The sequence below is a fragment of the Polyergus mexicanus genome, unplaced genomic scaffold (genome assembly GCF_030449975.1).
Source record: "Polyergus mexicanus isolate NDT 795.1 unplaced genomic scaffold, iyPolMexi1.0 SCAF_5, whole genome shotgun sequence".
Classification (NCBI taxonomy): domain Eukaryota; kingdom Metazoa; phylum Arthropoda; class Insecta; order Hymenoptera; family Formicidae; genus Polyergus; species Polyergus mexicanus.
Window position 1 is genome coordinate 4,589,090 of NW_027223325.1, and position 63,082 is coordinate 4,652,171.

At 34.3% G+C, this 63,082-nt stretch overlaps 4 protein-coding genes across 6 annotated transcripts in view; 1 reads left to right on the top strand and 3 right to left on the bottom strand.

Moving 5' to 3' along the window:
* LOC138933389 (pro-resilin) overlaps positions 1-8,014 on the bottom strand; it is a 9,097-nt gene extending 1,083 nt beyond the window's left edge. The window contains exons 1-4 of the mRNA XM_070296053.1: positions 7,886-8,014; positions 7,159-7,278; positions 612-1,004; positions 1-434 (exon numbers count right to left, since the gene is read on the bottom strand). The exon at positions 1-434 is cut by the window's left edge and continues 1,083 nt beyond it. Of these exons, the coding sequence (XP_070152154.1) occupies positions 165-434; positions 612-1,004; positions 7,159-7,173 (678 nt within the window). The 5' untranslated portion in view covers positions 7,174-7,278; positions 7,886-8,014 and the 3' untranslated portion in view covers positions 1-164. The remainder of the gene's footprint in view (positions 435-611; positions 1,005-7,158; positions 7,279-7,885) is intronic.
* Positions 8,015-27,605: 19,591 nt separating this feature from the next.
* LOC138933145 (protein maelstrom 2-like) lies at positions 27,606-31,069 on the top strand. Of its 2 annotated transcripts, none has more exons than XM_070295672.1 (10): positions 27,606-27,982; positions 28,321-28,525; positions 28,635-29,015; positions 29,173-29,342; positions 29,461-29,694; positions 29,840-30,037; positions 30,116-30,155; positions 30,323-30,394; positions 30,497-30,559; positions 30,681-31,067. In XM_070295672.1, the coding sequence occupies exons 1-10, from the start codon at positions 27,845-27,847 to the stop codon at positions 30,695-30,697; spliced, it is 1,518 nt and encodes a 505-aa protein (XP_070151773.1). In that variant the 5' UTR covers positions 27,606-27,844; the 3' UTR covers positions 30,698-31,067. The 2 variants fall into 2 exon arrangements, with proteins under 2 accessions (XP_070151773.1, XP_070151774.1); XM_070295673.1 differs by having other exon boundaries at positions 27,887-27,978; positions 30,681-31,069.
* Positions 31,070-33,024: 1,955 nt separating this feature from the next.
* On the bottom strand, positions 33,025-36,781 carry LOC138933167 (pro-resilin). 2 transcript variants are annotated; one of them, XM_070295714.1, is made up of 4 exons: positions 36,745-36,781; positions 34,536-34,955; positions 33,985-34,222; positions 33,025-33,715 (listed from the first exon to the last, which is right to left on the bottom strand). In XM_070295714.1, exons 1-4 carry the CDS (start codon positions 36,754-36,756, stop codon positions 33,597-33,599), a joined length of 789 nt encoding a protein of 262 aa, XP_070151815.1. In that variant the 5' UTR covers positions 36,757-36,781; the 3' UTR covers positions 33,025-33,596. The 2 variants fall into 2 exon arrangements, with proteins under 2 accessions (XP_070151815.1, XP_070151814.1); XM_070295713.1 differs by having other exon boundaries at positions 33,027-33,718.
* Positions 36,782-47,134: 10,353 nt separating this feature from the next.
* Positions 47,135-53,007, bottom strand: LOC138933432 (pro-resilin). The gene is made up of 4 exons (XM_070296133.1): positions 52,972-53,007; positions 49,962-50,138; positions 47,426-47,735; positions 47,135-47,323 (listed from the first exon to the last, which is right to left on the bottom strand). The coding sequence occupies exons 1-4, from the start codon at positions 52,990-52,992 to the stop codon at positions 47,148-47,150; spliced, it is 684 nt and encodes a 227-aa protein (XP_070152234.1). The 5' UTR covers positions 52,993-53,007; the 3' UTR covers positions 47,135-47,147.
* Positions 53,008-63,082: the final 10,075 nt, after the last annotated feature.

Consider the following 63,082-nt stretch of genomic DNA (forward strand, 5'->3'; position numbering starts at 1 on the left):
ACCATACATCCTTTTTTTGTTACCTTTAATGATTCTTTTTTAAAATGTCGTTACATGAAGTGTAACGATTTGTTGTGCTGTGTGTGTGTGTAGTTTCTTTTTATTATTATTATTTTTTATTTTTATTTGACGGAAATTGAACAACCCTAGACTCGACGTTAAAGCTAGTATCCTCGAAAATCTCCGCCAGGTCGAGGTATGTCATAACGGGGATTTCCATCGTAAGACACCTGTGCGCTGAAGCCGTGTTGCCAATCAGCGGTGTATCGCACGACTTGCGTTCTGCCGTCCGGAAGTTGCACTCTATATTCGCCACGAACGATATCACCGTCGCTAATAGCGTTGTGGGAATAATCGTTGCCGAAAGCGTCTTCCTTCACGGCGTAATTGAAATCGAAGGGCATGCCGGGTTCATGATGATGATGATGATCGTGCTATAGCGAGAGATATATCAGTTAAAGAATTAAATATGCACTCTGAGAGTAATCACAATATTTAAAATAATACCAATTCTTTCTTGAAGTCTTTCATACGACTGATTATATTTGTCAAACATTTAATCATTTTTCTTGAAAAGGTGTTTGGAAGGTATTTATTTCATGTGTACTTACAGCAGGCTCGATAGTATTCCCGTTAATACCGGTTCCTTGGCCATTATAGGTCGGATAGCCAGGTGTAGGAGTCGGTCTGGGTACGCTGTAGGTCGGCGTCGGCCTGGGTACGCCGTACGTCGACGTCGGCCTGGGCACGCCGTAGGTCGGCGTCGGCCTAGGCTCGAGGTAGGTCGGCGTCGGTCTGGGAACACTAGGCGTCGGTCTCGGCCCGGGGAAGGTCGGCGTCGGTCTCGGCCCAGGGAAGCTCGGCGTGGGTTTCGGAAATTGCACCGGGGGCTTGCTGTACGTGTAACCGCCCTTCGTCGGCTCTGGCGGCAGATATGTGTTGCGCCGCGTGCCCGGTGGGAGATCACCAATAACATTGGCCACCGTCACGCAGAGCACGGCCAGCTACACAGGAGAAGTCGGATTTGAATGAGAAACACGCTCTCCGAGCGAATGAAAACAGCACAGTCTTGAGTGTGATTTTAGAAATAAAATAATCCGTCCGATTTTAAATCGATATCAGTAATAAAGGAATTCGCGTCGATAAAATTAATGATTAAGCCGAAGGAACTTTCAATCGCGCGATATACATATCGATGAGAAGTTTTTCGTGATAAGACAAAAAGAGAGAAGAACGCCGGGATTGTTTTAAATCAAGCGTTACGACATTATCAGCTTCCCAGCAAACACAGATACATAACTGTAACATTGCCATAAGGAAACGGAATGTAACAAGTAATATAACGTATTTGTTACATGTAACATTCACGTTAGTTGTAATTTCCCACTCATATAAAATTGCAGTTATATAACAGGAATATAACATGTTACTAAAATGTTATATGATTGTTACAGTCATGTAATAGTTCATGCAAGTAGCAAATTGACGTCACAATGACAGTAAATTTTGGTCACAAAATGACCAATTAAAATCCTAAGTTAGGTCTCATGAGACTCGAAAATTACGTCAATGTGTCACATCCACGGGACATCATCTTTTGACGTTTGTTTGGCAGCAAAACTAAGACCAATTATAATAATAATATAACACATAATAATGTGATATATATTATAGGTAAATTTAAATAATTTAATTTATAAAATTAAAGATTTTATTTATATAAAAGTTAATTTATATTTTATATTTTAAGCAAATAATAACAAACGATTTTCACTTATTCGGATAGAAATTGTTTGAATAAATTAAAATCGGATATTATCTGTTCAATTTTCCAAATATCAGTTCAATATCTGAATTTCCTGATACGGGAATCGTATCAGAGATTGTATTGATAAAAATAATTACAATGTTATTAGCCGTATTTTGCAGGCTTTATATACGCTCATGACAAAAATTTAAATACGGGTATAGGTAACGAATAGCGGTAAGCAAATGAACTATAATCCCAATATTAGTTACAACAGGACTTTATTTGAACGATCATAGGATGTCTTCAAAATTACGTCTTTGGCTAATCTAAGAAATGAGGTCTTTTAAACGTCAATTATTAGTTGCCGACATTATAGACCAAAAATAAATGTCATTATGTCGTCTTTTAACGTCACTCTGTTACTTGGGCTGTTATATATAATATATTACTGCCGTGTTACATAGCAATTATATTCTAGTATTATATTGTATAAATAAAAGACACTTATATAATCTCAATATAAATTAGGTATAACAAATGTTACATTAAATGTTACTCCCATGTTACATAGCAGTTATATTCTGGTGTTATATTGCATAAATAAGAGACAGTTATATAATCCCAATATAAATTAGGCATAACAATTGTTACATTACATGTTATATAGCAATTATATTCTGTGTTTGCTGGGTTCATACTATGAGATTTCCAATCGTAAATAAATGGATATATTTTTTATCGCGGCTATTAAAGAGCGAGACACCTCTCTTACGCTATAATATGTGATCTTTTATTAATTTGAAGGACTTGGAGCGGCATTACATACTTAGTTGTACCATACGCGTGAGAGAAAGTCGTGTGAATTCTCCGAGATTTCAAAGATTATGAATTTATAATTTCGCAGAATAAATCATCATTCTCGTCGATCTATCTTTTTCTTAACACATTTATTACTCATATTATTATCATCAATTATCGTGCGTGCTACATTACTGCATTTATAAAAGATGTTGCCAAACATTGATAAAAAGAGCTTATTCTCGACATTCTTAAATCACAAATTTCATATTTCCCGAATAAATGGAAACGAAATCGAAATAATGCGTTACGCTTTCAAACGTGATAATATACACACATTCGAGTTATAAACATAGCTATTACTTATTTCGAGATGCAAGTTTATCGCGTCATTTGCAATATGAATGCGCAAGACGAAGACATGTTTTTATAATCGGAACATATGTCAGCAGTCGACATTTCGAGAAATCGTTCAGGTCCAGCCGTGTAACGAGAACGTATATGTAATAAGACGTCGCGATGTCGCAAACCTGATGACAGTTTAGTGCCATCAGCGTAGACGTGTATTGACATTCGGTGCATATAGATTCTATATCTTTGCAATTTTAATATGCATTGCACGTATATATTATCGCAGAATATTATAGAAATAGGTCAAAATAGTAGGTTTACACGACGGATTAATAGCCGGATACATAAATTTCCGTCGAGCCTCGATTCCATCGCAACATGCTCTATGTCTAATAGTAGAATCTTTTGTTTGAATTATACCCGGCATATCATCTCTGCGCAAACGGATGCTCCTCAACTTTCAAAGATCCGGTGTTGAATATCGCTATACAATTCTATGGGTGACATTTATGTCGCGAGTAAGCGCTTATCAGTTACAAATACGAGCCGTATCGCGAGTCGTATTATGAGCGTATAATTTTAATATAAATCAAACGCGTCTTCTGTTACCGCCGAGAGCTTGATATTTAGTACGTTAAGACATCGAGAAAATATTTTTTCCCTAGTGCAACATATCTGACGTCCGTAAGATCGTGCGTATTGTGACTTTTGATGAGATTGATGAAACTAATTATAGTCTGTGATGAAATGAAACATGTGTCGAATGAGTAAAATAATTCTCATCTATCGTCCCCAATACCTTCTTGTCAATATTATTACATGTTAGTTCACATAATAAATTGTTGAAAATTGAGATTATAAATTAAATGTAATTTTTTTTTTCTGCGATAATTTTTTTATACGTGCTAAAATCAATAACTATTATTAATGTAAAGATAAACGACATCTGAAATTTAATTCATATAATATTACTATCTAAAAGATTTATTAGAAAATCTTTTACGATTGTTTACGCGATGATTATAATACCGTAATTGTTTACTGGGCCAAGATAAATTATACAGTACGAACAGAGAAAAAGACAATAAAGCATAAGATAATATATTATATAATAATAATATATTTTTGTAAAATAATTATTAATTGATTTGCATATTTGTATTGCAATTGTTTAACGATATCAACCGATTACAGATTCGATTACAAATTTGTATTGTAAATTACATTTTATTACGAATTACAATATTCATTAAAAAGACATGCGCAATAAGCCAAGAGAGAAGCAGTAAAAAGAAGTTGAATGTTAATGTCAAGCGTTATAATATATCAATTTTTTTATTGTCTCTCTCGTGTATAAAATATATATGTATTTCAATTAATAATTTAGCGATTAAACTTATTGCTATAATTTTTTGATAAAACGGTAAGAAAACGTATAAATGCATGTATGAAGGGATGTTTGTCTGTGTGTGTTGAAAAAATTAAGAAACATATGTTCGCGCACCGTAATTTCGCATACGATAAGCGCCGCGGGATTCCTATCTTTTTTATCCGATGTAATAACAAACTGCGGTTGATACGCGCGATTTGTCGCCGCAATTAGCTCTCCCTCTCTCTCGATCACGCGGCGACGTGAAAGAAGAGCAGACCGAATCAATAAACGCGATGTATTACGCCAACGATGTTCTCTTTCTTTCTCTTTCTCTCTCCTTGGAAGAGAAGCAGCAGGCGAGCTGTGCTCTATTGCGACAGTAAAGACCTTTGTATTATGCTCTTAACCCTGTACTTCGAGAATGCAACGATCGCGCGATCGGCGCGAGAAAGGATGTGTATGTGTGTATTTATGCATTAAATATAAAATATAAATACGAGAGTGGAAAGGGAGTCTGTAATAAAATTGCGCCCGCGGCAATGCGAGGCTTCGCGACTTCGTTTCAGTAATCGATCGAAATGTGAAAAACTTACATACGGATTGATAAATGCGATTGCAAGCTCCTCTCGCTTTATTAATGGCGATGCGTCTACGATGCGACTACAGTGTCATCGCGCGTCCTTTAAATCATTCGCTGAATCCGCGATGCAACGCGTCGCGTGGGCGTGCACTGACGTTTATATTATACCTCGCGAGATGATATCATCGGCCATTGTTGTAATCGCTTTTCTTCATATTTAATAAGGCGAAATAATAAGAGACGCTTTAACGATGACAATCGGATTGCTTGATCTTCGATCAGCTTTTCAGATCCCGACTTTAATCCTTTCAGAAGCCAGTCTACATTTATCGATAAGAGAACAATCCCTCTTTCACAATTCACATCTGTCTCGAGACGATATGTGGGAAAAATTTGCGATATTCTTCGAGAAATACTTAGACAGGAATAGATATCCCCTTGAACGAAATTTGTTCGTCGAATCGTCAACGTGACTCTTCTTAGATGATGATCTCGCGCGACAGCTAGTTAGCTATCGGCATATCAAAACGTATTTTACAATCGATCATCGATTTGCCGCGGATAAGAGATTAATCAAGCGGGATGAATTAAGCAGGTGACAGCTGTAAGTGATTTATAACAAAGACGTTTTATCAACAGTCCGGGGGCTCTCCTTGGAGGATTGAGTCGTAATGGTTTTACAAACGACATAAAGGTCGCGCTGGGCAAAGGGGAAGAGTAATCTTGGCTAATCGACTACGCGAGGGATACGGCAAAAAGGATTCCTTCATAAACCTTGCGTATATCTATGGATATTTTTATCGATATTCGATCAAAGTTAATCGACAAACGATGGCCGCGGTAATTTATCATCAGAGAATTAAGAATCTAAATGTCTCGTGTGTATATCAATGAACTTGTATTATCATACTTAACCCATACAGCACTAAAGCTTGCAACAACATTGCTGCCATATTGCAATATTGCATATCGTAGTTTAATGTTGCAGAAATATTACAAAGACATTATTTTACAATATAACTTTAGTAATGTTACAGCAACATTCCAAAGAAAGTATTCGATAATCGCTAGATCATTCGTTTACCGCTATGCGGTAATTTTTAGTCACGATGATTATATAAAGTTTACAAAGAGCGACTAATAAGATTAAAGATATAATAACTATTTTTATTAGCTTAAATTGTATGATATAACCCCAACATAAGGGACTCAGACATTGGACTAAGAATTCTTTTAATAGTTTCCATTCTTATATAAAATCAAAAATTTGATAATAATTTTTTAACATGCAAAATACTTCAGATTTTAATAAATAAATTTTGAGATTATATGAAGACAAGAGAGATGCGAAAAAACTTGTATGCGTAAATCCACTACAATCTTTTTGCATATCTGAATATTTCGGATACAAAGAGATTGTGAATTTAGAAAATTGCAAATTGAGTTTTTTCTTATTTCTCTTAGATATTCTTTGTCACTGAAGGAGATCGAATGTGTATCGAAAAATTTACAATTTATAATTTCGTTATTATTATAATACAGAAAATCTATATACACACTAAATCCTGATTCTTATATGCCTAATTTCTTATCATTTTTTTCATATGTTAAAGATATTATGTCGATAAATATACATAAAGCATTATTGCATATATATTTTATATTGCTATGTTGCTGCAATATTATATTGCAATATTTCTGTAGGCGGACATTTTACTGTTGCTGCAATATCATAACAACGTTGCAACAACATTTCGTAATGTTTCTGCAATGTTGTTGCAATCTTGCGGTGCTGTATGGGAAGTAACGCTGCTTGCCTCTATTTCAAATATGCCGTTATTTTTATTAATCATTGAATTACCATCCACTTTTAATAGGCGATAAATTATCATAAACTGTCGTTTGTAATAATAATGGATGAAAGATGACTATAAACAATAAAGCAAAGGCTATACAAAAGCCTTTTAATAATTCATATTTCGATTCGTCGATTGATTCTCTTTCATCATGAGATTACTTGCAAAATTCTACTTATGCGATTTTTCAAACTAACGATATTTCTATTACTTAATTGCTAATACTGACGCGGAACACGTAGGCGGAAACGATGCCCTGATGCAATGCTTCACGCCTACTAAATAAATATCCGCACGCGGATTCGTCACGATATGAGAGAAGCTCGCAATTTCGCTTCTAACGAATGAATAATAGGCATAAGAAAAAGTACTTTGAATTTTATTATACGAAGGAAATTATTAGTTAGTTTGAATTATTATTATTATAATTATTCTTTTATCTCACACGTACCTGCAGATAATACATCTTACGGCCACACTAAGTGATGTAGGTCAACGTGCTGGAATCTCGCTAACTCGCGTACCCGTTAGCGGTGAAACAACAACCCTTCTAGGGGAGAATCAATGCGCACTGTGAAAAAGTTTTCGAAGTTAACACTCTATTGAGGAGAGGGATTTTTGCTACGCAAGGAGATGTATAAATCACGAGAGACGTTTTACGATCGTGAGTGAAAATAAATGCGCGATGGAAAAGGGCATATGCCGCGAGAACGTGGTGATTATTTTCACATTTACAATATATTATCCCGTCTTTTAAAGAATATACGTTTATATATATATATATATATATATATCCCGGTGAACTCTAAGCTGTTCACAAATATTATTTATATCGACATTGTTTTTAAGAGTATTAATTAGTATCCAATTTTTCTTTGCGACAACGAGCACATAGATATCATCCGACGAAATTCGATGACGTTCAAATGGTATCGGTGCTTTTCGAAAGCACATCAAACAGATGACTATGCGAATAATGAAAAGAATGTACACTGATCGAAAAATAAAAAAAAAAAATATCTCGATAATAGAAGAAGGATGCAATGTCGATCTCGTGATGATGCACCACCGAAAATGCCAAAATGAAATATCACCGGGGGCAGTTTCTCGCGGGATATTCACAGACGAAACGAGAGCGGCAGGATTATGTCAGCGCACGTGCGTACGTATATACGAACATGTATGACGATTGTCGTCGTTATTGTTGTTGTTGTTACACTCTCCGTCGCACGGCTGTGAATAAAGTCGGTATGTAACTGCCCGGCATGCCGGCACGTTGGGTTTATATAGCATGGATCTCTAATAAGATGATTCTTGAACGGTGTTGGGACCCCGGTGTAGGGGGCGAGTAGAGGGGCCCCGTCACACGGAGGGGCCGACTCCCTTGCTGTGTCTTACCTTGCCTTGCCTTACCTTGCCTCATCATTGCGCCTTACCTTGCCTTACAGCCTATCGCCGGAGGGTAAAGCGCACGCCTGCGAGAGATTCTCTCGTGTTAGGTCGCGGACGACGCGATACGAGGGTGTGTATCTCTGAAAGAAAAAAAGAAAAGTTTTTCTCACACACGCGACAAATTGTTATTTGACAATATATTGAAATATCATTCTAATACGATTAATTAGAATACAGATTTTTATACACGTCGTAGTTTTTTATTCGTAATGATTATTTCTTAACTAACGCACTATCTTGAATCATATTTCTTATTAAAATACAGACATGCGATAGAGTCAGATAAGAAATTATGTCTCACTACTCGTCACAATAATAATTATTTATATTATATTTGATATTAAATTAAATTTTTTTTTTATTTTTATTATATTTAATAAATATCTTTTTGATTAAAATCGCAAAATCGATGCAATATCGGTGAATTAAAATTTTGATATGCTGAATGTAGAAAAATATACCCCATCGCGTCAATCTTACGATCGTTTTATTTTTGTTGTCGCAAACATATTATTACGAATAAAAATCATTTTTCTTTATCGTCGAAATATGAGATTGTCATTGATAATATAATGATTACGAATTCCGGATTTCGCGATTGGAATTTTCTAACGAACGGCTTAGGATTCGTTTGATGCCTGTCGGTTATTTAGCATTTGAAGTTGCTAAACCAAGATCGAGAGATTCAACGTCGTAGTTGATCTGTACTAGTGAATGGCGATCTTCGTCCAGTTATCTGTGAACGAGGATGAAAGAGACGGCACTCAATGCAACACTCGATGCTGCACAACGGCGTTTGATCTACGGTTTTCTAATACGATCGTCCGCATAATCGATGGTGTAATGTGAGACTTCGAATTCGCCGAGTCCATCTTTCATGCCTCTCCCATGACGCGTTTAACCCCTATATAATTCTTCCACAAACCAGGAGAGAAAGATTCTCGCACGATATTCAATCGCCGTAAAATTGCTTCCTCGTACTTTGATAAATTTCGATATCGTTCTCGCCTATTCGTTGGAGCACAATAATTTGATTATGTAAACGTGACGAAGAAAAGTTAATTAACTTATTAACGCTAATTGCAGTTGAAGATTATAACGAATTTTGCACAATTACAATAACTGATTGTACAATATCTTACTTGTTTAATAACATTGTCGTGATATTTTCTACATTTACATTCATGTATGTGATATTACCCATACAGCACCGCAAAATTGCAATAACATTGCAGCAACATTTTTCTGCAAGATTGCAACATTGCAGAAACATTGCGAAATGTTGCTGCAACATTGTTATGATATTGCAGCAACAGTAAAATGTCCGCCTACAGAAATATTGCAATATAATATTGCAGCAACATAGCAATATACAATAATATATATGCAATAATGCTTTATGTATATTTATCGACATAATATCCTTAACATATGAAAAAAATAATAAGAAATTAGGCCTATAAGAGTCAGGATCTAGCGTGTATATAGTTTTTCTGTATTATAATAACGAAATTATAAAATGTAAATTTTTCAGTACACATTCGATTTCCTTCAGTGACAGAGAATATCTAAGAGAAATAAGAAAAAACTCAATTTGCAATTGTGTAAATTCACAATTTCTTTGTATCCGAAATATTCAGATATCCGGATGCAAAAAGATTGTGGTGAATTTACGCATACAACGAGTTTTTTCACATCTCTCTTGTCTTTATATAATCTCAAAATTTATTTATTAAAATCTGAAGTATCTTTTTTACATATTAGAAAATTATTATCAAATTTTTGATTTTATATAAGAATGGAAACTATTAAAAGAATTCTTAGTCCAATGTCTGAGCCCCTGTATTAGGGTCATATCATACGACTTAAATTAACAAAAATAGTTATTATATCTTTTTATATCTTATTAATCGCTCTTTGTAAACTTTGTATAATCATCATGATTAAAAATTAAATGCGGAATAGATAGCGCAACATGCACCGCATAGTGGTAAACGAATGAACTAGCGATTATTGAATACTTTTTTTGTAATATTTTCGGAATGTTGCTGTAACATTGCTAAAGTTATATCGTAAAATAATGTCTTTGCAATATTTCTGCAACATTAAACTGCAATATGCAATCTTACAATGTTGCAGCAATGTTGTTGCAAGCTTCAGTGCTGTATGGGTAAATATACCTGTAATTTTAAAACGTGCGATAGAGATTCACACGTATGTGTCTATATATACACACAATTGATGTAACTCTGAAATAACTCTATGGAATGTCGAACTCTGGCGAGAAAGTGAGTCTATTAGCTTCAGGATGATATCGAATGTATCATAAGGAAGACGTTCTCTCTTCCTTGATTTCCTTTAATTGATTATGGCCAGTAATAACTCGTCGATGAAAAATGGAAAATGCGCGTATGAATCATGAGAAATATTGTGCGATTCGATCTGCAGTTGCTTCGCGCGCGGATAAATCATGACCTGAGTACGCTTATTATTTATTTCTTCATTTCCGTTTCTTGTCAATCTTACATGGCGCGGAATATTTTTATTCCTTAATTCACGTAAGAATATCTTCATAATTTTTTATCGCTTCTGCATTCCTTGCGCGAAATTTCCTTAAACACATATTCAGATTCTATTAATTATTTGCTATTGAATTAATCACTGAATAAAGCAAGATTTACGTAGCAAACATACACATATAATATATTTATTTAAAGAAATTCATCCTCTCTCATTTTTAAATCTATATTTTAATTGCCAAAGAAAAAAATAAAAAGAACTTTAAAAATATTCTTGGAAACCTCAGAAATCTTCTATTTAATAATCAATTATTAGATTCGATAAACGGCATATAAAATGTCGATGTTAGTTGTTAGTATTATATGTAATAAGACGTTTTTGGGACATTTTTAATAAGCCATTGGATAATTTATCGTTTCGCAATTCCTTTTCCGTCTTTATAACGGAAATGCTCCAATCATTAAAATCAAAACGGAAAATTGATAAGATACCTTTTCCATTTGAATTACACATGTCTCAAAAAATCAACTATTTCTTTAATTTTGTGAATGTGGGTGGAAATAATCATTGCTTTATGTTTCCTGAAAACTTATCTTTTCGCACCACGTAAAATTGATTTGAATTACATTTTTTCGCACGCGAGATGGAAAATGTTATTCAATTTTTTTGCTTGTGTTATGCTATTCTTCCAATGGATTACGCACCAATACATATTTTCACATAAAATTTACTGCGCGATAAAGAAGACATGTATATTGAGAATACGCATCATGCCATAGAAAACGTTTCAACTTGTGCAATATAATTATCCTGCATTTTGCATCGCGCCTTTTTCCTCGCGCTGAGAATCGACTTTAAAGTGACTCGTATCAACTGACATGGGCGTTGTAGCATCGTGAAATATTAGACACTAAGAGTGCTTCGTAGATGCAAATCCGTTCTCTGCGTGGGATTTTTCTTGATGAGGTGCTAGGGGGAAACAGAAGTGATTGCTTATATAAAGATGATATAATTATATAATGATAAAATGTCTGTGGGAAAATTCTCTAGAAGTCTTTTTTACGTATTATTTTATATTCGAAAATATTTCAATATAATTGTATCATGCTCTCTGGTATTTAAAAAAAAAAAATTAGTATATGATAATTTTTGGGAGGGGAGTTGGAAGATGGAAGATTAAATATGAATTTAAATATGTAATAAAAATATTATATTATAAAAAAATTTATTCAAAAAATTAAAGAAGAGATTCAATAATAATTAATAAAAATAAATTTTAAAATTAATCGATATATCTTTCTCATCACAAGGATTACTAAGAGAATGTCAACTTATTATCTTATGTATTACATGACTTCCCTCGATGATGATTTATTCGCTTAAAAATTTTCATAAACACATACACTTCTCTTCCATATTTATATTTGTAGAAAATTAAGATTTCTACTTGCAATCTCGTTTGACACCTATCTAACATTATAAATTAATACCATATGTTCAAGCATGTTATTATCTGTTATTAACGAGTAAATGTATGCTATCTCAATTTGATAATAATGAGTGCTCCTTTGCGAGATCGATATCGCACTTTCCTCTTCCTCCAGCGAAATGGAAAATGCAAATGCGTGAAGATAAGAGAAAATAATAATTCTCTTTAAGGCTTAAGAACTTCTTTGAGAAAACGACCGTGACGCGAATTGCAGAAAATCGTACGCAAAATCTTTTATCCAGGCAATCGTCGCTAGACGCAAGTGGAGGACGCAAGCGCGCTTCATCGAGATCTATTTTTATATGGGATTTGCATCTTTGAGTTCGCAAAGCGAGCGGTCGGAGAAAGGCACACATGATTGTTCGACGAACGATCCTCATTGTGCCCAGCCTCGCTCATTCCTAGATCGCTCAACACGCATCCAGCAAGAGCAGGTCAGGGCAGGATTACTCTGATCCTTCCCCTTTGTGGTTGAGCGCGGCGCGATTAATTAAAACGAGCATCCGTGCACCTGTTGTCGATGGGACAGGAGAGAGAAATCGCGGTTTAGGTGTCCACGATAAAGAGAGTATATAGCCTAAACGGTGGTTACGCGCGCATAACATATTACGCGCGTTTTTTAATAGCGAATTTTTATTGCTCATTAAATAGTGACAAGAGGGAGACGCATCGAGAATTCCTCGATTTGCATTATACGTAATATTGCGCAATAAATTCCTGCGGGTTACTCAATTCGTATTATGTATCTAATTGTTGGAATAACTGAGTAAAATATATCGTTTATATTATTGTCCAGAATAAGATATATCGAATCACCTGATACTCTAAATCCTTATTTAATAATAATATGGATTCGATAAACAAAAGAAGACAACGTGCAGTTCTAGAAACGCTTAAATTCGCAATTGAGATACATCGTTGCGCTTGGAAGAAAGAGATGCTGCTCGAATAGGATCGATCGTATCCTCGTTGCGAAATGCGCATCGCATCGCTGGAATGCAGTTGCACGAATTATCCGATAATTATGCGAGTCGCCCACTTATCTCTGCGGAGATTTACGTGTGACTCGCGAGGATCGAGGAACGTTTGCGACGCGTTTATCCGTTCATCGTTTCATCTCTTCCTCATCGCGTCCTCGCCGTTCTTTTTTTTTTTTTCAAGAGGCTACTTTCGGTGCCTTCTCCAGGCAAAGAAGAATAATCCGCGGAACAAAGAGCGGCGCGTTCCCGAAAAAGGTCAATGAAACGACAGAAGTCGCAGGCCTTGCGCGGACAGTTTTGATCGCCGGAGAATAAAACGAGAGTTCCGTGATACATCGAGGACGTCTCTTGCTCGACAAATAGCCTTCTCTTAGCGCTGAAACGCGCTTTAAAGATCAAGGTTCGTCGAATTAGATCCCCCGGCCGAAGTGCGTGACATTAACGCCTAGCTTCTGGATCGAACGGTGCTCTCCTTGAACAGAGGGATGGCATTCCTTCCTTCACGATATACTCGTCACATCTAGTACTTGCGTTCTCCCCTCTCTCTTTCGTATTGTATTGTTCGAAGACATTCATGTGCCATTTCGTTCTCCCCGATCTTAAGATCCGAGCTCCAAGATCGCGCTTGCCGGTCGTGAGTTACACGAGCCGCAACTTCGTAGCAATTTTCATACATACGTATACAGATACATTTCTAGCGAACTTTGTCAGAGGTACACGTTTTGATTAATTACAATTACTAATGTCATTGAAGAAAGACCGATTTAAAAAATATTACTCAATAGCTATTTATTCTCATAAAAGAATAAATATCTGCACTTTTCTAAGCGGAGAAGCATTGTGAGGTGATTTCCCATACAGCACAGAACATTGCAGCAATATTGCAGCAACATTGCAACATTGCCGCAATATTGCTACAATGTTGCAATATTGTTGCAATGTTGCTGCAATGTTCTGTGCTGTATGGGTTGTTTATCTATTTTTATTCTCTTTCTCTCTCTCTACTTATTAATTTTTTATATTTATGAAAAACTAAACTATATTTACAACTATCTCCCATTTTCCGTATCTCTAGATATTTTTGTGTCTAGAAAGACCGTTTATGAGTTTTTGGATCTTCTCAGTTGAATTACAATCTTGATCCGTCGCTTACTTCTTTGAAATTCTCGCGACCTCGAAGTCTCGGTCACGGAGTCCCGGCGAGACTCTCGGTTACGGTAACTCTCTCGCTCGGGTTGATCCAAATCCTAGGAAAAAAAAAAAAATGCATTTCAGAACGTATTGCGCTATAAGTGAGAAACTGCCGTACCACCTAGACGGCACATTCGACGCCGAGCGCGCTTATTATCGCGTGACGTAAGAAGTGAGCGTAGTTGGAGGCCACCATCCTTTTTTCACTGTAGCGATGCCCAACGTGAATCACGGGAGGATGCTGGATCATATATCTCACACATAGATGAAACAAAAGAGATTAGAGAGGAGGGGAATTTCATATATTTCGTATAATTAATAATTAAAGATTTTATTTCTCAATATTTTCTCTGTTTATCGTCTAGCTTTTTTAATGTCCACTTTAGAGACGACTTATAATTTGCTTACGGAATTTTAGTTATAATTTTGTGCAAATGGCGATCGATTTTTACTCGTAGATCAGCTCGGCGACAAAACGGGAGGACTTGCCCGCTTCGCGAGGGCTTCCTTCTTTGATGTCGAGAGATATTTTCGCGTTAGAAGGAGGAAGAGGCCAAGTGGAACGTAGAATTCGCACGAATTCAATGGAAGGTTACGGATACCTCGAGATCTCCTTGTCTCGAAACCGCGTGTCATACTTAAACCGCCGCATCTCGGCGATGCCTTTGTCCGTTGCGCGCACGCGAATCTAAGTAAGCATTCCCTCGGTCGCGATGAAAGTGAAAACTCCTCGCTCTGCTCGCGAGAGATGACCTACTGCTTACCAAGAATCTGGGTGCATCGTGGCATTATATGTATGTATTCGCAGGACTCCCCGTTGCGCTTCAAGAAAAATGGACCATCAAATTGGCGGTCCTTCACTTTCGATCATTTTCTCGATCGCATAACCGTCCAGAGTTTTTGAGGTATAAATGAATCAATATGCGACTGACCAGGATACGTAGAAATCCGCTCGCGCGAAAGTCTCCGTAAATTTACACACTATCTTCATTTAAAATGAAGAATTCTTTACATAATGTAGGATTCCTTCCTTATCCTCGACAATTCTATATTAAGAGAAGAATTAAAATATTAAAGTCTCATATTCTTCCTCAAGTCTGCACTTCATCTTTCGCAATTTCTCCTCGCTGTACGAGGACGTAATCGTACTTTACAAAACTATCGAATCAGCGCACGCTCGATTACCTCATCTTCAACTTGCAATTATGCCATTATGACCGCTGCTTCACACGCGTACTTCTAGAATTAGCTTCTGAATGAGCACCTGCTGAGTGTACATCCATGTCTCGCTTGCTGTTCACGTGCGCGCGTGCCTTTTGAAATCCCCTCTTCCTCTCCCCAAACACGCTGCTTGACATCATTCCTGAAGAATGTAATACACTTTTACCGGTCGTTACGGAAGAAAATTAACTTTCTCATGAATTACTCGAGGATACCGCAACTCCTCGAAACGTTCGGTGTGAGATGCAACAATTGAGGTATTGATAGTTCGGCATAATTTTGCATAAGTCGTAACGAAGTATCTCCTGTCGACATTTCAGATGTCATTAAATTGTTAGACAACTTTACAGACATGCCTCTCTCGATTATTTCTCGATTTTCCTTCAGTCGAAAAGATCGAATTTAAAAAAATGATCGAATTGAATAATTAAATTAAATAATTATTTCTCTGCTACATATTCCCTTAATCAGTTCTGGCGAAGGACACGTATGAGGTCGTATGACAAATGGCGAGAAGCGCGAAATATTCGCATGAACGGGGCCCGTTTGATTTCTTCAAGAGAAATTAGTCACACGATCGGTCGCGCGACATGCGGCCTTAATGATGATCCTTCTTTTTCCGGCAAAACGCGACAATAGCAGCAGCAGCAGCGATTTTGATGTATTTGCGGGTACATTTGTGGGTACCTTTCCCAGGGTCACAGCGAGATCAAGGCAGGGTTGGGAAAGTTACTTTATAAAAGTAACTCGTTACCGTTACCGTTATTTTTTCTAAAAAGTAACTCGTTACCGTTACTCGTTACTAATTTTAAAAAGTAACTCGTTACCGTTACAGTTACTAAAAAGTAACGAGTCGTTACAATTTCCGTTACTTTTTTACAATACAAACTAATAAATTATTTTGCATAAGAAAAACTTTTAAAAAATTGTAAGCAAGATTTTATTCAAGGTTTATTACAAAATAAATGATTAAATTTTATCGAAATTCTTTATTAATTTTTAATAAAATTTGTTGCTCCATAGTATCATCATTTAAATGCCCTCTGTGTGGTGTTAATACAGAGCCACCGATGCTAAACATTCTTTCTACAGATGCACTGCTTGGTAGAGCTGTATTATATTTAATAAAAAGTTTTTTAAGTTTTGGATAGTCGTTTAACATTTCTATATTACAATTATTTGATTTTAAAAACCGTTGCAATTCTTCTTGTTCAGATTCATTTTGCACCGTTTTTTGCTCAAAAATGAAAAAATCATCGTGATCGTCAGATTTTCCAGCTTTTGAAGAATGTTCAGTTGATCGGATTCCGAATAAATCCTCCAAGTAATTTTCAGCACCTTTTCTTTTTTCTCCGGTTAACCAGTTTAACTTAAATTTTGGATGTAAACATGCTACTATTATTAATTCTTTTGTTTCAAATATTGTAAGAAATCTAAAATCAAATATAGTAAATTAAGCGACATTGTTTGTTTTATTGAAATTAATACTTTTAAATCAATAGTTTAAAATAAAATAATATTTTTCAATTAAATCCTTATTTAAAATTAAATAACATATGTATTAATCAAATTAATAAGTTACCTTTTATTTAAACCTTGCTGAATAGCTTCAACTAATGAATGGCAATCTATAAGGTCAGATTTATTGAGATTTTCTAATTTTCGTTGCAAGGTACTTAGAACTGGTAGTAAATGAGAGCTCTACTTTTCCGAAAAGATAAAGCTCTCATTGGATATCGCGCCTCGCGTCATCGCACTGGTCTGCAAGAGCCATAAGTTGATCAATCACATTCAAGCATTTTTACAACATAATAAGAATGCTAATTGGTCGATTTGCTTACGGCTTTACGGTTAAGATAAAAATTTTATCACGAACAATAGCAAGAATAATATCTTAAATAAATCAAAAAATTTGAAAAAAAGTAACGATAAAAGTAACTGTTAAATTCGTTACCGAAAAATGTAACAAAGTTACTTTTTCCGTTACAAATAAAATTTGTAACGCCATTACCGTTACAGTTACCGAAAAAAAGTAACTGTAACGGTAACGGCGTTACAAGTAACGCGTTACTTCCCAACCCTGGATCAAGGTCTGCATGCGCATGAAAAACGACGAGGATGAGCATCAGCTTCAGCTCGCGACCGTAATTTTTTATTCGGAATTCGGGACCGATTGATTACAGTATTTTACATTGATCCTTTGCCTGAAAAATCGGATATTACAACGACAGCGTGATATACTGTAATATTTAACACGGAAAGCTTGAAATTATTTATTAAATAACGTGAGAAAGAGAGAGAGACGGGGTGTTGTAAATGTTTTTCATTATATATATATAGATATTTTGCAAATAAATTTTACATTTAATTTTCAAGTAAATTCGAAAAAAATAATAAAAAGTTGGGTGTTAAAATTTTGATTCTTTATCATAGCGTGTTTACAATTTCGTAGAGATTATTTTTTATACGAGACAAGATACACGCGTACGTTGTGTTCTCTCTCTCTCTCTCTCTCTCATTATACTTTTGTTTAAATTTATTACGGCTGTGCAATCATAGCAATTGGCATCGTTACAAATGAGATCCCGTTATCTCACGATCGCATGCAATCATACAAGCATCCTGAGAGATGCATAAAGCCTGAGAAACGCATATTAAACGACTTTATATTTATTCATGCGCTATGTATTATATTTACATAGTTTACCTTTCGAGCTTACAATAGGGCAGACTGGATGAGTATCGGACTGATACTCATCCTGATACTATCAGTAAATATGAAACGTATCAATAACTTAGCTGATTTAATCGATCTCCATCCTATTCATTTTACGATTTATTTATCCAACAATTAGAGAATTATAATAATTAGAGAATTATAAGGATGATAGGAACACGCTCAAAACAAGTTCTGAAATTCCAACGTAACATGCGATTACAAAATTCGATTGTTTTCCACGCGAACGGGTAAAATTTAAGTCTTTGAGCGCAATGCAATCAATAATTGTGAGAGATCTGATCTCGTCATACATTGAATCGTGATGGGATACTTATGTTAGACGGAATACGGGCATAATTTATCATCTGACAATGCGAGACAAAGTAGCGTACCGTAACATGGGAAGGATATACATCGTGTATATGAAACCGAACGCGAAATATCAAATTGTTCCCATCGCCCTGTGACGAAATGCGAGGGAGTGCGGAAGGAGAGCGACGAAAGAGGAGGAGAAGGCTCTTTCATATCGCGGACGGACAAAGAACATAGCGAGACATCCGGCGAATTTCGACGAGATTGCATCTTGCTATTAATACACACGCCGATTGCACTGACGATATGCACACGACGGTTGCAAAATCTACTACTGTCCCAAACGCTAAACGACCGTAACTATAACTATTAGCACTGCGCCGTCCTCGATCCATACGTAACGATTCAGCGAAGCGTGTAATTCGAAACAAACCGATCTTAAACAGATCTTTAAAGGGTGTGAAAATAAGATGTAATGAAAATAAATAAAATAAATAAATGAAATTTAAAATAAGAAGTAAATTAAATCTCGATTATTTTAATATTGCGATTCTCAATCCATATATGATTCATTGATTCTATAAAAATAAAGTTAATTACAAAATATATAAGAATCATATATTAATTAGAAAAGAAATTGTATCGTAAATATGTAAAAGAAATCTAAAATCTTTTAATTGAAAAATTCGATATACCCCATACAGCACTAAAGCTTGCAACAACATTGCTGCAATATTGCAATATTGCATATTGTAGTTTAATGATGCAGAAATATTACAAAGACATTATTTTACAATATAACTTTAGTAATATTGCAGCAACATTCCAAAAATATTCCAAAGAAAGTATTCGATAATCGCTAGTTCATTCGTTTACCGCTATGCGGCGCATATTGCGCTATCTATTCCGCATTTAATTTTTAGTCACGATGATTATCCACCACGATCTTTTTGCATATCTGAATATTTCGGATACAAAGAGATTGTGAATTTAGAAAATTGTACAAATTGAGTTTTTTCTTATTTCTCTTAAATATTCTTTGTCACTGAAGGAAGTCGAATGTGTACCGAAAAATGTGCAATTTATAATTTCGTTATTATTATAATATAGAAAATCTATATACACACTAAATCCTGATTCTTATATGCCTAATTTCTTATTATTTTTTTCATATGTTAAAGATATTATGTCGATAAATATACATAAAGCATTATTGCATATATATTATATTGCTATGTTGTTGCGATATTATATTGCAATATTTCTGTAGGCGGACATTTTACTGTTGCTGCAATATCATAACAATGTTGCAGCAACATTTCGTAATGTTTCTGCAATGTTGCAATCTTGCAGAAAAATGTTGCTGCAATGTTGTTGCAATCTTGCGGTGCCGTATGGGCGCTTTTAAATTTTACAATATGCACATATATTGCTTGTATTGAAGAGGATCTTTCGAAAAGGAGGATAATACGGATTGCGTGATCCGGAATTAAGCCGGGGATATAAATTGCCATGTGGCGCTAGTTTAATGAGGAATATTTCTCCTTAATATTGATTGAGATTACAATCTGTATCCGCGCAAATAGGTTGGACAATTGCGGGTTACCGGTCGACCTTTCTCGCCGCGGACGTTTCGAACTTTTCATTAAACATTACGCTTAGGATTAATACTTGAACATAACTCATCGATGCGCGTCAATGACGGCCGATATTAGCCGATGTCGAGGAGAGAGAATTTTATCGAGGAACGCGCGGTAAAGGGAGACGGTGAAGATGTTCGCGCGAAGGATCGCGACCGACATTACTTCGACTTACACGTACGGGACATACACACACACACGCTAATATAACACTGACGATTCGACCTGCACCGTAATTAGCTCGTTGTAGCACATATCGGAACGTTACGCCACGAAATCGCGCGAATTTCTGATTTATGATACAATGGGAAATGTGAACGCAAAGAAGATTATTGGAAGTGTTTTTCCAAACGATGCGGACGCATTAAGTACGATGTTCTCATCCCGTAGATGAGTATTTCTAACAAACTGAATTTAACATTTTACGAAAGGATTTTGCAGAATCGAACATATCGAGAGTACATTGTATCTCTATTAAAGTAAAATTATAAAAAGCAAAATTTTTCCATGATCCTGTCATCCTGTATACTTTCAAAAATCTATATTCGGAGAAGTTATTTCATTATTGTAATTATTTTTTCCTTTATCATAATTACATTTTTTGTCTTTTTTTTATATCAAAGATAATTTTTTAACGCAACCGTGATTGTTCATATCTTTATAATATATTTACTGTTGCATAACTTTTATCCTCGATTACGTGCACAATTGCGTTACATCAATAGCTTTTATACATCATAAAAATATTCGCAATATATATTAGTCTGTATTGATGTTAAAGGGCAAGAGATATTCGCGCATTAACACGTGCCGCAGACGTCCGAAAATTAAATTTCGCACAGGTGCTAGTGTCATGACCGAGAGATTTAATGAAATTTCGGTTGAGAAACTCTAATATCCGTTAGCTGCTTCTGGTATCACATATTATCCAAATGGCTATTCGTTAAGTACATACTCGCATAGCAATTTACTACTCCGTGCACTTCGTTTGAATTTATGACTTCTGTAGATCGTAAATATTGTGTCATTATGCGAGAGAAGGTAGCTAATAAAAGATAGATTTAACATCGCGTTAGTGTTATTGTATTCACGATTAATAAATTATATTATATATATTATATATATATATATATATATATATTTATATACATAAAATAATTTTATTTAAAAAAACATTGATCATTGATTCATAAATCTCGATTTTTAGCTAAGAGATAAAATTATGCTAACTTTTCGTTAAAAGTACGGATTAACGGAAGGTATACGTCTGAATTTTTTGTAACATGCCATTCAATATATACCCGTATATCTCGTTTGCGGAACTAACATAATATTATATACATATTTCAAGTTGTCGTCGTAAGCATACAAACTATTCCTATGAAGAATTAATCGCGCATGTTGTCTCGGTCATGACCGTAATTTAAATCTGAAGACCTTCGTTACGACATATCTGAAAACGACCTGTTATAGAGATATCACTGATTGTGACAGATCTTTAATGCAATCCTTCTGTTGAGAAGCTATCGTCTTTCTCAATAGCATCATGTATGAGGAAACACCCCAAGAAGAGGGTCCGGCTAACGAGTTTTAGACATCTTCGTCAGAAGACCATTGTGTTTAGACCGCTAGAAAACCCAGATGTTAGAGTGCCGTTTAGAGATGATCGACAGAGATGATCAAGATAAGGAAAGAAAAACTCGGATTTTTTGTTTACGAAAGATCACCACACTCTTATACTGATAGAAAAAAATAATTATACAAATATTTATAAAACAATTTAGGGAGCCTGCACGCACAACCCCAGTCATTTGTCGCGATAAATCTATCACCGAGTAGTTGTTGAGTAACGCATTTGTATAGGTTTATTTACTGTCGATATCTTAGGACGACATTGACATGCGTCAAGTGTGGTCGTCGCGGACCCCAAAAGGTTCCAGGAATATTATTCATTATATATACGGTTATCGTTGTACTTGAAACGAGAATGTACATTCGCATAACGTTGAATCGTCAATTTCGACTTCGCATATCCGATAAAATTATTTATTTTTATCCTACAAGACGAGGACTGTCGAAACACGCAATAGTGTTTGAATAATGACTCTCTTTTCTCATACCCTTGTTAATTATTCTGGCCTATCTAAAATCCTTCATCTGTAAGATCACTCCAGCAGCTGTCTCTAAGTGCACATATATGTATATGTAAGAGGAGGATGTAATTTGATCTTTGTAAGATGCGGATGAGCCAGGCTCGCTGTACGAGCACAGAATAGTAAATGCATTTACCTGAATCGTGTGCCTGCAACGCGAGACCTTATATGTAGCTACATATTGCTGCCGAAGCGCATATAGAATATACATATAGAAGGTATCTATCTGTATGCCCTGGCGAACGCTCGATTACGTACTCCGGTACTCTTATGCAAATCGTTCGGGGCAGGAGCATGCTGTGTGGAATGACGAGCGACTGGGTAAGGTCACCGAAGAGGAAGGTTAGAACATGGACTTAATCCCCTCTTTTGTACTGACGATGGCAATCCCCGATAATGACGCGACCATCCCGGTTCAACCCTTAACGATCGACGCAGCGACGATCAACGAATCATCTTTTCAAGAAAAGATAAGTTGAAGGATTCGTAATCCTGAAGCTACCTTATTGTCGATCTCTTCACTTCTTTGCTTTTATACTTTATTTTTTTTATATGTATTTATATTTCTTATGCTTCTTTCTGAAATAATATAATGGTATATATTATCTGATATCTGTGATTAAATTTATCTTATTCGCTTATAGTGAAAATTTCTACATGTATAATTAATCGAGATGACGCTAGCTCCTTTTTTCAATTGCACACAGAATCCACTTTTGCTTAATCAGAAATGTAATGAAATTTTTCTACAGAAACGCATACGATCGTGATTGTAAGGCAGCGCATTGCATATTAATATTAACGTTTATGAATTATGTTAAGCCAGAACGTATAATTACGATTACACGAATCGAACATTACATTTAATCGTTACTTACGAGCAAAGGAAGGACGTAAGCATTCTCTTCGCTCCCTGAAGAGTATCGGGTCCATCTCGCGATTGGGTCGTTCCCCTGTGCAAAAATCCGATCAAGGAATGTCGTGTCTCTGTCTCCGACTCTCTTATTATCGGACTCTCTCCCAATCTAACGATTCATGTGATTCGACATCGACGATACTTAAAGGTAACTCCTTCCGTGACATTAAAAAGGCACTCCCAGGCTCTCGTTGCACCGGTCCCTTTGCTTGCTGTTTCACACGCTGATGTCGGATGTAGAAACAACTGCACTGGCAATAATCTTCCATTTCTGTAACGTTTTACGAGCGAGAAATAATCTTTTTGCAGGTATTTATCTCTCGTATTTACGAAACATAAATATTATTTTCTTTATGAATAATTCTTCTAAAAATTATGTATGTAGAATGAAAAGATTAATCTTATCTATTTATATAAAATTTTTTTTTTATTTTTTATTATCTTTCTAATTTCGTTATTAATTATATTATTTTATCATTTATTATTACATATTTACTTGTTATTTATTTACTTATATATACCTATTTATTTATTATATATTTATTTGTAAAAAATGATTTAATTATTATGAGATTTTACTATGAAAATTAGAGTCGGAAATATATTCTAGAAGACTCTGTATTTATATATATTGTATATATATTTAACATATATCTTATTCTTTTTCTCGCTTTTACTTGTCCTTCTTGTAATAATCAACATAACTTTGTACCTTTCACGTTAGATTATGTATTGAACTTCGCGCAAACATATAAAATTAAGAGATACATTGCTTTCCTTGAAAATTTTATTATCTTTCACATATATATTTTGTAAAGTAAGAAATAATATATTTTCTATGCAATGTTCAGTTTTACAAATATCTGGGTTTTTTTTTCAGAAAACATTGCAACCAATTATCTACTTTAGAATGTATTTTGATTTAAATATTAATTATCAAGGTATTTGATGCGCCAGAAATAAAGAAAAAGACATGCAAAAAAACGACGATTATCTATTCGATTTTCGTTGAAATAATGAACTATAATGCATCCGTGTGCATATGCAAATGTAATATATAGGAAAGATACACTCTGTTACATCTCAAGTTCTCTCAGCGTAACGATATTGCGAAGTCTCCTATCCGGATGTTTGAGATTCGGTGAGAATCTTCGTTGGATCCTCGTTCAACCCCGATTCGCGTAATTAAATGTGATCGCACCGTAGCTGCGATTTCATCAAGCTTAAAGTTCTAATTAGCGAAGATGTCATGCTAACAATCTTCTCTCTCAAGTATGTATAGTCTTTTCTCATGCCGGTAGTTTTACAGCCGCGCGATTCCAATGGATTATAATATATATTTCATAATATTATTGTTTGTTATATTTTGCGAAATAATTGATTGTGTTACGGAAAATCATACGCGCGTACATAGGCTGCGTATCGATATCGATAATGAATAATAACGAAATAAACGATCTGAAAAATCGCGTGCACATAATTACATATATATATTTAATTAAGAAAGTAAGACGAAGAAAAAGATCGCGAAGAATCAGGATTTTTTAATCCCTTTTTGTTTTATATTATAAATATTCACGCAATTAATTCTGCATTAAATGTAACGATCGCTCAATTCTTATCTTTGAAATATAAACTTTACAAATTTGTCGTTATATTTCATTATAGATATGAGTAGATCTTTTTTAAAAAATCTGGGTCAAATATTTTGCCATGGCAAAATCCGAAGAATTTATTCGAACTCTTGAATGATTTCAATCAACGGGGAAGTATTGAATATTAAACTTTAATACGATGTTTAAATTATTTTTACTTTTTATGCGACAAAAAAGTAATTTTTCTTAACGTGTTGTATCATTTTTGACCCTCGTAAATTACGCTCATAACTTGTATATAAACTTGCATTAGAGTAGAGTAGAGCAAGAGCTGAGAACAGCCGAAAATAGCCAAGAGCGAGAGGGTCTTCTTCTTCTTCTTCTTCTCTGATATGGCTGGAGACTTTCCGAAAGGAATTGTCTATACACCATTAACTAGGTATAGATATTAGATAGGTTAATATATGATAAACTAATATAGGTATTGGATAGGATAATGTATGATAAACAAATATAGGCATTATATAGAACATAGGATAATGTGTGAAAACCTCTTCTTGGGTCATATGGGAAGATGGGACCCGAGCGGAATCGAACCTGGAATCTTTCGATTACCAGCCTGCGACTCTACACCCGGCGCCACGCATCGCCCCAGAGCGAGAGGGTGCGCGGCGATCATAGATATACAAAAAACATAGATGGGCATTAGCTACCGATATGCAAGAGAAGATATAATAGAGGACAGGAGCCATAGATAATCGTGTAAGTGGAAACATCAGACGATTAGAAAGAGATAGAATCAAGTGACCTAGCTGTCATTGTCTATTCGCGCATGCGCAGTTTTTGATATTTAGTATTAGCAGTTTTATAGCAATAAATTTGTTGCAATAACAATTTAACTGAAATATATTTTTCGTATTACTTTATTATTTGAATCATACGCAAATCGTTTATTGAATTTGATTATATATTTTACTTGTACAGTGTAATATAAACAAAATTTTTGTGATTTCTTTAAAGATTAAAATATATATCGAAATTGATAATTTGATCATTAAGAAACTAATTTATTTTTAAAATAATTTGTGAATGTAAATTAAAATTTACCTTTATTAACACTTAAAATTATAATTATTACATTTATTTATGGTTTAATTTTTGTCTACTTATATATTGCAAAATACGTTTTTCAATAAATTTTAACTGATTTTCTGTCATAACAAAACATTTATTAGATTTTTAAAAATCTGTATTAATTTTCTTTAAAATATAACTATAATATTTTTTACTATCTCAGACAGCACAAGGATGTCCTTAGGACGTCCAAAGGGCATCCAGGACATACATGTAAGATATCCTCAGGATATCCCATTGTAATCCTCAGATCTCCTCTGGATGTCCTGAGGAAGAGTAAATGATAGCCGTATATTAACCTCTGGAGAATCCAGGGAGATCCTGTGGAACATCCTAAGGATTTTTATAGGATATGTTAGGGATATTTTTCGTATGTTTCAAGGAGCAAATTTAAAAATTTAAATATGAATTAAAATTATGTTTTGTTATTTACTGCCAATATTAAAAATCTAATATTAAAAATAGTTCACCGTTCTTTAATATTTGAGGCTTTCGTGCTGTACATGAATATTTTAGGTTTGGCTCCCAGGTTTGAGTTGTGTAATATTTTCTAAACAATCCAATATTTGAATTCCCTATGTTGGGATTGCATCAGAAATTGAACTGATAGAAAATAATTACATTTGTAATTTCCTGTCAGTTGCTCTTTGCAAGCTTTATATAATTCTCGTGACCAAATCTCAAATACGAGTTCGCGTGTCGCATAGCGGTAAACAAACGAACTAGCGGTTGAATACTATTGTTTGTAAAGTTTTTGGAATATTGCGAACAGTAACATTTCTCATGAAATATTAAATAAATAATAATTTTGGATATATGAAAATGTGCGCATCAAATTCAATTATTAATATTAAACGAAATTAATGTTAACAATTAATTGCACATGTATATGTCCTCTGGAAATCCAAAAGACATCCAATATAATAGACAGGGCAGATATATCCTACAGACATCCAGTGGACATTTATAGGACATTAATACTTATTATAATACTTAAGATTTCTAAATTATATTAAATAGCCGACACAACTAAAAATAATTATGTATGCATATTAAATTTTTATAAATATATTTATAATAATATTTTAAAACATCCTACAAATGTCCTGAACCGTCCTGGACATATTCAGGATGATCCTGAGGATGTTTTGTGCTGTCTGGGATGCTAATGTACTCTCCGGACTCTGTATGCTCTACTCTGCGCATGCGCTAACAGACAAGGACAGCCAGGTCGCTTGACTTCGTCTCTTTCTAATTGCCTGATACTCTTTTAGCTGACTCTCGCCCTCTATTATATCTTCTCTCTGCCATAGACGCATAAAATACATAAACGGGCGTTATTGCAGACCAGCGCGAGACGCGACGCGCGATATCCAATGAGAGCTCTGCTTTTCCGAATAAATATAAAATAATATATAAAATTTGTTCGGAATCGGTCTTCTTCGATACTTTTCGAATAAGCTCGATTTGACTATATTTGTGATTGGCGAGTAGATTTCCGGGTCTGCGCCAACTCGGGCGGTTTCGTGCTCCATCTATGTATTCTATATATCTATGGTACCGATCGCATATTGGATCTGTTCTTTATAACTGAACTGGCTGCACTAGTTCAGAGTTTATCTTTTTCTCTCCACATTAGAAGGAGAAAGATAAACTCGAAAAGAGGAAGGGGAAATTATCGAGAAATCGAGATAACTTTTAAACAGTACGGTTCTTTGTTTCAATCTCACGCGATTATACTTGAGAACGATTTAACCTAATCGTTAAATCGCTAAAAGTTTCGACTATTCTTTTCATCAAGTAAATCGGAACAAAATGCCGAAGGCCAAAGGCAGAAACGCGTTCTTTTTCTTTATGCTTGATTGGAGAAAGCGCGCGGAAGCGCAGGGTCGTAAATTTCCGAATGGACTCAAAGATGTTCAAGCAGATTCAGGATGCAGTGAGGAGTGGCAAGTAATGTCTACAAGAAATTCATCAGAATTTTCTGATATTGAAAACGTTACATGTTACCGGGACATTATTCATCGTTTTCGAATACAATAAATAACATGTCAATTTTGATTAATTTCAACTTTACGTGTCTGTTAGAGTACGCAAAAAAAGATTATTCATTTAACAGTATTTTATATTTTTCTAAAAGAAAAGATGCTTTCTCTTATTTTCTTAATGAGAAATAATGATTTTATAATTCTATATAAATTTGGCAAGATGTTTTGCAAAAATTATGATATATAAATATGATCTTTACTTTTGTTTAGTTTGTGTAGATGTTCCTCTTTTTATGTTAATAGAGTTTAACTAAGCAAGAAAAAGGTCCATATGAAGCTATGGCAAAACAAGATAAAATTGCAGGACAAATACAGAACAAAGAAAAGAAAACAAGCTTTGGAGAATTGATAAGTGATATTGAACGAAAAGCTAAGGAGAAGATGCAAGCCATTAAAGATATGCAAGAGAATATAAAATTTTCTATTGACACAGCTATAAATCTCAACAGTAAGTAATTTTTTATGTAATACATTAATATATATATATATATATAATATATTAAATAATTATACGCATTATAATCTAAGTTTGTAAAAAATTTATTTTTTTGTTGCAGTTTTGCCAAAATCGAAATTTTGCTTTATGCATGTTAATCATTTTTTTTCAATGATTGTTGATAATAACCTTGAATATTTTCCGGCCGAATATGCATTAGGAATTTTTTCATTTGAGAATGGTATAGAAGATGTACATCATATAATTGTTAGTGCTGAAATTCCATTAGGATATAGACGGGAAGCACTTGAGACAAGTCAAAACATTCATAATATACCTGTAGAATATCAAGGTGGAGAAACTGATTTTGCTATTATGTATAAGAAATTGATAAATTTTCTAGAACCTAGAAAAATTGTGAACAAATATCCTCCTCTTTATACAACAAGGAACTGTTTCCAAACAGTGCAATCTGTGTTAGGAAAACTGTGTGACACAGCACGTAAGTATGTAGTTGATCTTTTCAAGATATTTTAACGGTTTTGTGCACACATACACATCATAAAATATAAGAAAATGTATGATATATTGATACATCTCTTTCAATTTATTAATATATATATACAATTTTAATAGATTTCGCTGTATTTCTATTGCAGAACAAGATAGAGATCAGTTCAAGGTTTATGAATTGGAAGCATTGTTTATACATTTGGCAGATGAAGGTTACAAGAAAACAACAGGTGTAGAAAAAAAGTTTTTTTCTGTTTATGCCGAACGCATATTTATATGCTACAACTATATCCATGAAAAAGGCTTTGAATGTTCTGTAAATAGTTTTATTCCTTTATATTATATATATATATATATATATATATATATATATATATATATATATATATTTCAAAGTATATTAAATTAGCAATGATATTTTACAATGTATTTAGTTCCACAAATTTGTTGATGGAGGATCTGAACACTGCAGTAAATCTATACTGCAGCAATGGGCATGGATATTGTGTGAAGAATTTTGTAAATCGCTAGGAGTGAATATGCGTCCAGGGATACATTACCCCGACAAATCTGATATTGCTACCTTAACACATTCGATTAGTAACTTGAAAGTCGGTGGTTTTTGCAAATCTAAACCTGAGTGTAATACACTGTTATCAATGACAGGAGTAAGTATATTATATTTAAAATATATCATTTTGTGAAAAGAATTTATATATACGTACATAGAGTATATACTTTTATATTTTTCTACTAAGTTTTTATACATAACACTGTTATTATCATTAGTTTATCATTAATAAATCTTGATAGGTAAGTGAACATCATAGATTGAAAGTGTCTAGTAGGACATATCAAGATGAAATACGTCGTCGGACTGAATCGAAACCAGTGCAAGTTATTGATTATAGCAAATTGGATACATCAATCTATGAGTCTGTTGATAAACCTGTTAATAAACCTGTTGATAAACCTGTTAATGAATTGAAGAAAAAACATGTACCAAGTTATGTATGTGTTTTTATACTCATCAATCTTTATAGTAATTGAAGTGTGTAATATTATTTGCTAATTTCACATTATGTTTAGTTGGGTGAACAATCATTGCGACCTCCGAATATTGAAAACTGTAAGTTGAAACAATTTTTTATTCTAATTAGATATTGTCCTTTTTATTAATGAAATTACTATTTTATATATTTTTATATTTTATATATATATATATATATATATATATATATATATATATATATATAATTGTAAAATCATTTATTTTATATATATAATTATTTCTAGCATATGTTATTGGCACTTCTATCATGGAAGATTATATTTTGATGGATGATGAACAAAGTTTTCCTCCTATTGGTAAGTCAATATATAATATAATCATACATTTTTAACATTATGTATATTTGGATATAATTCTTTTATTTAATTAATAATTAATATATATTTGCATATACACAGGTGGAAGAGGAGTGCCATACAAATCTACTAAAACCGCAATAAAGAAGCCATCTTTAGGCAAAGGTAATATTTTATTATCACTTTATTACACTAATATTTTTTAAATTACAATGAACTTTACATTAGCTACAAATATTCTTTGCTCTCTCTTTATGTAACCATTACCTATCCAATTTTTCTATAGGGCAAGGACACGCATAAGACAGATTTTCGAAAATGTACCAGTTGAACTTTGATACAATTATGAATATTACATTAAGGAAATATATTATCCATATGATTTTTTTACAAAAAAAAAAAAAAAATAGATTTAAGAAACAGAAAAGATATGACACATAAAAAAAACTTTTATTTTAACTATAAACTGATAATTTTGTTTACGTTAAATGTTACAAACTTTATGCTTATACAAGAATTTATTTAAGAATATGAAAGAATTTCTAGAAATTTTTTTATGTTTATGCAACACATCTAGCAAAAAAATAATTATTTTACAAAATAATCACTAGGTTATACAATAAAAACACATTATCCATTTTGATGTAATTATTAAATAATGCTATATATATATATATTAAAATCATACAGATATAATAAATTTTATTTTTTTATTTATATATATAAAAACATTTTTTTTTTTTATTTAATAACACCATTTCTTGCTATAGCTCTCTTTAAGTACAACATTATTTACAAGTTACTGTATAAGTAGTTTAAAAAATTATAGAATTTGTCTCCATAAAATAAATTTTCTTATGATATATTTATTTTTTGAAAAATGAAAAACTATGATATTTTTTACCAATATATATTTATATTGAATTAAATCTTTGATATTGAACTAATCAATTTCTGAATCAAAAGTTTTAGTGATAACGCTATCATTGATAAAATACTAATAATAAGTAAATAATTTTTAAAATTTCTGTTTGTTAATTATAATTAAAGTTCACTGCTTTGAGAAATCAAGCATTTCTATATGTTAAATTTTATTTTTGTATTTGAAAAAAAAAACTAATATATTTCACGTTACATCGGTGCTTTCGTTATTTTAAGAGTGCGTTCAAAAATTCTACTCGCTGGATGAAGTAGTATTTAATTGGCCAATCAGAGTAAAAGGAGCAAAGATGTCTTTATCCTGATTGATCAATGAGATGCTACTCTGCTGTTATTCTGATTGGTCGATTCGAACGCCAGGTGAAGTGCGCACCCTTTCGAGCATTTCGATCGAGTTTGATTTTGAATCGTCAACGATGAAACGAATCGCTCCGTATTTCTCACGATTATTTGTGCATAAAAGTTAATCTGTTAAATGTAAAGAATTAACGCGAGTGTAATCTTATAAAGTGTTGAATGTTTCTTGCGCATAACGTATTAAACATCGCTGTTACATTTCATTTCGGTAACTCAAGTCGTGATCGCGCTTCTGTTTATCCGGAGTCAATCGAAAATGTCCTCAAAATATATTTCAAGTCATTCTCTGTCCGAAGTATATTAAAGATGATCCGCGATCATCGCCAGGTATGTACATACAAATCAACGCATCGTTTTGAAATTATATATACTATGTTGATTATATTTTCGAATAGGTTATACTTGGATAGTTGATAGATAACGTTTTGCACATTGACGCTGTTAAAAACTATAAATTGTAATACAAAAAATGTTAATTCAATCGCGATAATTATTTTTACTGACCTTGCATTTGAAAAATTGTATTCTATTTTCGGAGGAATTTTTCGAAGAGGAGATGTATTATTAAAATTATTTTGTCCCTAATAAAAAAAATAACAGCAAGAAGATAATTATCTACGAAATATTAAAAATCGTGAAATTAATCACGTTGCAAATTTAAAACAAATTATTCTATTATTATCTTATTCAAATTTATGTAAATCATTATCTCTTACGTAAAATTAATTAAAACAAAGTAAAACGCATCTGAAGGTTTCTTTTTTCAAGTTTGAAAAGATATAATAGATCGATTGGGGCGATGCGTGGCGCCGGGCGTAGAGTCGCAGGCTGGTAATCGAAAGATTACAGGTTCGATTCCGCTCGGGTCCCATCCTTCCATATGACCCAAAAAGAAGAGGTTTTCACACATTATCCTATATAATGACCTATATTGGTTTATCATATGTTATCCTATCCAATACCTATATTAGTTTATCATATATTAACCTGTCTAATACCTATACCTAGTTAATGGTGTATAGACAATTCCTTTCGGAAAGTCTCCCAGCCATATCAGAGAAGAAGAAGAAGATAATAGATCAATCGATTACAAAGCAGATTGGAAAGATGAATTGGGGAAAGAATCACGTACGAAGTTGAGGTAGAAAGAGTACTTTCAGAATATTATCAGAGATTTCTAACGATCTCGCCCAGCTGGATGAGAAGACAAAAAACGTCTTCTCTTCGTCATCTAAAATCGCCGCATGTGTGTTGAAATTTCTCTTTTTAACCCAACTCGGCTCGATTTTTTTCTGTACACAAATCCAAGTTGCTCGGTCTCGAAATAATATTCGTGCTTAGTTTGTAATTTATTTTAGTAATTGTTAAATACAATAAATTTATATAGCGTAATTGACTTAATCATCGGCTCTCCCGTCTCACTCCGCCACCAGGCTTTTTTTTTCGCCGCATACAGTACTTCATTCATGTTTTACTACAAAGCTCGTATATAAATAAGTACATAACATAAGAGTTTGATAATTGCTTAACGGAAAGTACAGAAGCGTATGTTTTACAGTACACAATTATATATCATGTACACACAAAAAAAATACGTATACATATCGTATAATATATATATATAAACACATACACACTCATGCATGCGTATGAAGTTACCCTATTTAATCGTCGTGTAATCGTTAAATACGGGTGAAAGTGATCTGTGGATGCGCAGGTGATTGGAAGGAGGAGGTATATTAATGTGTGTGTGTGTGTGTATGTGTATGTGTGTTTGTCGTATTGGGGGTGCGGATTATTGTACTCAGAATAGAAAGCCGAGGGGAGGTCCGTGATGGTTGTCTCCGTGATGGTTGCGCGCGTCATACATGTCGTATTTTGGTAAGGTAGCCCCTGTTGTGGTTGATTATTTGCGATAAGAACTGCGCGGCGGTAAATATTGATTGCTGCCACTGTCGCCGCCAATGAAACCACCTCCGGATCCGCCGAAACCACCCCCGGGTCCGCCGAAACCGCCGCTTCTACCTGCTAAGAAGTACAATAGACGAAAAGTTATAATAAGAATCTCTTTGATAAATATAAGAAGGAAACATTTATATATAAAGGATGAAAAATTGAATAATTTTCTTAGATAACAATTTTTTTTTGAAAAATAAGTATTTTTTAAGATTTCATCATTAATGCAATTTAAAATTTTTTAAAGTAATTATTAATTTTATACAGTATAATTTTACGCGCGTACATATTGTGTCCGATATTATTAAACAGCGGTTTTATATTAAAAATATACCGACCTCCTTGATAACCGCCTCCTGGATATCCTCCACCAGCGCGAGCCTGTCCTTCGTATTGAACCTCCGCGTTATATCCGTTTACATTGTCAGCTGTATATCGAACGATCTGCGTTCTCGAATCCGGCAATAAAACTCTGTATTCTCCTTGAACAACGTTACCATCGCTACTCTCGCGTTGAGAATAATCATTGCCGCTCGGGGGATCGACGACTTCGTATTGGAAGCTGTACGGCTGCGGCTACGTGAAAATAACACGTGACAATGCGTAATAGACTAACTGTCATCGCGTATATGATAAAAAAATATTTTATTTCCGGCATGTACATTGTTCTCTTAATCTGTCTAAATTTTAAAAACGTGCGAATAAACAAATCTTGAGGGACGAATGATATGGGACGACGATGATAATTTTCTGAGAGTAACAATCTCTTCCGGAAAAGATAGAAAGGAAAGAGAGAGAGATATTATTTTCTTTTAATGTCTCCCACGTGTGAAATATATATAATTAAATTTTCAAACTCTCCGAAAATACAATATTTAAATAATTTTACCCTTTCACTGTCGCGTCCACCGTATCCATATCCTCCCTGATATCCTCCAGCACCACGATCTTGATATCCTCCAGCACCACGATCCTGGTATCCGCCGCTGCCGCTGTCGCCGAACTGCGGTTGTCTGTAGGATGATGACGGCTGTCCACCGAAAGCACTCGGTCTGCCAAAAGCATCGCCGCCGCTCCCGGGTGGGCCGTAACCCTGGCTGGGTCTTGCCCTGCTGATGCCGAAGTCACCGCCGCCGAAACCGGCATCGCCTGCGTATCCTCCACCGCCGCCACCGCCGCCGAATCCGCCACCACCCGGTCGACTGTATTGATATCCCCCGGTGCCTGCATCACCTCCAGGAGATCCACCTCCTGGCAGGAGACCAGCCAGGACATCGCTGCCGATGCAGGACAGCACCAGGACGATCAACTGCAATCAGAGAGAGTTTCTGTGGCTTTGTGACGGGCGGCGAATTACAATCTAGTATATAATGAAGGTAAATAATGAATTATAATGAAGCATCGATTATATCAGATTAATTCTGATAAGTTTGGATTGATTCGATAATAAAAACGAATTGATTAAATCAATAATAACGGAATACCTTTCGATGACGAACAAATAATTATACAATTAGCAAAAGTAAAAATCTATATATCGCATTTTCTAGTTATTCGCTAAATATTATAAAATTATTAAAAATGAAGATTATTAATTGTATCGTTAAAAAAAAAATGGAAGGCGCGCATCACGTTTATTACTTTTGGTTTCAATCTTGAATTTTTTTATTCTTCGGGAAAGATGTTGTGGCCGTCTCGATGGATCGTCACGAAAGAAATGTCTGACACGCGAGAAATGACGGTGTCCGCTGTGATAATCGTGCGCTGCTGAGGGAAAGTGGGGCACAATCGGACGTCTCTCTGTTAAGTGTAGTTATATGTTCGTCATCACGAACGGGGGGAAGATTCAGACACTATCGACACGGAATCTCTGTTTCTGATTACGTTATTATATCTCTCTATCTCTCTATCGCGATAGAAAAATCAAGTATTTCATCACATCTTATTACCGTTTACACGAACGTGTTAAGAAATGGCTCTTTCTCGAACAGCACGCGTGTCTGAAAGAAGTCGCGAAGACTTCTAAAGAGGCGTTTTACTCTTTTCAGACGTCTCTTAAGACATCGTTTAACCGTGCTGTTTGGATTGATTCTCAAAGCGATCATCTCTCTCAATATGCGCGATAATTTTTTCACCCAATTATTAAATTTTTTTAACATCGGCTTTTACCGCAATGTTTGTGTTGCGGTATACAAGAAGATATAGAACCGCGTATATATAATCGGAATAAATTGCAACAATTGTCACAAACGTCGCACCTTTCACGATTGCGACACGTTGTCACCGACTAAAGTATTCATCGCTGACACAATAGAAGATAATTGCAAATTCACGTTGCATATGCACGTTATACAGCGCAAGCGTTATGGAGGACTTTAGATTAGCGATCACTATTGCAATTTATTCTCATTACGACTATTTCCATCTTTTCCCATTAAGCAAATTTAAAAGCTATCTGTGCAAGATAATTATAATTGCTTGCTTATTCACTTTGTGAAGATATAATCTGTTCACAAAAGAATAATAACTTATAATAATTTATATTAGTCTCGCCAAGTACTCTTTTTAAATGATCGGTTGCGTATACAAGGCGCCTCTGATCGATCGTATTTTTGTTTATGTTACGTGTATATTATAAAAGCAGAAAAATTAGAATTATTAAATCATTTTATCACGCATTAAAATTTATCAACAAATAATTTTCCGGTTAATACGCTATTCGGGAAATTAAAACTTCTTCAATAGAGTAAAATGTCCGGATTGCACGCTTTCTTCGTCCTTTTCAACCGAAATAATTTAACAAAGAAATTTTAAGTAATATACATATGTACAAAGATTGAAAAGAGAAAACGATAAAAATAAAATAATATAGTAGTAATGAAAAATAATACAGAAACAAAATAAATGAATAAAATTTTAATAAATTCAAATAAATTGCTGGCGAACAAGAACAGCACAAGAGATTTCAGAATTCATTTTGTTAGCAATATTTAAAATTATTGAATTAGTTGCAATGCTCATTATCAGACGGCTACATTTTTGCAGCCATAAGGGTTAAAGCGACCCGACGTCGTATACGATACTATCTGATGGCCTACCTGATTATTCATATTGCTGTAGAACCGAAGACGCGAAGCGAACTGAGAAGATGATCCTCCGGAGAGTTTATATACCGCGCAGACCCTTTGTTACAGTTTATCTTTCGTGTTGCATATATATTCATGTATTAACTGGTGTGTATTAGAATGACCGACCGCTCTGTGGGAGGGTGTGGGAGGTGGAGAGACGCGCATCTTCCCTTCACTCCGTATGATGCATTATGGGAAGACATAGCCCGTTGATGACGTGAAATGGCTTTAAAATTTTAATTGGAGCTACGCACGTGACTTCGGGTTTCTCGATCGGGGGCATCCACGGCACGAGAGAACGCTTACGTCCGGGAGCACCGTGTACAAATCAATCGTCGAGATGTACCGAGGTTAAAGAAAAAAAAAAAATCCAAACGAATCTCATCTCCTTGGCACGGGAAAGAATATTGAAGCTAAAAAAAAATACGATACTTTAAAAGATTTTTGCTTCGGGTGATTTTGTAGAGTAAATTAATTTCTAGCGATTATATATTGTATGAAGAAAAGACGTATGAAATATATTTATTTACAATTCTGCTAAAAAAACTTGAAAGAATATCAGATATTTATTAGACGATATTTGATTTTTGACGTTTAGGAGAAGATTTTAATTATTATAGACATTGTACGTATATATTGTATGTAATTGAATTTTCATAAAATATGAAAAAAATATATTACTTCAATATCGGGATATATCATGTATCAATTGACTGATATAGATCAGTTGGGCGTGGAAAAAGAGACGGGCTAGTGAAAGGTTTGACATGTCTTAAATTTGCAATTATGATTACTTGAGCGTTGTCTTATGCGCGTACAGAATAAAGATTTCGCAATAGATATTACTTTATGTATCGTGGGGAGGAGGAGATATATATATAGAAGGAAAAATTGGTAACATATCCGTAACTAATACTACCAATTCGTCGCGAAATTGAGGTTAGGTCAAAAGATTTGACATCCTTACATTTCCATAGTAATTGTTTTGTCGACGACGGAATTGTTAGAAATTTTGCTACGCAAAACGCGATGGACAGAGATGTATATGTCAGTTTAAATAAAAGATCTCTATAAATTTTCAGAAACATTACACACACTCCAATGTATATGAAAGGATAATTAATTTTTCTCCTCAGAAGATGATAGGCTAAAAAAGGGACATTTCCGCGCGATGCGAGCTACTCGAAACTATCGCGAATCATCGTCGGATGATTGGGTAATATCAGCCTCCGTCGACGTGGACTTATTTTCACATCGTGTAATAATAAAAAAAAAAAAAAAAAAAGGATCCACGAAGCGCGTGGCGGCGAGCGAATTCGCGCACGCGTAAAAATGCGATTGCACACATTACGGACGTTCTAAGAAAATTCATCCTGGTGCATCCCTTTTGGCACGCCCTGGGTTCCCCTCGATGCATTTCCCCGCGAATTGCGCGGAATCTCTACCTAGGATCTAGAAGGATCCCCCTACTTTTCCTCATCGACCGATCCCGAAGAGACGGCCTTCGAAATAAAAAAAGAAAACTGCCTCGCGCGCGCACGCAGGCAAACGCTGATCTCATCCCCGGGCCGAAGTGTATCGAACCAATTACCGGGTTGTTGTAGTTGCCACGAATGAAAGGTGGATGTGAAGAAATAGGCCTGCGCCGGTAAATCTTTCGAAGAGAGATGGTGGTGGATGAGACGGCGCGCGCGCCAAGCAGTGGGATATAAATCCGATCTAAAATCCGGTATACCCGTCCTCGCCGTTTAAGCTCTTCTTCGATCCGCGAACGTATATCGAAGCGGCGCGCATAAATATCTCGACGGCGACGTCTTATGTAAACGTTTAACAAATTTACGAGTAATCCGACGTCAACCGTGGCCGCGCGCCGAGTGACGTCTCAATACACGTGTTTTCGCGACCGATATCGTTCAGCGATATCCTACATGCATCTTTCGATTAAATTAAGATTTCAATGATATCGTCGACAAATTTGATCTTGGAATCTATTCTGGAGACACTTTTTTTCCTAAATTGGTAGCTATTATTTCTTAATTATTTAATAGTACATGCACAACATTTAAAGGTCTAGGATTGACATAACGTAAAATTAAACATTTTTTTAGTCCAAAAATAGAAAAGATTCTTCTTTTATACAAATTTGTAGATCTTTATCAAAGAAAATGTTTAGGATGCATATAGGCACGTAATGAATTAGATATCGAAATATTCTAAAAATATAGTCGCGGCATGAATAATCACTTGTCTCATAAAAATCGCAAGTGCGTTGCAAATGGACCTTATCAGGAATCGGATGAAACTTGGGATCGGACACTTTGTTTCGCCAAATTACCTTATCGATGTTTTACGCGCGCGAATAGTACCGCGGATATTCATCACTGAAATAAGAAATTGGCGATGTCACTCGATACATGGTATGATATCATTCAATATCATTCGCATGTAAACACACGCGTGTGCGAATCAATAAATATTTCAATGTAATATAATAATTTATATATATATATATTGCTTTATTAAAATAACATCATCTTCACTGTATCTGATACAGCAATAATATCTGTTGGAAAAGAGATACGCAGGCTGCTTCAACCTGCTTTCTCAATCATCGATTCTTTCATCTGGATGATTTCGATTTTTATAATCGGTGAAAGTTCATTGTATGCTACATGAAAGTTTTTAATTTTTTATATTATGTTTATACGAATAGTTTGATTTCTCCCTCTCTATTTCTTGTTATTCCATTAGATTATTGTGTGCATTGAAGATAAAATATTCTTGAAGATAACTGTAAATATTAAGATCACTGTTATATTCAATTCTTTAGACCAGAGTTTTCGCGTAGTATTATCTTCGCGATTATAATTGCTCTCGATGTCTTTGCTCTGATTTAATGAAGCAAGTAACGCGAGACACACTTCTCTCGTCCGACCAACGTAACATCTTCGGTTCCGCCAAGCATCGGTTTGTCGTGACATCGTCAATTTTGTGCATAGCGATTTTATATACAACGATATATTTACAAGCTATTACGGGTGCATTCGGCTTTAAAAATTGAGCGAAGAATCGGTGAATAATAAAAAAAAAAAAAAAATTGAACACGTCTCTTCGGCATTGACAGGATAGGATATATTGTCTATAATAAAATCGAGTATATTTATTTATTAAGATTTTATCTTAATTGAAAAATTATTATTTTTGTCCTCGTGACGAAAGCAGATATATTTCTGTTAATTTTTTTTTTTCTTTTGTTTCAACAACATTAACACTTGTGAAAGAGGAGGTTAACATCAGTTGAAGTATAATTATGTCGTTTCTTTTTTTTTTTTTTTTTTCTAACGACGCACTGCTCGCTCTCGACAACTCACTGTATATGAGAAAGATGATTTCAATGAGCACGCTATCCTACGCGCTGCTGTATGGAACTTAATGGAAGATGATTAACGAATGTTATTACTATCATTAGCATCGTTCTTGTAAAAATCTTGCGGTACGCTCATTTTTTTGAAACGCACTTTTCCTTGTATGCAACGCACGCTTTGCCGCGTTAATTATCATATCTGTTATCGACCTTACATATTAGTGATAGTGAAAAAACTTTTGTGCCATGCATTTTATTTAAATTTTTATTTTGTATAATTATTTCTCTCTATCTTTTTAATTCTTTAAAGAGTTAATTAATTATTCGATAGAAAGGTAAAATTTTTCTGAACGACTAAACCAACACGTTTTTAATCACACTCTCTATATTTTTATAATATGTCAATTAATAATAGATATATTTCTTAAAAGGAAAGATCAATATTTTTTATGATTTAAAAGATTATTATCTACTTTCGTAGACACTTGAAATGGAGTATAATTCTTTTGAATAGCTATCAAATTCAAATCATTCGGATGGATTATCTTAAAAAAAAGGACACGTAATTTATTAATTGGCGATATTATTTATTTTATCCGTATTATATTATTATATATTTACATGATATGCGTGTGTGTACGTGATTGGTCAGCCATCAGCCGTCTAAGTGCTTATACCGCGAACTTCGAGCACCTTTTTCGACGGCCTCGTAATTGCGACGGTGATACCAGGTCATTTCGCGGCCATATTTACCATAAAACAAATATACATGCGGCCGACAGTAATTTCGTCGAGATTACAAATCTCATTGGCGTGATAGGCCGAGTATTCGTCGAAAAGAGACACGCCGTTACCTTTTACCTCACGCTTTAACATTATTATTTCGCGCTTTTCTACGTTATGCAAGATTTATTGTACATTAAGAAGAGAATCTCTAGAACTCATTTGCATTGCGGTCTAACAATAAACCGAATTAATAAATTATATTGAATTCGTATGATTAAGATAAATTTACCGATTCGAAAATTGCTCGACTTTTCGAGATCCTCTTCTCAGGGTTATATCAACATTGTATAATAGAAATATATTTTTACGAATCTAGATTATAAGCTTCATTTTTTCTCTGAGCGATGTTTTTGTCGCGGAAGAAATTTTTTTTTTTTTTTTTTTTTTTCGGAATAATGAGATAAGGCTTAAATTTGGCACACGTCGTAAAGTTAATTCTGACACATCGATCAACCACATTAATCAGCTGTTTCGCAAACACTGTCGAATTCCGGCATACGCGTGGGCCATCTTTCCATTCATCACGCTCATGTACCCCAGCCTACTTGCGCGCATTGCTTCGTTAACGACTTTACGTATACAAGTACACTCGAGTAAGCAAAGAGAGTTTCTCTAATCTCGTCAAAATCTAAAACACCGTCTAAGACACAATTTTCTCTATTAGCCAAATATATCGGAGAATTCTTTGTCGTAAATGTTTCATTTATAGAGAGGTGTTTGGCTATAGAAGAGATTCAGATTTGATTCCCTTGCGAATCGCAAAGAGTTGAATCTAGTTTCACAATTCAATTTTTCGATAAACGGCGCGATCGGGGAGATGCTTAATTAATCTCAGCATAATTGCCACTAATTCTTACGCTCGACAGATAGAATCGCGGTGCAGATAGGTGGCCACCGTAACTCGTGCTAGTGAAGGCTTGGATGCGCAGTTTGCTCTGTAATCGGGGATAAATGGCCTTACGCAATATTCTATGCGATGCGGAAGGCTCTTCGTATGCTACACGTGCATCAGTAGATACGTGTGTATATATATGCGTACGTGCCGTGTGTGGCTATTCTTCTTGCCTCTTGAGCGCAAAATCCGATCTAGCCCCAAGCTACATCATCTCTCGAAAAGAGAAGATTCCATATGCGAAGTAAGTCAGGGATGAATCGACGTCTAGACACCTGATGTAAAAGTAAGTGTCAGAGAGTAGTTTAATTGACTCGACGTCTATTTTCGGGTCCACTGGGCTCACATCCGTTTCTAAAGATATGTTTACATAAGGTATCCTAGATCTCTGTCGAGTGATTCTCTCTGACAGATTTCGTGACGATCTCTTCTTATCGAGGGCTTCGAGGGAACGATTGGTTTTTGAATAGTAATGCGTTCAAAATAAAGATTAATTTTTATGAATTGAAAGACATATAAATAATGCAGTCTTTTTCATTTAATTGAGATAAATAATAATCTTTTATTAAAGAAAAATTATATAAATTTTTTGAAAAATTTCTTAAAAATATATTTAAAATAATATATATATATATATATATATACACAATATTTTTCGATAGATTTAGAACATGTGTGTTATATACAAACAAAACATGTTAGATTTTTGTTAGTATATAATATCCTAAATACAGGGTTGGGAAGTAACGCGTTACTTGTAACGCCGTTACCGTTACAGTTACTTTTTTTCGGTAACTGTAACGGTAATGGCGTTACAAATTTTATTTGTAACGGAAAAAGTAACTTCGTTACATTTTTCGGTAACGAGTAACGAATTTAACAGTTACTTTTATCGTTACTTTTTTCAAATTTTTTGATTTATTTAAGATATTATTCTTGCTATTGTGCGTGATAAAATTTTTATCTTAACCGTAAAGCCGTGAGCAAATCGACCAATTAGCATTCTTATTATGTTGTAAAAATGCTTGAATGTGATTGATCAACTTATGGCTCTTGCAGACCAGTGCGATGACGCGACGCGCGATATCCAATGAGAGCTTTATCTTTTCGGAAAAGCAGAGCTCTCATTTACTACCAGTTCTAAGTACCTTGCAACGAAAATTAGAAAATCTCAATAAATCTGACCTTATAGATTGCCATTCATTAGTTGAAGCTATTCAGCAAGGTTTAAATAAAAGGTAACTTATTAATTTGATTAATACATGTTATTTAATTTTAAATAAGGATTTTATTGAAAAATATTATTTTATTTTAAACTATTGATTCAAAAGTATTAATTTCAATAAAACAAACAATGTCGCTTAATTTACTATATTTGATTTTAGATTTCGTACAATATTTGAAACAGAAGAATTAATAATAGCAGCATGTTTACATCCAAAATTTAAGTTAAACTGATTAACCGGAGAAAAAAGAAAACGTGCTGAAAATTACTTGGAGGATTTATTGGGAATCCGATCAACTGAAAATTCTTCAAAAGCTGGAAAATCTGACGATCGCGATGATTTTTTCATTTTTGAGCAAAAAACGGTGCAAAATGAATCTGAACAAGAAGAATTGCAACGGTTTTTAAAATCAAATAATTGTAATATAGAAATGTTAAATGACTATCCAAAACTTAAAAAACTTTTTATTAAATATAATACAGCTCTACCAAGCAGTGCATCTGTAGAAAGAATGTTTAGCATCGGTGGCTCTGTATTAACACCACAAAGAGGGCATTTAAATGATGATACTATGGAGCACAACAAATTTTATAAAAAATTAATAAAGAATTTCGATAAAATTTAATCATTTATTTTGTAATAAACCTTGAATGAAATCTTGCTTACAATTTTTTAAAAGTGTTTCTTATGCAAAATAATTTATTAGTTTGTATCGTAAAAAAGTAACGGAAATTGTAACGACTCGTTACTTTTTAGTAACTGTAACGGTAACGAGTTACTTTTTAAAATTGGTAACGAGTAACGGTAACGAGTTACTTTTTCAAAAAAATAACGGTAACGGTAACGAGTTACTTTTATAAAGTAACTTTCCCAACCCTGCCTAAATATATAGTCAAACCTTATGAGAGATACAAGATGCTACAAAAGATTGCAAGATTCTATATTCTTTTTTTCGACCATAAAGAAATTTTTTAAAACACGTCGCACTGATGAATTACTTCCTTCATTATGCAACTCTCGATGCTCTTATGAGTCAATTAGAAAAGAATTTTTTGCGCGGAGAGATATATTATTGGAGTAATCGAAGTGCATGAGATCAGAAATTCTTTAACGAAACGTTTCTTAATCGATTCGGAGATTCGCGAGTCGCATAGGCGAAAATATGCACTTTCTTCGATGAACGCACGGTCGGAGCATCCCAGGTTTGTCTGTTTGCCGACAACTCGTAAGCTCTTCTCGCGAACTCCTTTCACGCGTGCACGATCGTCCCAAATATCTCACCTACCTACTCCATTCGATTCGTATATTCGACGTTTTTAAATGGCCCGGACCAGCGGCAAGGACACTCGCGATCACCTTCACCTTTACTTCCGTTATGTCACCCTTTTATCCAAATGACATGATCATGTCACAGAGTATAAATGAGTCTACAACACTGACAAACGGACAACTCACTTTGCAAAAAATGTTTCGAGAGATCATTAGTAAGCGATCGAGTGTCAAATTTGCAATATATATTTCTTTCAAGTATCTTATTAAAAATCTAATAGTATAGATACTTTTATACATTTTCCTTATTTTAATTTTTATTATACAGAGTATCCTATTGCCATCGGATGTTTTTTTAATAGCAAATTCTTTAGCCAATCTAGAGACAATTTTTTTTAGCCAAAATGTCGAAACAACAATAATTTTCAATTTACAAACGATTGAAAAGATGAGTTTTTCAAATTAAACTTTATGAAATCGAAAGATTAACAAAACTACTATTCTTCAATCAATTTCGGATGAAATTTACTTTAAGGAAATTTTAATTTGAGGCTTAATTGCAAAGATATATCATGGAAAGATTGGAAATTTATAAAAAATGAATCTCACTCAAAAACAATCTCACAATTTTGTTAAGAAAAAATCGACTGCTGGTTTTTTGAAACATCTTATACTTATATGTATAGATATTTTATTATATATGTTTCCTTTATTCTTTTTTTAATAGTCTTATTTTATAATTCTTTATTTTGAGATATTGTTTTATATATACATATAACATTTATTTGCAACAAGCGATGAAGAAACTATCTCATGATAATTAACGTTATTGTGATACAATATTATGATTTCTAATTTTACGAACTTACACTTCCACGATGTTATTAATATCGCGCTATAGCGATATATTCAAGTATCATAATGATGGCATACAGGTACTTTTATACGTGTGATGAGATGTGCTCGCGATTTAATGAAATCTAGAGTGTACAATTTCGTATGTTACACGTTGGAGAAAGTTTATCTCCGCGGACGTGTAAACTTCCTCATGACATAATGGAAAACAGCGGCATCGTCTGACGGTGTTCTTACAAGTAGCCTAAACGATGAACTTGACATAATAAGAAAAAGAAAGCGAAGTGTATACCTTTGTCTTACTTTCTCAAATACTATTCTTGTTGTATGTTAGAAAATTTTCTTTCACAAAAAAAAAAAATTGAAAATAAAATTTGATTAACATGACAACAATGAAATAAGTTATCACTATATTTGATATTTTTAAAGAATGTTTCATTAAATTTGACAAAAGTTACACGAGTCTCTTTCACAAACGGGATTATCTGCGCGAGAGAGAAACAAGGATTCAAATACATATGACTGTTGGAAAGAATTTTATCTCATCTCTCTTATACGAGAGAAACGTAAGACAAATATGGCACGAGTTGAATATCTATTCTCTGAAATTATCTACGATATACACACGGCGAATATATCCATACCGCAAGATTGCAACAACATTGCAGCAACATTTTTCTGCAAGATTGCAACATTGCAGAAACATTACGAAATGTTGCTGCAACGTTGTTACGATATTGCAGCAACAGTAAAATGTCCGCCTACAGAAATATTGCAATATAATATTGCAGCAACATAGCAATATAATATATATGCAATAATGCTTTATGTATATTTATCGACATAATATTCTTAACATGTATAAAAAATAATAAGAAATTAGGCATATAAGAATCAGGATTTAGTGTGTATATAGATTTTCTGTATTATAATAATAACGAAATTATAAATTGCAAATTTTTCGGTACACATTCGACTTCCTTCAGTGACAAAGAATATCTAAGAGAAATAAGAAAAAACTCAATTTGCAATTTTCTAAATTCACAATCTCTTTGTATCCGAAATATTCAGATATGCAAAAAGATCGTGGTGGATTTACGCATACAAGTTTTTTCACATCTCTCTTGTCTTCATATAATCTCAAAATTTATTTATTAAAATCTGAAGTATCTTTTTTGTTAAAAAAATATTATCGAATTTTTGATTTTATATAAGAATGGAAACTATTAAAAGAATTCTTAGTCCAATGTCTGAGTCCCCTGTGTTGGGGTTATATCATACAATTTAAGCTAATAAAAATAGTTATATCTTTAATCTTATTAGTCACTCTTTGTAAACTTTATATAATCATCGTGACTAAAAATTTAATGCGAAATAGATAGCGCAATATGCGCCGCATAGCGGTAAACGAATGAACTAGCGATTATCGAATACTTTCTTTGGAATATTTTTGGAATGTTGCTGCAACATTACTAAAGTTATATTGTAAAATAATGTCTTTGTAATATTTCTGCAACATTTTACTACAATATGCAATATTGCAATATTGCAGCAATGTTGTTGCAAGCTTTAGTGCTGTATGAGTAATGTATGAGTTGCATGAGAATTGAATAATCAAAATGCTTTCCCATCAACTGTATAATTATAACGAAAATGTAATATATCATTAGTTTAATGTTGCAATGTTGTTTTGATCACGTATGTATATCTGTCGCCATGATTTTTTATCGTAAGCAAATAATTAATTCGCCGAAGATCAATAAAAGCAAAACAGAAAGGTACATTAAAAATTGATTCTCTCTTTCTCTTTTGTTAAACATAACACATTAATTATTTCTATAAGTTTAAAGGTCTAATGTATCATGTACACAGTGGAGAAATCTTTAAGAAAAAGTGTCTTTATTAAAAAAAAAAAAAAGATTACATTCTCAAGCGCAAAATCGATAATCCTAATATGATAATACTGTTTTATACATATATTCTAATGAAAAGCAGGACCATAAGTGGGCGATGGTATCCCCGAGTAAGTATTCCTCGCACCGAAATTGTTATAGCTATCTACAGAATTGGAGCCGGCTTGATAGTTGTAGCTGTTGGCGCTATTCGCGTACTGTCCACCGTTTGATTGATAATTGTGACCACTCTGGGTGCTACCTGCTGATAAAAAAAAAGTCGAGATAATTCAACAACTCGAAAAAGAATTATACACGATATATCAGATATTCTTTGAAAATAAAAAAAAAAGAAGATTCCGCGTACCTCCGGTGTATCCGCCGCTTCCACCGCTACCCAGTTGGTTCCCCCCCGGGTAGCCGAAACCCTGACCGGCGTTGTATCCGTTGCCCTGCGTGTTGTATTGATCCGGATAGCTCGCGGTACCCTCGTACCTCACGTCCGCGTGGAAACCGGTCCTCCAATCGGCGGTGTAGGTGACAATCTGCGTCCTACCGTCCGGTAACTGTACTCTGTATTCGCCGCGAACGGTCTCGCCATCGCTCGTCTCGCGTCTGCCGAAGTCGTTCCCGGTAGCGTCGTCCTTCACGGAATAGCCGAACTCGTAGCTCTTGGGCTGAAGCAAGATCGGAGAAGGGAGTGAATCGCCTTTTCCTCTTTGCCGCGTGTAGGGAGACGATGGGAAAACGGGAGAGGGCGGGATAGGGAGAGTGAAAAGAGAAATGTATATACGGGACATTGCCACCTTGATAAAAGCGAGATAAACGTGAAAAGGTAACGAATGAACGTATTAATAATGCGACGCAACCTCTCGTCAGGCGAGAGAGGCCGCGATTTAATCTGGCTCACGGCGCACACCATCATCGCCGCTCTATACCATCACCTTCGCAGCAACTCGCTCGCTCGCTCGCTCTCTTGTTCGCCGACGGGCAGATTCCCCGGGACGATTAGCTAACCAGCAATAACGATTTACCGTGAATTATGCCCGCGGTCGCGGTTCACCCTATTAATATTGTTACGTCATACCCGTGCGGCGCGTTTGCGCCACGCTTCTCTTCTCGCTCGTATATACCGGATTCGAATTTGTAGCATCGTCTCTCGAACACTCGGGACATTCTCGATGCGTCGCTGTCGATCCTCCTCTCGAGGTTCACGTAATCGCTCAAACAATGCGCCGAGATAGGGTACTAATCGAGAGCAGAGAACATAATCCTTTGATCGTGTATTTTTAACCGAGTTGATTGGATTTGTGCGAGGCGTCTCTTGCGCAAAAGCTCTTTGCTCTTGCGCGGAGATATTACACGGGGGATTTTTTTTTTTCTAATTCTGGATGTGTGAATTGTGAGGAGAAATCAATTACGGAGTTAATTATTCCGCGAAATGCATTTCGCTGCCTTTATCTACGAGACGACGCGTACTTTTTTTGCGAATGTAATCCATTGGAATTTTTGTTGCGATAGTTAAATTACTTTAATAAATGGGTAAACGATATTTAAACATTTGGCATACGTTAAAGTATTTCGACACAAGCGAGCTTTTAATTACACGCAAGCGCTATATCGTTGTATTAATCTATAATTATCGATTGATCTAATTCACACTTGGTTTTCAGATTAATCATCGAAAGATTCCCTTCCGGTGATGAAACTGGTAAAGATAAACATCAGTGTGAGAGGTGATGCAGCCTTGATGTCAATAATGACTCGAAGTAAGTGGGTAGCGTAGATTTCTTACGATGATACCAGTTCTATAGATCGTAATTATTAAAGATTACAAGAGATAAGAGAAAAACATTGAGACATAGTCGCGTATAGAAAATATAAAGTATCCCAAGATTCATTATCATCGATCCGCAAAAAGCCCGCGAGATCATTGGGCAAGAAGAGTTCGGTTCAAGCTCAGGTTCGCACTCCGCTTTAGGCAAAGTTTTGCGTAATGGGGTCAGACAGTTCTTTATCCGAAAAATTCAATGTTACTTCCAAGACACAATCGAATCTGGATCGGAGATGTTCAACTCTGACCTCGGGAGTGCTTGGCGTTTTCGCAAGAGCCGTCAAATTAATCGGCGATACGTATACGTACGTACATTATAGGAGCGGGAATCTAGATTTAGAAAGCAACATTGAATTACCCGAACAAAAGAGCTGTCTGCTGTCTCTCTTCCGATGATGTAACATACTTTTTCACTGTTAGCGCTTCGCATCGTCAAAATCATCGACAACGGAATATCACTGGCTATCACTGGCGAGTCATCACAAATCTCACGAAATCGAGAACTCGAAAGTCATCCGATCGTGTTTTCTACGTGAGAGATTTTTCTAACAAGAATCGATAATAATAATTTTACATCAATTTACGAACAATTTATCAATCGAAAAAACGCACCCCGTTTAATTACGCAACAAGCATCCGACTTCATTACGATCGTGCAATTTGAGGCATTTGATTGCGTCAAAACAACACGCTGCACCGGCTATTGAAATGTTTAGCAATCATCGAACGAAGATCGAACACGGTAAACCCAGATTCAATCTCACGTTATGTCGGATAATATTTTTAAACGAAAAGACTGATTTTAAAGTGATTCTAACAGAACACACACAATGAGACAAATAATTTACGTTAAATAATAAAATTGTAAATGAATGTCGCGTTAATGATCGGTAAGAGAAGATCCATTCTTATCTCATAAAAGGTCCGAGGAGAGGTAAGTGGAAGGCTGCAAAGTTATAACGAAGTTAAAGCGAAGAGTTACTGGGATGAATGGGCTACATTGTCTTCTCAATCATGCGTGCGACTTCGCTGAAGGCTGCTTAAAGTCTCAGATATATATTACAAATACCTCATTATCTGCGTAATCTTGATTATCATGCCCATCATAATGGCCCCCGAAACCGTTCCCACCACCTTGTGCCCCATGATGATTTCCACCTGCGTAATTTCCGGGGACGCCGTACTGATTGCTGAGGGGTGGCTCGCATTGCACGATGCTGATGCTCGCCATCAGGGCGAGCAGTATCTTTTCAAATATATTTATTAAATTAATAAATATAATAATAATGTCAATATATATCTAAGCTTCCTATTACTTAAAGGTATAAATATTTAAAATGTTGTAATAAAAGAAAAATATTTAATAATACTGTCTAAAAAAATTAATATTTGATATTATGCCCTTAGATTAATAAATATTTAATCTTACAATAAAAAGAGAATAGATATTAATTGATTTTATTAGTTTTCAATATTTAATACAAACATAGACAAAAAGTTGCTCGCAGTAAGGTTTCAAAAAATTTCTCAGTTCAGATTTGGGAAATATCTTCTTTTTTTTTCAAGATTATCTAACATAAGTGTAATAATTGAGAGTAAAATCGAGCGTGAGAACAAGAAAAAAGAAGGGTTTTGTCGTAACAAGCAGACGTGTAAACGCTATGCGTAACAATAACGTTACGCTTATAAATGTATAACGAAATAATAAGCGACGGACGGGTGGCAATTAGCCCCCGAAAAATATTTCCGATGACTTTCCGTGGGATGCTTTTCATGCGTCAGATGAGAACGTCAGATGATTGGCGACGCGCGCGTTGCGTAGGCGGGAAATTAGAGTCACGCGCTTCTATCTTTTCTTCCCTCGCCGTTTCTACGCCGTATCGTGAGAAGGTGCACGATATTACATCACCGGCATTTTAAAAACTGACGCAAGACTAAACATAACTGTAAAAGAATCAGCGAGCTCTTAGGCGCATAATCATAAGTGACTTTTCTTCGAGAAAACGCGTACATTTATTTTTTTTTTTTTCCAGATAATTAAGCAACTGCATTTTTCTCGTCTAGAAATGAGCGAGAATAAACTTTCGTGCAAACTTAAATCAATTTTTATGCAATGTCGCGACATTCGCCAATATTGAGCCAATACTTACGATACATACGATGAAAAAAAAAAAAAGAATGTATATTTTTGATTATTATATTTGTCTGTTCTGTAATTATTATTATTAAATCAAGCAAATTTGCATCAAGCATTAATCGTTGTATATTAAAATTTTACATGTTAAACATACATTCAAATTTTGATCGTACACACGTTAGATGATTTTTATGTATATATTATATATAATATATATATTTGTGATTTTTATATATGTGTATTATATATATATATAATGTATGTATAATATTAATGTGCATAAAAAAGTTAATATAAAATGTACGCGATGTGTATATTTAAAAAATTTGTGAGCGAAAGAGAAATTGTCGATAAATCTTTTTTAGAGTAATTATTGTTCAACTAACCATTTTTTCCAAGAACAATTATTATTGAACGAATTAATGGTCTTCCGTACCGATTAATTAATCACATTTCTCTGCTCTAATGAATAGATAAATGTAATGATCGTGTACATTAGCATAATCATAATGTATCTCAACGCGTATCTTGTACGAATATGTAGATTAAATTACGGTCTTGGTAATGACAATGTTGGTGTGTTAGTAAGTACGTTAACATTTATTACATGGTAAAGATGTAATCTACATAATCTTTCTCTTATTCCAATTCTTATCACTTCTTCGCATTGCCAGTTTAATTTTGATTACCGTTTTGCAGAGTTTAAGACCACTTGCAGATAGGCTAAAAATTTCTTTACTCTTTCCCCTTTTCTATTACAATGATTTTAAACATTTGGCGTTTGCAATCAGAATTTTACGCAACAAACATGTGTAACGTGTAAAATTTTATATTCAACGATTAGTAATCTAAATTTTAACAATTACAGAACAAAAAGATATATATAATAAATGAAAAATCTTTTTAATTACATTGCATATTTTATTTTGCGTTTTTCGACTACTTTCTTATCTTGATCGCGTAAAAAACATTTTAATTAATCGAATGTTAATATTTATAAATATATATATATTATGTATTAAAAAAATATTGATTTAACATTTTTAATTTCAAAAATACAAGGATTGAAAGCGATATCAATATTAATATTTTTTAAAGAAAAGAAAAACAAACGTAACGTTAAACGAAAACACTTAAATAACTTATTATATATGTAAAAAAAAAAAAAAAAAAAAAAAGTCAACATCTCTGAAATTTATATGATTAGTTACTCGATATATATATTTTTTACATTCCATTTTTATACCAATAAATTTTAAAAAATAATCCCAGATCTTATTTCATAAAACTAGAAGACTTTCAATATTATATCGAGAATGTATAAAAGAGATATATTAATGTTAGTATCCCGCGTAATTTATATAAATAACAGGTAAATAAATAAAATGAGAAATTTGAAAAAGATTTCGTAGATCTGTATTATTACAGATCTACATTCCTTCTTGGTCCGTATCCTAGGAAAATTCTCATGCACAAGTGAGATAATAAAACATTTACCTTGCGTCCCAGTTTTCTCACGGTACAAATTCTTCCCCATCTCTCCCAGTTTCAGATTAAGATCTTAAAATTTTGATTCGTCACTAATGAACATGTTAGTTGTTTTCAATTAGAAATTTATGTCACTTGAATACATATTGTTGTCATGTGCTAGTCATTTGCGAGTTTCTCAGTTTTACGAAACGAATCCGATACAGATACCCGGTGTCAATTCGATTAACAGTTTGAATTTTAATCGAAAGCTCATAGCGGACCGTCATATCGTTTGATTCGACACATTTATGATGACCCCCCGCAAGCACACCCGCGATTACACGGCGGCCAAAAGAAAGAGAAGGGGAGAGGGAGGAGAAAAGTTAAACTGATCGTAACGGCCGATCGATCTACCGTAAAAACACGTATCCGACACTGTCGTTCGCTATACCCTCGTCACACGGGGGATTACCTGTCGCACTATCAAATCCATACTCGGAGAACAGTGATCGCGGGGGTGAGTGATGACGGCGGTGGTGCGAGACGACGCGTCAGATGGTGGGTATGGTGTAGTAGAGAGGAAGAAGAGCACCGAAGACCGAATGCTGAAATATGGTGACGTTTCGATGGGCATACCGGTGCTTATATAGAGAGAGCTCTTTCTCTCTCTTTCTCACTCTCACTTACCGTTTCCACACCGCCGGAGAGGATCCGTTTCCTGTCGCCGCCACCATCGCCACCACCACCGTCGTCGTCGTCGTCGTCCTCCTCGTCCTCGTCGGGGAAGCGTGCCGAGGGATTCGCTCGAGCGGCGTAGGCATCGGTATAAGAGACGGTGGCCGTGTGTACTCCAGTTCACACAGGGAAGCCGCGTGTGTGGATAGTTCCCCCCGCGGCTTCATTTTCCATTGTTGTCAGGCGACGTGCGCGATTTCGGGAAGAATGCCGAACCGCGAGAAGAGGCGAGCGAGGACGCGCGCCTCGAGGATAGACGAGACGAAGCGGAGTCGAGACGAGCAAGCCGCGGAGAAAGCTGATTACTTCATCGCGTGGGACAGCCCGCGGCGCGGCGCGCCTCTGCTCGCCTTCTTCCAGCGAACTAATTAGGCAATTGAGACTTAATTAAGTCGCGGAACCAACGGACGCGTACCCGCGATCGACGGTCCACGGGAATCGGCGATGGCGTTCGTCCCTTGGCTATCGGAAGAGAAAAAGGGAACGCGATGATAAGGAGAATGGCTTACACTGACAAGTTAAACAGTAGCAAAAACATTAAAATGTTTTGCGAAAAAGATTTGAATGCAATAGGGAATTAAATATTAAGTAAAAAAAAAAAAATATTGAATTATGATTAAATAATATAATGTAAATTATAATTAATTAAATAATAATTAAATATTGAATTAAATTTTAAATACACTAATGGAGTTACAGATAGAATCGTGAACTGTTTAATTTAGGAGCTTGCGTTTTATGCAAATTGCATAAAAGAAGTTAATTAGACGGTTAACGATAAGGTTCCTATGTCGGAATTGAACCGTCGAATTTGAGTATCGATTTGGCTGATATCGCAGATTATTTATCGACGAGATCTCGATATCGCATCGCGAAAAAGAAAACGCCCTTGAATCGGAAGTACAGGCAGGAGGAGATACGAGCAGTGCAATAGGGAATTAAATATTAAGTAAAAAAAAATATTGAATTATGATTAAATAATATAATGTAAATTATAATTAATTAAATAATAATTAAATATTGAATTAAATTTTAAATACGCTAATGGAGTTACAGATAGAATCGCGAACGGTTTAATTTAGGAGCTTGCGTTTTATGCAAATTGCATAAAAGAAGTTAATTAGACGGTTAACGATAAAGTTCCTATATCGGAATTGAACCGTCGAATTTGAGTATCGATTTGGCTGATATCGCAGATTATTTATCGACGAGATCTCGATATCGCATCGCGAAAAAGAAAACGCCCTTGAATCGGAAGTACAGGCAGGAGGAGATACGAGCAGTGCAATAGGGAATTAAATATTAAGTAAAAAAAAATATTGAATTATGATTAAATAATATAATGTAAATTATAATTAATTAAATAATAATTAAATATTGAATTAAATTTTAAATACGCTAATGGAGTTACAGATAGAATCGCGAACGGTTTAATTTAGGAGCTTGCGTTTTATGCAAATTGCATAAAAGAAGTTAATTAGACGGTTAACGATAAAGTTCCTATATCGGAATTGAACCGTCGAATTTGAGTATCGATTTGGCTGATATCGCAGATTATTTATCGACGAGATCTCGATATCGCATCGCGAAAAAGAAAACGCCCTTGAATCGGAAGTACAGGCAGGAGGAGATACGAGCAGTGCAATAGGGAATTAAATATTAAGTAAAAAAAAATATTGAATTATGATTAAATAATATAATGTAAATTATAATTAATTAAATAATAATTAAATATTGAATTAAATTTTAAATACGCTAATGGAGTTACAGATAGAATCGCGAACGGTTTAATTTAGGAGCTTGCGTTTTATGCAAATTGCATAAAAGAAGTTAATTAGACGGTTAACGATAAAGTTCCTATATCGGAATTGAACCGTCGAATTTGAGTATCGATTTGGCTGATATCGCAGATTATTTATCGACGAGATCTCGATATCGCATCGCGAAAAAGAAAACGCCCTTGAATCGGAAGTACAGGCAGGAGGAGATACGAGCAGTGCAATAGGGAATTAAATATTAAGTAAAAAAAATAGAATTATGATTAAATAATATAATGTAAATTATAATTAATTAAATAATAATTAAATATTGAATTAAATTTTAAATACACTAATGGAGTTACAGATAGAATCGTGAACGGTTTAATTTAGGAGCTTGCGTTTTATGCGAATTGCATAAAAGAAGTTAATTAGACGGTTAACGATAAGGTTTCTATATCGGAATTGAACCGTCGAATTTGAGTATCGATTTGGCTGATATCGCAGATTATTTATCGACGAGATCTCGATATCGCATCGCGAAAAAGAAAACGCCCTTGAATCGGAAGTACAGGCAGGAGGAGATACGAGCAGTGCAATAGGGAATTAAATATTAAGTAAAAAAAAATAGAATTATGATTAAATAATATAATGTAAATTATAATTAATTAAATAATAATTAAATATTGAATTAAATTTTAAATACGCTAATGGAGTTACAGATAGAATCGCGAACGGTTTAATTTAGGAGCTTGCGTTTTATGCAAATTGCATAAAAGAAGTTAATTAGACGGTTAACGATAAGGTTCCTATATCGGAATTGAACCGTCGAATTTGAGTATCGATTTGGCTGATATCGCAGATTATTTATCGACGAGATCTCGATATCGCATCGCGAAAAAGAAAACGCCCTTGAATCGGAAGTACAGGCAGGAGGAGATACGAGCAGCGAGCGAGTGACATCGCTTCTGTTTCAACGGTTGCGCAAAATGTCGGAGGCCTTAATTATGCAGGACACGCCCGCACGTTCGCTTAGTAAATCCTGCCTTTCGATCTCCTTTGTGACGCGTCGTCAAAGCGTGCGCCCGGAGAAGGGTCCACGCTCATCCGGAGCATCGCTAACGACCACGCGCTCTCATCTCTCTCTCTCTCTCGTTCTTTTTTTTCTTTCTTCTTTTTCCTTTTCGCGAATACGCACGCCGATCCCTGAAAGGTGTCCTTGAAAGATCTACACAAGACACCGGCGTGTCATCATCCTCCCTGTAATATTAATACGACGTGCACCGACGTGCAACGACCGTAACGATATGCTAATGCCGCAATACGTACTTAGCTCGTTACGTCAAGTAGTTAGACCGCGTAAGATCCGAACGGCTTTAACGGGTTAACCCCTTTCGCTTTTATGGCGGGATCCAATTATGGGCATACTTCATCTTCGCCGTTGTTCAACGTTACAGAAATGTATGAGAGAGATTTGCGCGCGAGATGCTCGATAGTATGATCGTCGAACGGGTCGATATATTTATCGAGAATACACAAATCCTTCCTCTACGTAAATTCAAATCGGCGCGTCTACTTTTCGTAATTTTTACGATTAAATTATGTATCTGAATAAAGTTGAGATTTTTTGCTCAAATAATATTTACTCAAGATTAATTGGGATAAAAGAAGCGGTTTGTACGTGTAAAAGAATCGTGTCGTTTAAAAAACAAAGATCTCGATTCACGATTTTCGTCTGAATTATTGTCAAGTCCATTCTTCCGGATCGTATTGTTGGTCGAAAAACATATTATCGTTGGCATTTAATGGAAGATGTCAAAAACAATGGGGACTACCCAGTCGGATTGTGTACGGCGTTTTTTACACGCGCGATAAAATCCCGCGGAGGTTTTTATTTACTCTTAATGACGTTCGTCTCCGTAAAACAACAACTCATATATTGGCGAATTATCCCGCAATCTATTACAGGTTAACGGCACATTACGTGAATCGCGTTTAATACATCGGTCGACTTCATAAATGCGATTCTTGAGTAAATTTAAAGCATTTAACCCTCCCTCAGTCGAATCGGTCATTAAATTATCGTTTTTCTTTTTTTGATTTTTATTTACTAATTTTGCAGAGGATTAACGAAATTAGTTGCGTAAAAATGCATAAATTATTATTAGATTATTATTTTTATCTACGCATCTATTATATATCGCAGGGTTGGGAAAGTTACTTTATAAAAGTAACTCGTTACCGTTACCGTTATTTTTTCTAAAAAGTAACTCGTTACCGTTACTCGTTACTAATTTTAAAAATTAACTCGTTACCGTTACAGTTACTAAAAGTAACGAGTCGTTACAATTTCCGTTACTTTTTTACAATACAAACTAATAAATTATTTTGCATAAGAAAAACTTTTAAAAAATTGTAAGCAAGATTTCATTCAAGGTTTATTACAAAATAAATGATTAAGTTTTATCGAAATTCTTTATTAAATTTTAATAAAATTTGTTGCTCCATAGTATCATCATTTAAATGCCCTCTTTGTGGTGTTAATACAGAGCCACCGATGCTAAACATTCTTTCTACAGATGCACTGCTTGGTAGAGCTGTATTATATTTAATAAAAAGTTTTTTAAGTTTTGGATAGTCGTTTAACATTTCTATATTACAATTATTTGATTTTAAAAACCGTTGCAATTCTTCTTGTTCAGATTCATTTTGCACCGTTTTTTGCTCAAAAATGAAAAAATCATCGTGATCGTCAGATTTTCCAGCTTTTGAAGAATGTTCAGTTGATCGGATTCCGAATAAATCCTCCAAGTAATTTTCAGCACGTTTTCTTTTTTCTCCGGTTAACCAGTTTAACTTAAATTTTGGATGTAAACATGCTACTATTATTAATTCTTTTGTTTCAAATATTGTAAGAAATCTAAAATCAAATATAGTAAATTAAGCGACATTGTTTGTTTTATTGAAATTAATACTTTTAAATCAATAGTTTAAAATAAAATAATATTTTTCAATTAAATCCTTATTTAAAATTAAATAACATATGTATTAATCAAATTAATAAGTTACCTTTTATTTAAACCTTGCTGAATAGCTTCAACTAATGAATGGCAATCTATAAGGTCAGATTTATTGAGATTTTCTAATTTTCGTTGCAAGGTACTTAGAACTGGTAGTAAATGAGAGCTCTGCTTTTCCGAAAAGATAAAGCTCTCATTGGATATCGCGCGTCGCGTCATCGCACTGGTCTGCAAGAGCCATAAGTTGATCAATCACATTCAAGCATTTTTACAACATAATAAGAATGCTAATTGGTCGATTTGCTTACGGCTTTACGGTTAAGATAAAAATTTTATCACGCACAATAGCAAGAATAATATCTTAAATAAATCAAAAAATTTGAAAAAAGTAACGATAAAAGTAACTGTTAAATTCGTTACTCGTTACCGAAAAATGTAACGAAGTTACTTTTTCCGTTACAAATAAAATTTGTAACGCCATTACCGTTACAGTTACCGAAAAAAAGTAACTGTAACGGTAACGGCGTTACAAGTAACGCGTTACTTCCCAACCCTGATATATCGTCTCGAAAATATATATGAATAATATAATTAAATGATTAATCTATATTATATCTTTATCGTAATACAATAAATCATAAATTCATCTTCGAGGAACGGACGTTGCAGCGGATAGGGCGCCCGTGTTAAGGCACTTAACTCGGCTTTTCTAAGTGATGCGTTTCTCGCGTTGCTTGCTTTCTACCTGGAGAGCCACCGGTCAGGAATGCCGCACGGTGATACAATCCGATTTAAATTTGACGCTATTTGCTCTTCTTACCTATGATTACCTAACGGCGAATAATTCGTTTTGCAAGACGCGCCGCGCACACGGTCACGCAATCTCTCCCTCATCAGCGTCCACAACCGGCGATCCACCTCCGTACGCATAATCTCGGATGATGATTGTCGATTCATGCGTCCTGCGAGGAAGAAAAGCGGATAAGTAGCTTCGCTCCCGATCGTTCAGACACGAGAGAGTGATACCCTGCGAAATTTCCCGCGAGATGCGATTTTACTCTTTCACGATTTCAACGATACAGCCAATTCCTCAATAATATGGCAGAAACGTATTTTGTTCAAATTATTCGACAGGACTGTTTCGTTTCACGCGTGATTTTCCCACGCGAAAATTTCCATACAATCTTCTTCAACATGATTAGTGTCGAGAGAGGCCGAGCATTTCGAGTCGAAAATTTTCTTCTAATCTCAATTTCCAATTTGACTTCTCTTTAAATATTTTAAGCAAATCATTCACTTTTGAAATTATTTTATCTAATAGTTTTATCGAATTTTCTTTAAGTGAAACTATTCGTTTACCGTCTACGTAAGATATAAAAAAAGAGGAAGATATAAGAAAAAAAAAATACCCTATATAAATTAAATGTATCAAAATCTTTTAAAATTAAAAAAATTAAAGTTAAAAATAGGGATAAAATTGACAATACACAATTCACATTTTACAGATAATTACAGAGAATAAGATGTATATATTCGACGGGTGAAAAATTGATTTTACCTTTACTTTGATGTGTACGCTTTTCGCGTATACATGAATATCATATATATAAACAGCTTATTTGCCGGAATGCGCGATCAAAACGCGTGAAGGTGAGAATCTTTTTTACACGGTTCGTTAAGTTAAACATACAAGTTATTAAATGGTTACATTAAATGTTTTTGAATAATAGATTTACGTTAAATGGGTAGAATTACATTCAGAATGTAATTCGCGAATGTGTACACGTATTACGTATTATGGAAAATCGTATTGCGGTTCGTTGGGCGGTTACGCAACGATGCTCTCAAAGATATATAAAGTGTTGCCAAATTTTATCGCAAATAGAAAATACAGTCGGCCAGACTGAATACGAAGCAAATTGGGTAATGTGGGATGGAAGAAAATGTGCTCCCCCGCTGTGTTGTTGTAAGCGCTGTAAGAATCCGTAATAGGCTTTCTCGCACCAAATATTGCGAGAAATATTTAAAATAATAAACATTTTTTATATATACACATATTTTTTTTTATTTTTATCGATTGATCGAGCAAGCTGCATTGAGATGACAAATTAAAATTCTATTTCTATACTTTGTTAGCTCATATTTAATCGATATTAAAGACAATGTTTCAGAGCTTATTCCCATACAGCACCGCAAGATTGCAACAACATTGCAGCAACATTTTTCTGCAAGATTGCAACATTGCAGAAACATTGCGAAATGTTGCTGCAACGTTGTTATGACATTGCAGCAACAGTAAAATGTCCGCCTACAGAAATATTGCAATATAATATTGTAGCAACATAGCAATATAATATATATGCAATTATGTATATTTATCGATATAATATCCTTAACACATGAAAAAAATAATAAGATATTAAGCCTATAAGAGCCAGGATCTAGCGTGTGTATAGATTTTCTATATTATAATAATAACAAAATTATAAAATGTAAATTTTTCAGTACACATTCGACTTCCTTCAGTGACAGAGAATATCTAAGAGAAATAAGAAGAAACTCAATTTGCAATTGCGTAAATTCACAATTTCTTTGTATCCGAAGTATTCAGATATCCGGATGCAAAAAGATTGTAGTGAATTTACGCATACAACGAGTTTTTTCACATCTCTCTTGTCTTTATATAATCTCAAAATTTATTTATTAAAATCTGAAGTGTCTTGCATATTAGAAAATTATTATCAAATTTTTGATTTTATATAAGAATGGAAACTATTAAAAGAATTCTTAGTCCAATGTCTGAGCCCCTGTATTAGGGTCATATCATACGACTTAAATTAACAAAAATAGTTATTATATCTTTTTAATCTTACTAGCCGCTCTTTGTAAACTTTATATAATCATCATGATTAAAAATTAAATGCGAAATAGATAGCGCAACATGCGCCGCATAGTGGTAAACGAATGAACTAGCGATTATCGAATACTTTTTTTGTAATATTTTCGGAATGTTGCTGTAACATTGCTAAAGTTATATTGTAAAATAATGTCTTTGCAATATTTCTGCAACATTAAACTGCAATATGCAATATTACAATGTTGCAGCAATGTTGTTGCAAGCTTCAGTGCTGTATGGGTTTTCTATTTATAATACACTATCTATGTCGATAATTCAACTCTCCAAGTTATTGTAATATCGTTGTAAATTCATGTATCTACTGCAGGTACAATATCTACTAATAATAACTTGGAGACTTGTAAATCGCAAAGAACTGATGAGACGCACGGTAATAGTGAAAATTTAAGAGATTGGCACTGTAAATCGTTATATAAAAAGAAAAAGATTAGAAATTTTTACGATTAAATATAACAATTAATAATATGATATCACTATATTTATGGAAAATATTTTTAAACATGTATTTTTACGACGTATAAAAAGGAATAGGGAAGAATATCGAAAAATGTGAAATAAATGACACAGTGAGAAGAATATACGAAAATAAAAAATATATTGTACAACTTACATATGCATATTTAAATATTTTATCTTCATAATTTGCATGATATTAAAACAACGATATCAAATCGATAACTCCGAATAACGATGTTAATTAGTAGGCACTCGTGGTATAAAGTACATTGAGTGAGTCGTTCTTTTCGTAGCATATTAATTTCAATCTTTATTTCGATCTTCTACAGCCAATAATTGCTAATTAACTGAATAAAACTTCGGTCTTTCTTATTGTGATCAACGTAATCGTGGTTATTTCTTGAATCAATCCGCCGTTGTAAACAAATAATATTTATATCTTTGTAGTTCGTTTATAAACTCATGTTTTGTTACGATAAAAAATAAAAATCTTTTTATTCGACAATTAAAACATTTCTGTAATTGAACCTTTCTTTCCGTTATTTTATAAACCGGCTCCGAAATAAGATGCTTACAATATGCCGGTTCGTAGCCTAAAATCCTTTTCTACCTTTTCCAATCGAAAAACTCGAATAAGAAACTTTCGAACTTGATATTACATACCATAACAAAACGAAAACATAATCTCGTAACGGAACTTAAAAACATAAACACAACTTGTTCTTGAACGCTACAATAAGCTTCAACTTTAAGCGCGTAGATCGGCGCCGAACTCTATTAATTCTGATAGCATTATAAAATTTTTTTTCTATCAAGACGAGTCTTTAATATGCAATTAAATTACTTTTAATATATATTAAATCTAAGTAGTTATTATTTATACGGTCAACAATATTATATAGTAACAAATTGTAAATGTTGTTTTTGCGCAAACTATATATATATATACAGGGTGACCCATTTTAACTTAGGCAGCCAAATAACTCGAAAAATAAGCACACTACGAAAAAATGTTTAGAATCAAAATTTTGTCATTTCGAGGGGGACGTACAATGACGTTAAAATGAGCCCCCCCACCCCTTCCCCTGGGCGGTGAGGGGGGGCAAGTTTGAAATCTTAAATGGGAACCCCTATTTTTTATTGCATATTCGGAATCTTTGGCTAAAAACACATACAATTTGTCTGAAACATTTTTCTCGATTCATGATAGATGGCGCTGTAATCGACGAAATTCAATTTCTTCGATTTCTCTTACTGAGAACCCATGCTTACGATTCTGCAATAAATTAACAATAAAAATACCACGTTTTCATTGTTAATACTCGAAATTAGTCTTAAAACAAACTTCTCATTATTTTTTATTACTCATTAATTACTTCTCAAGAAACTGCTTTTAGCGTAACCTGCCCTTTAGGCAACTTGAATGGTGCAAAGTACCGAGACATTTTGGACTTTCCATCTGATGGAGTTCCTCTAAGTATCCCTCCAAAATTTTGTCCATTTAGTGCCAAAGTCACAAGTGTTTATGTATTTTTTTAACATTTGTACTCTGATAAAATTCTGGTAAAATGGCAAATTATACGCCTACAGAAGTAGTCGATATTCTTATAACCTTTGGCGAATGTGGTAGAAATTACAGACTTACTGCCCGTACTTATGCGGAGCGATTCGCTAAAAGCAGTTTCTTGAGAAGTAATT

What these genes read in the sequence shown, in the direction of transcription:
- LOC138933145 (XM_070295672.1), top strand. Translation starts at nt 27,845, where the DNA reads ATGCCGAAGGCCAAAGGCAGAAACGCGTTCTTTTTCTTTATGCTTGAT. An exon ending in CACTGTTATCAATGACAGGA is followed by an intron (nt 29,695 to 29,839) that starts GTAAGTATATTA and finishes AAATCTTGATAG; the next exon opens with GTAAGTGAACATCATAGATT. An exon ending in ACAAAGTTTTCCTCCTATTG is followed by an intron (nt 30,395 to 30,496) that starts GTAAGTCAATAT and finishes GCATATACACAG; the next exon opens with GTGGAAGAGGAGTGCCATAC.
- LOC138933167 (XM_070295713.1), bottom strand. An exon ending in GTGGACGCGACAGTGAAAGG is followed by an intron (nt 34,223 to 34,535) that starts GTAAAATTATTT and finishes ATTTTCACGTAG; the next exon opens with CCGCAGCCGTACAGCTTCCA. An exon ending in AGGAGGCGGTTATCAAGGAG is followed by an intron (nt 33,719 to 33,984) that starts GTCGGTATATTT and finishes TGTACTTCTTAG; the next exon opens with CAGGTAGAAGCGGCGGTTTC.
- LOC138933432 (XM_070296133.1), bottom strand. Translation starts at nt 52,992, where the DNA reads ATGGATTTGATAGTGCGACAG. An exon ending in AAGATTACGCAGATAATGAG is followed by an intron (nt 47,736 to 49,961) that starts GTATTTGTAATA and finishes ATCTTGCTTCAG; the next exon opens with CCCAAGAGCTACGAGTTCGG. An exon ending in AAGCGGCGGATACACCGGAG is followed by an intron (nt 47,324 to 47,425) that starts GTACGCGGAATC and finishes TTTTTTTATCAG; the next exon opens with CAGGTAGCACCCAGAGTGGT.